The 68,366-nt window shown below is 39.1% G+C and overlaps 2 protein-coding genes across 2 annotated transcripts; one reads left to right on the top strand and one right to left on the bottom strand.

Moving 5' to 3' along the window:
- The first annotated feature begins 12,293 nt into the window (after positions 1-12,293).
- Positions 12,294-42,249, top strand: LOC109422813 (proton myo-inositol cotransporter hmit-1.2-like). The gene is made up of 5 exons (XM_062856868.1): positions 12,294-13,154; positions 38,806-39,598; positions 39,660-39,776; positions 39,837-40,307; positions 40,408-42,249. Exons 1-5 carry the CDS (start codon positions 13,144-13,146, stop codon positions 42,181-42,183), a joined length of 3,168 nt encoding a protein of 1,055 aa, XP_062712852.1. The 5' UTR covers positions 12,294-13,143; the 3' UTR covers positions 42,184-42,249.
- Positions 42,250-65,929: 23,680 nt separating this feature from the next.
- Positions 65,930-68,366, bottom strand: LOC109421791 (GATOR2 complex protein WDR24; the record flags this gene model as incomplete). The annotated part of the gene is given in 3 exon segments (XM_019696341.3): positions 65,930-67,745; positions 67,817-67,950; positions 68,011-68,366. Coding segments are annotated over 3 exon segments (2,236 nt in total), but the record flags the coding sequence as incomplete, so codon positions are not given.

The following is a 68,366-nucleotide window of genomic DNA, read 5'->3' as shown; positions in this document are numbered from 1 at the left end:
TTCGATTACTTGGTCACAAATGTGCAACTTACCAGTTACTAACAGGTTGAGTTCAACACTGCATGTCGAAAGTATTAAGTAATTAGATATGTTTGTATGCTAAAACTTAACAAATACGATGTTTAGAACTTATTGCTTTAAAGAAGCTCACGGAAAATCCGAACTACCTATATTTTTGGGTGAATTTTACCAAAAAATTGAGTATATCGAATAATCTAGTTTCCAAAAAAAAAATGTAGAGATGCTTCGACCCAAGGGGGGGATCGTGAGGAGAACTCAAGTATGACGATTCCGTGAATTAAAAAAAATGCTTTTAAGCTTTTAGTTGGGAATTCTGTATGAAGTAATGTATGATGTAAATATTGATATCTTCAGACATCCAACCGGCAATGTAGGTTCTGCCCAACAATCACAATGGCGATTAGTTGTACCAGTTACAAAAAACTGACATAATATATCTTTCAATTATGACTATGGAGTTCTAAGCGAACAGAATAAAAAAGAAAACTTATCAGAAGTGATAAATAAATTGGCCTAACAAGCCTAGTACCCTTTTTCCCGTTGAAAAATTGTGCAACGAATCAGTGCGATGTGCAAATGTTTATGCTAAAATTGTCGAAAATAAAATTGCCAGTCAATTTTATGACGGTGTCCCGACGAAACACATTTCCATTTTACTAGAAAGATACTTATTTCCAATCGCCATTGCCATGTTTATCATTTTCCATAATTGTTATGACGAAACAAGCAATGTAACTTTGAGTTTATTTTTCTATTGCAGTGTAAACAAACTATTGAGCGTTAGTTAAAGCCACAACAATTTTTACAAACCCCTCGATTTTGGTCAAATGGTGACCCATTTAAACCGCTATAACTCGAAAATTTCGCCTAAAACCAACTCAAAACGAAATGTTGTTGAAAAGAGGGAAGATAGAGCTACCATTTACAATTATAAAAAGATAACTGCCAAAATCAATATGGACGAAACACCATATTGATTTTGGCAGTCATCTAGGATTTTTGTACCAAACCTTTTTTTCGTGTCTTGATTTACAAAACTGCAGATAACTTTAGAAAGAAGAAAAGACATCTCTAATTTTTTGATATGTTATGGATAAATGTCTCAGCTTTCAATAGGACAGATCGGTGAAGTACTATATTTGTAGTAATGAGCTGAATTTTAGTATGGTGAGAAGGTCAATTCTCCGTTTCTGCAGTGAAATGGCGCAAAAAGCGTGGGTATTATAATTCCTTGCCTAATTTAATGCTGTTTGAGCAAAACTTTGGGCAACAGTGTTGTTGTTTTCTCCATTTCTTGCAATATAAACAACATAGTTATTCAAAGTTTTGCTCAATCAGCATCAAATTAGGCAAGAAAACATAATACCCACGCTTTTTGCACCATTTCATTACAGAAATAGAGAACTGACCTTCTCACCATACTAAAATTCAGCTCATTACTACAAATCTAGTACTACACCGAACGTGCCCCATTGATGCAAAAATTTTGGAAATCATAGTGAAAAAAAAGGTTTGGTATAAAAATCCAAGATGGCGGCCAAAATCAATATGGCCGACCCAACTATTTATAATTGTAAATAGTAGCTCTATCTTTCCTCTTTTCAACAACATTTCGTTTTGCGGTGGTTTTAGGCGAAATTTTCGAGTTATAACGGTTTAAATGGGTCACCATTTGACCAAAATCGAGGGGTCTGTAAAAATTGTTGTGGCTGTAACTAAAGTTTTTTCATAATGCAGCTCAAATGAGTTGCATTATGAACATTATGCAACTTTTTTTTATTATGCAACTCGTTTCAGTTGCATAATGAATCAGTAGGGAAAAGTTGTTCATTATGATACTGAAGTAGAAAATAGAAATTATGATACTGAATTGCATAAAACAAATTTATGTTACGTTGATTTCTAAAATTGTGATCTAAAATTCTATGAGCTACAAACGATTCCAGTTTCTTACACTTTCAAATGGCAACAGATAGGTAGAACTGGTTTGTGAAATTCCCAAGCAATCAATTAAAATATACGGTTATTTCCCACCATTCGTAGGCAGAGCATTCTCCAGTTCTATCGACACCGCCTTCCTCAACGGCGATAACGACGACAACCGATCAACTATTTGTTTCAATATCAATATCAGCGTATCGATTCAGAACCGAAAGAGGTGTAGGAGTTGTAGTGCATCGGCTGGCCGCGGTAGATCGGTATTCAGCCGGGAAGGAAGCGCTCGTTACCTTGATGGCGTTCATCAGCACCTTTGGCTGGGCTGCTCTGCTGGTCAACGCAGCTTGCTGATGGCGCTTGCATAGCCTTTTCGCATGCAAATTACGGTCACAGCGCGCTTGCAACACTACACAGTCCAAAAATAAACACACGTCTTCGGTCAAAGTCACGGTTCGACTCCGGTAGGCCAGCGAAGAATCGATACCATCTCCATTGTAGCTAATGACAAGCATTCATCAATTGTACTTGTTCGATCATTTGGTTGCACAGCAGATAGGTACGAACGTAACGCGTTCGTTATCTCTATGCAGTTTTTGGTCAAATCTACAGAACCGGTTGTGGATCGCGATCTATGCACAGCACAGTAGTAGAGGAGCAGGTTCAATCCAATCTAGGACCAAACGTGGCGGCGTACTCATCAAACTAAACAATTAGTTGTCAGTCTCGTGCACTTATGCTCGCCATACCTACTGTAGACTGCAGACGCGAATGGTGTCTCCAGGAGGCGTGTCGCTTGGCCCAAATCAATGAATTTGTTCATTAAAGCTCGTGGCGCGTGTATATGGTACCGACCGTGTCAGTTGCTCCGGCACGACATAAAATTATGACCTCCGAGTGCGAGTGGCGCGATGGCAATATTGATCAAATGATGTATTAGTTCTCGATCATTGATTTGCACGGGCGATTATTAGCATTGCCATTTCAACGCATTGTGGGATGTGTTGAGGATAGGTGGTCAAAACGTGACTATTTTTTTTATATCACTTTCATTCAAAGTAGCAATGATAGAATTGATATAGAGGAGTTAGAATTTGCTTTTGAAGTAAATGTTTAATCAATTACTTATAGATGTAATTTAATTTAAACAAATTCGACAATAAACGCAATTTTACAAAAAAAAAAAAAAAAATGAATCGTCTTTTTTTCATATTTTTCTTCTTGACTTTGTTCAATCTGTGTCTCTGTTTAGTGTTCAATGGGCACTTCCACAGTGGGCCGTCCCTAAGTTTGCGAAAATTGGAAATCTCGGATACTTTTTCAAAACGACGTATAATACACGCAGATCCTATGTTGATACGTCGTTTTGAATAAGTATCCGAGAAATATTGAAAGTTGCATTAACATTAGTATTAGCATTAGCATTGCGAGTCGCACAAATTCGTAGGTGGTACAGTCCTAGACCGCTGTTATGAGGGTTGCCTCCTTCCCGTCCGAACCAAAGCACAAAGATTTGGGACTAATCTCTGACTCTTATACAAGACTGACGCAATCCTCCAATGATCAAGAACTGTCCTGGCCACGTCCTTGCGACTGTTGAGGAAAGGGAAAGGATGGTAAGTTGGACACCTAAGAACGATGTAGACAACTCTGATCTCTACGATATTGAAAGTTGCAACTCATAAAAAAAAGTTGGTTTAACTAAAAACAAACATATCAAAATTTGGAATCCGTATTTAACCCTAAAAGGGATACCTTCATGGCCTCAGTTTCGTCACCTCGCTGAGTGTGTTCCATCAAAGACGAGCTCTGAAAGGCGCCTGGGGTCCAATGGACCCCAGGTATCCCTTTTAGGGTTAAAGGCGATGGCCGACACTTCTTCGGCGTCAGTAGTATCAACATCGATTTAGATTACTATCTTGTAGATAGTTAGGTTCCAGCTCGATTATCAACCACGTCGAACTTTAAGAATCTATGCGTTTCAACATCCAGCGCTTTTCTGCAAACGTATAGCTTACTATCACCAGAAGCTGAGCGAGCGGGTAAGTGAGATAAACGAGAGCGATAATCTCAACACTGAGTCTATCCACAGAGCGATAAGTACGACAGCGCGAGAGGTGATAGGCATTGCTCAAAGACGACCTAAGAACGGGTGATTCGACGAAGAGTGCCAGAATGTTTCCAGGAACCGGATGCTAGTGTTGGGGACCCGGCGGAGCAGGGAGCGATATAGAGAAGCAAGAGTAGCCGAACAACAAATGCGATGGGCTGGGTACGTAGTTAGTATGCCAGAGGAACGACAAGCTTAAACTATAAAGTAGGGCAAAAGTTCGAGTGGGGCAGTGTGTAAAATTTAACCCTAATTTGGATTATATACCAGATCGGCCTTTAAGGGCTGTTTGCACTTCAGAAGAAATGTTTTGGCCTATCCTGATGCATGGGAAATTCATTGCCTGAATCGCTCAAGAAACCGTTCTACTTCGATCGCAGTACGCAGTTGCGAAGAAACGAAAATTCAAATGGCAGTCACTGTAGAAAGTTTCTGCCAGGAATTGGCCAAGAACTTTCTTAAGCGATTTCTTTTGAACACGAAACTGGGCTTAAGGACAGACTTGTTAGAATCCCAAAATGGCCGCCACAATGGCTGACTTTGGCACCTACTCATGATTTTGAGGTTTTTTTGAAAACAGAAATTCTAATAAGAGACCCAACTGTACCCAATATCAATTATTCATTTGAATATGTACACTTTAATTTGCGGCTATCTCAGTATTAGACGCTACTAATTTATTTTACCCGACGTTTCGGCCATTGGGTGTGGCCTTTTTCAAGGGAAAATGGTTTGTCGTCTTCGTCTTTAAATATTTTGCTGTTCTGCTTGTCGTGTGGTTTGCTTAATTGTACAAATTTTTGCTTTAACACTTTTACTTATTTGTGTGGGTTTGGCTAGTGGTAAAAACGGTTATTGAAAAAGGAAATAACCGTTTTTACCACTAGACAAAACCCTGTGACACCATCAAATCCAAACATTTGAATACAGTTTCTGTGTGAGATTTATCTAAGTTTTCTCAATATTTCGAATAAACGTTTCGAAATGTCTATAAAATCGAATTGTACATAAAATCGAAGCAATTTTTTTTATTTTATTTTTCTTTAAATTGTATATCAAAATGTACCAATACATATAAAAACTGCCTTAAAACTGAGTTTTTGATAAAAGTGTCGGAGTTTTTTGGCATATATAAGTAATTTTCGCTAAATAACGAATAAACCACTTTCTCGCTAGCTTGTTACGATTGAAATCTTTTGTCTCCAAAAATATGTATAGATGATTCAAAAGCAATGAACATACACAATAAAGTTATATGCATAAATGTCCCAAAAAAATCAAAAAGTTCAGAAATTCATTCAGGGATTGCTTTGAAAATATCTCCGAGCAATGCCTGGAATTCCTTAACGAATTCCTGGAAGTCCTTAACGAATTACTTAAAAATCCTGTGTGAAGAATTAGCCTAAGTTAAAATTCACAAATAAAAAGAAATAAAAAAAAAACTTAAAAATCCTTTACGAATAGATTCAGAAGTTTCTCCAGGGATCGCTTCTAAAATTCCTCAAGGGATGCCTTCGGAAATTTAGAGATTCATGATAAACACTTGATAGAGCGTCGTTATTGGTTGTGCTGTATTTGCCGAACGATCTTCCTGTACGAGCAGTGTATAGGTTTGTACCGCTATCTCTTCGGTCGCCTTTTGTTGCAATTCTGCGATGATAAATAAAAGTAAGGGAACCCAGAATTTTCAACTTTAATACGAGGGTCTCCGAAGAAAACATCCCAAATCAAATCACCATGTTACAGATTATTTCAGGAAATCTTCCATGTGTTTCTCCAGAAGTGTGACAAAGAGTTCTTTTACGGAATCTGGCATGAATTGCTTCACCAATTCCTCCATGATTTTCCACAGTTCATTACGTTGATTGTTCGAGTAATTGCAGTTGTTATCAATTATTTCCGAAATTCCTCTCAATATTTATTCAGAAATTTCTCTAGATGTTCGTTTGGAGAATCTATTGGAGATTCCTTTTAAAATCTACCAACAATTTCTCCAGAAATTATTCCCAAAAATTGTTTTGGAAATTTGTCCGCATATTCGGCTAAAATTTCATCACGGATTCTTTCAAAAAAATCTTCCATGGATTTATTTGGGAATTATCTTCAGAGATTTGCTTAGAAATATCTCCCCAGGGATTCCTTTAAAAATTCGTTCAGAGATTCCTTAATGAACCATTTCAGAGTTTTTGAATATTCTCTTCAAAAGTTGCTTCAAAAATTTGTGCTGGGGCTACTTTGGAAATACTTCCAAGGATTTCACTAGAAATTTCCATAGCAACTTCCAATTTCTCCAGAAATTCCGCTATGGATTCCTCCAGAAGTTTCACAAAGAGTTGTGTAAAAAAGTTGTGTATGAGTTTCTGCAGAAATTCCTCAAGGATTTTTTTTAGAAAATCCTTCAGAGAATCTTATTTTTTCGGAACTATTCTAGATTTTTTTTCCGAAAAATCCTTCGGAGATTCCTTTAAGCATTCTCTCAAACGATTTTCCAAGGATTTATTGCCAAACTCTCTCCGAAGTTTTGCTCCAGGGATTTTTTTTTTTTGAAAATTTTGTCAGAAAATCTTCCTGGGATTTCTTAAAAAAATCCTTCAGGGACTCTTTGAAAAAAAAAATGAGAGATCCATTCGAGCATTTTCTGCAGGGATTCCCCTAGAGGCTCCTTCAAATTTTTTTTTTCGAGGGGTTCTTTCAGAAAATCTCCCATGGCTTTTATTATAAATTCGTCTAATAATTTATTCAGAAATATCTCCAGATTTTTCTCCAGAAATTTCTTTACAAATTTTTTCAAGGATTACTTTGAAAAAACTTCCACAGATTTTTCGATAATTCTTCCATGCACCCTTGTTGCATTCCTTCCTAGGATTCATTTAGAAAATCCTTTATGAGTTCCTGAAAAAATCTCCCAGGGATTCTCAGAGAAATTCTTTCAGTGACTTCTTTGGAAACTCCTCGTAGATTTACTTTAAAAAATCAACCCCAATCCTAAATTCAGTCAGAATTTTTTTCACAAAATCTGCTAGGGATACTTTGAAATGTCCTCCAGAAATTTCTCCAAGAATTCCTTAGGAAAGTTTTGCATGGATACCTTCCAACATTGTTGCAAAATACTTCTAAAATTCCTTGCAATTTTTTTATAGAGTTAATTTTCTTAATTTTTCAAAGCATTCATCTAGAAAACCTTTCATGAACTTTCTCAAAAATACTCCATGGATGTTTTTAATAATTCGCGGATACATTAGGAATCATGAATTCAGAACTCCTGCAAAATATTCTCAGAAGCTTTCTAAAGAGTTTCCTCCAAGGATGTATTTTCTCAGAAATTCCTCCAGGATTTCCTCCAAGGTGAACTTTTTGTTTCATATGCCTCGTTACGGTCTTTTAAATGGGTAGGTATACATTTCTAAAACGCACTCTCTATAGCATGTATCACATGAGAGCTAGCTAGATAGTAAAACACACGGAGATGAAAAAATGGCCCTGAAAAAGTGCAGCAAGCAAAACTTTGAACAACATGCAAGGGTCTCGCCTATTTTGGTAGAATCATCCTTTGGCGGAATTTAGAACTATGGCTGAGCTGTCAAACAGCTGAGGGGCTGACAAACAGCGAAATCCTAAAAATCTCATTCAAATGTATTTTAATCGTGCAATTTAAGGTGCATCGTTTACATCGATCAGCAGCTGAACATTCTTCATGCCATTTCATGCCATCAAGGTTCAAGGTCTCTATCATCGAAGGCGAAAATGATAGTTACCTTACTTACCGGTCAGGCTAAGGCCTGGGTGGCCTCTGCTGTACATAGTAGCCGCCTCCATTCCACTCGGTCCATGGCTGTTTGTCTCCAGTTCCGCACTCTGCGTAGGGTCCGCAGATCGTCCTCCACTTGGTCGACCCACCTAGCTCGCTGCGCTCCACGTCTTCTTGTACCGGTCGGATGACTCTCGAGAACCATTTTAGTCGGGTTGCTATCCGACATCCTGATGACGGGACCCGTCCACCGTAGCCTCCCGATTTTCGCGGTATGGACGATGGTTGGTTCTCTTAGCAGCTGATGCAGCTCGTGGTTCATTCGCCTTCTCCAAGTCCCGTCTTCCATCTGCACTCCGCCGTAGATGGTACGCAACACCTTCCGTTCGAAAACTCCAAGGGCGCGTTGGTCCTCTGCACGTAGGGTCCATGTTTCGTGCCCATAGAGGACGACCGGTCTAATCAGCGTTTTGTAGATGGTTAACTTCGTGTTACGGCGAACTTTGTTCGATCGTAGAGTTCTGCGGAGTCCAAAGTAAGCACGATTTCCTGCCACAATGCGCCTCTGAATTTCTCTGCTGGTGTCGTTGTCGGCGGTCACCAGTGAGCCCAAGTACACGAATTCTTCAACCGCCTCGATTTCATCACCGTCGATATGAATTCGAGGTGGCGGGCGCGGTGATTCCTCCCTGGAGCCCTTTGCCATCATGTACTTTGTCTTCGACACATTAATGACTAATCCGATTCGCCTGGCTTCACTCTTTAGTCGGATGTACGTTTCCGCCATCGTCTCAAATTTACGAGCAGCAATATCAATATCATCGGCGAAACCAAGCAGCTGAACGGACTTCGTGAAAATCGTCCCACTCGTGTTTATCCCCGCTCTTCTTATTACACCCTCCAAAGCAATGTTGAACAGCAAGCACGAAAGACCATCACCTTGCCGTAACCCTCTGCGAGATTCGAAGGGACTCGAGAGTGTCCCTGATACTCGAACTACGCACATCACTCGATCCATCGTCGCCTTGATCAACCGTATCAGTTTATCCGGGAATCCGTATTCGTGCATAATCTGCCATAGCTGTTCTCGATCGATTGTATCATACGCCGATTTGAAATCGATGAACAAGTGATGTGTGGGCACGTTGTATTCGCGGCATTTCTGCAACACCTGGCGGATGGCGAACATCTGGTCCGTTGTAGCGCGTTCACCCATAAATCCAGCCTGATATTGCCCCACGAACTCTCTTGCAATCGGTGATAGACGGCGGCATAAAATTTGAGAGAGTATCTTGTAGGCAGCGCTCAGTAGTGTGATCGCGCGGTAGTTCCCGCAATCCAACTTGTCGCCCTTTTTGTAGATGGGACACACGATACCTTCCATCCATTCCTCCGGTAATACTTCCTCCTCCCAAATCTTGGTAATGACCCAGTGTAGTGCTCTCACCAGTGCTTCTCCACCGTATTTTAGAAGCTCGCTTGGTAGTTGATCTGCTCCAGCGGCCTCCTCCTCAATCTCTTGAAGGTCAGGGGCCGGAAGTCTTTCGTCCTGTGCACATACTCCTAGATCTGTTACCACGCCACCTTCGGTACTTGCAACGTCGCCATTGAGGTGCTCATCGTAATGCTGCCGCCACCTCTCGACCACCTCACGCTCGCTCGTGAGAATATTCCCGTGATTATCTCGGCACATGTCGGCTTGTGGCACAAAGCCTCTGCGCGAGCGGTTCAGCTTCTCGTAGAGCTTTCGTGTGTCCTTAGCGCGGTACAGCTCTTCCATCGCTTCGCGATCACGTTCTTCCTGCTGGCGCTTCTTCATCCGGAAGACTGAGTTCTGCCTGTTCCGCGCCTGTTTGTAACGTGCCTCATTCGCTCTCGTACGGTGTTGCAGCATTCTCGCCCATGCTGCATTCTTCTCGTTTTTCAACTGTTCACATTCGCCGTCGTACCAGTCGTTTCTGTGATTCGGAGTCGCGAAGCCTAGTGCTGTAGCCGAGGTACTACCTATGGCGGATCCTGGACAACCAGGGTGGTGCAGAGGACCGAATTGAAAGGTTTCGATCCTGGGCGATTTTCTCTATGGATTCCTCCAGGAATTTATTAAAAATATTGTTTTTATTAGGGGAATTCTCAAGGATATAAAAATATCTCAAGAAGTTTTATTAAGTTTTCCACCATGAGTTTCCAGGTGTTTCTTCAGGTATTCCTCCTGGATTTTTTTTTTCAGAAAACCCATCTATTGATTCTTAAAATGTATCTGTTTTTTCAGAATTCTTTCAGGAATTCATTTGAAATTTTCTTCAATTTTTTTTATTTTACCATGACAGCATTGGACATAACACTAGTTTACAGCATTTTTGAAATAGGTAAGCTGATTACCATTTTTAGTGTAGAATGATGCCCTGAGTTTGAAAACGTGAAGGAAAATGTTACAGTAGAGCGGAATTTTTTTCGACTTTCCGTACAAGGCTGTCGATTTACATACATCTCTATTTCCATACCCAATGCTCCGATTTAGCTGAAATTTTTACTGTAACTGGCTAATGTTTCAAATGTACGTTGGGAAAGAATTTTTTAGTTGATTTTTTCTTACTGAAAAAAATACAAATCTTCATTATTTTTTGGACTTTTCGCTTAAGTTTAAGGAGATTGACTTCTATATAAGGTACACCGGAGCAAGTTGAAACGCGCAGTTTTGAAATAGATTTCAATACAATTTCAAAATTTATCCATCGCTAAAAGATTGTTTGAATAAAAAACTATGTGTTATGGTAATCAAATTCTTTATCATCATTAGAAAACTTCATGTTAGCCCGCTGTTTCATCTTGCCCCACCCGTTTCAACTTGCCCCGGTGTACCTTGATTTGATGCAAAAACTATGTTCAGATGATCGAAACATATCAAAACATATTATTAATTTTTTTTTTTTTTTTTTTTGAAGCACGAACTTGATATCAGGACATAATTTGTCCCCTCTATGCTAGAGCTAGGTATCTGGTTTTGCGAAATCGCGAGCAATTTGTTTATATCTGAACGTTGACCACAATAAACAAAAGTTTGACGATTGAAACTACAAAGACTCATAATGATTCTTCTTTTTAAACACGTACACGTTTAGTACTTCCAGTGAGCTGTTCGCTCTTTGAAGGAAGCACGACACTAGACAACGGACTAGCATGCAACGCCCAGTGGCACAGCCGAAAACTTTTCCTGACAGCTGCGGCGGGAATCGAACCCGCGCTCCTTAGCACGATGCGACTAAATGCTTGGTGACACTAGCCGCACGACCACGAAGCCACTCTTTTAAGACCCACAAAGTGTTTGTTTTATAGCAGGATTAGTTTTACCAGCCATTTTTACCCGTACTTCCCAAAACGAGTTACCTAAATAGTTCTAGCATTAAGGGGGCGAATTATGCATCAAAAATGTTGGTCATTGATAGAAGTTTATGACTTTCGTTTTTTTGTGAACTAATGTAATCAAATCGTATCCATCATCAACCCCAAACACATCCTCCTTTTTTCTACGAAGAATGAAAAAAAAAATACAATCACACCGTCTTCAGCCAGAGGCTGTACAGACTGCACACATTACTTACACTAGACAACGGACACAACACACAGAACACCCAGTGGCCCAGTGATAAATTTTTCGTTTTGACGAAAAGTTTTCACCGACTGGAGCGGGAATCGAACCCACACTCCGAGGCTTACGATACGCTTATACGACTGTCGCCGCTAACCGCACGGCCACGAAGGTGTAAACATTGCCAGAAACGGACGAAAGTACTTATTGCGCATTGCGCGGTTATAAGTGCGACGAAGTGCGGAATCTCAAATAAAAGTGCGATTTTGCGTCAGATCGTTCCGGTGTCTTCACCGCACTTATTCATTAGCTCGTGATGAATAAGTGCGGTGAAGACACCGGAACGATTTGATGCAATATCGCACTTTTATTTGAGATTCCGCACTTTGTGGCAGTCCAGTTAGCAATGCAATAAACTATACTTAAGTGAATGTTTTCAATTTAATTAGTTTTCTTTTATTTAGTTGTTATTTTCAAAATTGTTTTGTTCTATGTACTTGTTCGCATACATAGAACAAAAAATAAATAAAGATCGTTGAAAAAAGATCGTTGTATTGTTTCGTTTGCCATTAGAAGACGCTCTGTATTGAAACAAAAACTACGTCAATTATTTGGGCCAACCCTGTTTGGCCACTGAAGTGTTATGGAAATCCCATTTTACTGTATGTTGTCATCATCAGCATCAGCGCACGACCTGATCGTGTAGTATATACCCACTCTCGCATACCCTGCAACAAGCATTATTCGCGAAATTTCATTCCTTGATCGCGCGCTGTTATCCACATCCAGCCAGCCAGCGCACGGTGGCGCGGGAATCCGCGCGCCAATCGAATCCAATCGCGTTGAATATGGCTAGGTATAGGTAGGCAAGCATCAAGCGCAAGCCCAAAACCGATCGCACTAAACAGAACAACAAACATTCAACAAAGCTTGCGCGGTGGAACAAGATCACACGCTTCCTCTCTCGCGCGCCCGTTTAAATCTATAGGTATCGGACCGGACGATTAGTTTCGCGATCGATCGATCGATCGACGTCGCCGTCGCCGTCGTTGTTCTAAGTCTAACATCCTCCGTATCGGATGCACATACGCACATTTCGATTAGCGGTGCATAGCAGTGTATAGTAGGTAGCCAGTGACCGTAAGGTCAATTTGATCGTTATCATCAAAACGCGTGCTGCAGCGTGGATGCGTTGAGACGGCGCGGGAGTTGCTGGCCCAGGGGGGATTGCTAACTGTCTCCATTGCCGGCCGAAGCGCTGAAGGGGATTTGCTGTTTGTTTACGTTGAAGATTGGCAACCTCGTGTCGTAGACGGGCGGCGCCGCGCCGGGCGGTGATCTTCCCCAAAATCGTTTGAATTCGAAGGTTGAGTGTATCATGTGTCGGTGGATGTGGTTCAATCGCGCAATTGGAAGTAATTGATTATTTCAATAAGGTGCTACATGAAAAAGTGTTGTGCAAACAGAAGGACGAAAATCACGTCGACATTCTGATCCCGGGGAGATTGGGACGGTTCAATGGAAGTGTGTTCAAGAATCAGTATTGTTCGAACGTTCGTCGAGGCACAACTATGTAGGCAGTTGGTGCTACCCACCCACAACCTAGGAAATACCGGAAGGATTTTCAACCAGCCAGACCGAAGAAGAACCTATTGAACTGTTACTATATTACGTTAACCTAATTCGTGGCGAAAAAAAAAAATACTCCAGTGAAATGTGCTAGGAGTTGTTCTAGTCATCAGCATGGAAGCCAAGTAAGTATCCAAACGAAAGCGGAGGATTTGCCAAGGTCAACTAGGAAATGGGTCCGGCTTAGAGCAGTGAAAAATATATTTTGTGTGAACGAAACTGTTAAGGATGTTTGCCATGTGAATGAAGTGGAAGAAAAACGTGAACGTGTGAAGAATCAATTGAGGAACTATATAATCCAATTAGCCATGAGTGTTGTAAGGAATATTAATATTGGTGGACATTGGTTTCGTGCTGACAAAAAAAAAACAAAAATGAACAAGCCGGTCAGATGGTACAGCGTGGAACAAAGTAAATGTGTATGGATGTGCTGCCTCAGTATCATTTTTTTATTAGATTTTGGGATTCAACTTTGCCTTTCAGGAAACAATATCATATTTCATTTTCGTTTTTTAGTGCATATTCATCAGTTTTACTCACTCGGCCACGCGATAAATCAGTGTTTTATTTCGTCAGATGCGTGCCCTTCCAAATAACTTTTCAATTCTCTGTTTTAGTTCTTCATAGTGTCTTCAGATAAATCATTTGAAATTAAACATTATGTAATAAATCAACCTAGTTAGAAGAAGGGACAGCTAATTTTTTTTTTCAAAACAGTCAGATAGCCGTTAGAGCAAACCTGTGTACCATAAGCTTCTGAACTTCTTTATCGACGACACCATAAGGCCGATTTTTCTTTTATGTCCGGGATCTATCGTCAGGTACGAGGCACTGCTTGAAAATATGTTTTCTTTTGAAAAGAGAGTTATGTTTTTTGCTCCTTCAATATTTTGAAATTTTTAAGGGAGGGTTTGACATAAAACAAATTAAAGATTTGTATCAGCCTAATTGTATCCTTTAAAGGGGAATTAACAGAGTGATGTTTCACAGAAATTAGGGTATTTCCGCATATTTTAACAATTGGATTCTCTGTCATTTCGTAAATCCTTATACTTTTGCTGATCTTGAACTTAAAAATCACAGTGGGCAAAATCGAGCAAAATATCAGAACTTATTTTGTTTTGAGACATAAAAAATGTATTCCAAGGGGAAAAATAATGCTAAAATGATCAATGATGGTCTCGTGGCCGGCAGATGACGGGAAGTGACCCCAATGACCACTTTAAGATCCCTTCTTCTTCTTCTTTATGGCTCTACGTCCCCACTGGGACTTGGCCTGCCTCGCTTCAACTTAGTGTTCTTTGAGCACTTCCACAGTTATAAATTGAAGGGCTTTCTTTGCCTGCCATTGCATGAATTTGTATATTATGAGGCAAGTACAATGATACCACGGTGTGTCTAAAACCGTTATTAACAAAATAAAATACCCATCTAAGCGATACCCACCATTCGAAAGATATAGTATCCAGGTATCATCTCTGTAATTTTGAAAATGTTTCATCGAGGGAATTGATAGTTTGAGCGATTTTAAATTTTAGGGCGAAATTCTCTTTGAACTATTAATATTCAATCGTGGTTGTATCACGATCGTGACCATCAACTTGTCCCTCATAAATTTGGTATTAAAACTCGAAACGTATGGCATTCGAGCATTCTTACTAAAAATTTGAGAACATTTTATCTACGGAATCAAAAGTTATCGTAAATTGAATTTATAATCCAAATCCATAGGTTTTTACAGTATTTATGGCAAATAAACGGTTACCATTTACTACAAATAACCGAAATCAGTTCAAATGCTCGCTATTGTAGCCAATCACAGCATTCAATAGTTGGATGAAATAGGATTTCGATGACTTGGACTAAGCTTGCTGTTTGGTGAAAACATTCGCGAAATATTGCGATTTGCTTTCGACAACGAATACGTTTTCACCCTTCCTCGCTTCATCAAACCCATCTCCGGTACGAATAGCAAACGAACAGACTCGACGCTGATCAGCATTGTTGGCTGTTCCTTTTCGCAGTTGAGCTGTTGCGTTTCAGCGAAGCCTGTCTTTTCATCGCTTTCGATGCTTTTCGATGAGCTCATCGCGAAGCATCGTAGGCAGGAAACTTTATAGGTATGGTGTCGATACATGCGCATATTGCTTCTGTGTGCGTGTCGAGCGTTCGTGCCGTAGCTTCTAAAACCAACCCATTCGGTGATGATTAACCTGGGCTTGTTAGGGGAATATCTGTAAATAAAAAGAAAATCGCGTTAAGTACTGTTCCTTTGAATTCTTTGACTAGTCGAGTCAAACTCGTAGGTTGAACTTGCTCGAACTTGCTCCATCCCGCTCTTTCCCGTTTGTTGACAAATGGGTAAGAGTAGGATGCAGCAACTTCGAGCAATTTCAACCTACGTTGTTGAACAGGACTATGACTGCCACTCCCCAACCTGCTTTGCACATAACTCTTGGAACGCATTGTACAAAACCGCCAAAAAAGCAAGTCCTGAAAAGGTTCAGTTGTGATCCAAGATGGCTATTGTGAGACATCAGCAACGAACGTATGACTTTACAGAAAAAGCATGTCGTAATTTGATGGACGCTTTGATGGTTCTTGAAGGAGGTCCTAAGCACACTATCTTTGGGTTCGTTCAAATATTACGTAACGCAGGGGAGGAGGGGGTCTATCGCTGTGTTACGCTTCATACAAAATTTCAAAATTTTCCATACAAAAGTTGTTACGTGGGGGAGGGAGACGGTCTAAAATTGTCAAATTTTTCGTTATGTAATATTTGAATGAACCCTGTTGGATTGTAGCATGCCTCACTCACTATAGGTGAGCATATTATTTTGACAGTTAGTGTAGACACCATTAGAAAGAAGTATTCGGGCAACTTCGTTCACCCTTTTTCACGAACGCCATCCAGGATAGCTATAGGGCACTGCACTGTTTTGATTTTGTATGGGATTTTGACGTTTCGTGGCCTTGTTGTTTACAAAATTTCTGTAAGAGTGAAAGAGAGAGAGATAATTTCATGCACTGCCCTATAGAGGCTTGCATCAAAAACATAACCTCATCAAATTCTCATACGATTTGTAAACATTGCCCTCAAATTTTTTTTGAGGGCAAGGACGGCTTTATGGACCGACGCCGAAGGAAAGAAAGAGAAGGAGACAGTGATGACGTCAGCGTGCAAGCGCTCATAAGAGCGAAGAAAGGCTTCAGTAGGTCTGGAGCCACGATATGTGTAGCATCGCGTTTTATTTGTAAATTGTATCGTAAAATCCTGAAAATATATGTGGAAATATATGTTTGTTTTAAATTATAAATGTGCATTGTGAACCTTTGGATCGGAAGTGAGGAAATTACATGGTCAGACATGGTCAACCCAATAGGATAGAAAATCCTATGGCCCCAAGCGATGTTGGGAAACCCCACCCCTTCAACCTACATACAGTCCACTAAAATTTGGATCGGCCACTTCCCAACATTTTGGTCCTTCGAGCCGGATGGAATCGGTAACCGGATCAGATCAAAAGCAAAAACGGACTTAACATAGGATTATGTTGGAAGCGCATCACGAAAGATAACCAAGAACCAGAAATGCCAGGATACTTAAAGTTACGCTGCAATGAATGCCGCCAATTCGGAATTGTGTATTCGCCATCGCTGACAAACGGACGTTTTGTTACTCAAAAACCAATCTGGCGGTGTAACGAAACCGCTAGCGTTGATAGCATTACGCACAATAATGGCAACATCATGGAGGGTTCGATCAACAGACGAGCCCATCAACTGACTTCGGATTCGGACCACTGAACCCAGTTCTGGACCAGGCCCCAGAACTGGTTTTCCAGGTAAATTAAGTGTTCAGTTCAGTGTATATGTCCAGCCGGAGTATGGAATACTCAGATTCTAACTCACCTTTTTCCTATACACATCCTGCTTCATTCATACGGCGTTGGCTGGAGAATTGCGCACCTCATCGGAAACCACCTTTGCGTTACGTCGGCTAATGGGCTGATGATCATTGCCTTCATGCTGCTCGGTTGATGATTGTGCACCAGGAACCTAGCCATCATCAGTTGTCCGGTGGTTGTTGGATCATAACTGGTGTTGGTTGCAAAACACTACTACCAAGGGAGTCGCACTGCTATTGGTCCATTACGACCAATATCTTTCCCACACTATCTGGAAATTGTATGAACCCTAGTCACTCAATCACATACAGGCAGTTGTTCACATAACAACACTTGTACGGACCAATCTATTTGTCAGATACAACTACACACGACACAACTGATGGATGATTTCACTAAACAATATGGCGGTGGCATCTACGTAACCACGGATTGGACGAATGTTGGCGCATATCATCCAACATATCTACGGGTCTACGAGCTTCATTCGAAGATTTCCAATGCAATCAGTGGTGATTGTTGCCTCCCACGATCCACCGGTCATGGGCGAAACTACCGGGGGTTCCGGGGTCGCCAGGCACCCCCTAAAATTTGAATGGATTGCTGTGAAATGTGGCCCGATCCCAACGCCTACAATTGGTATGTGGATCTAACCGTTATTTTCCGCGTGCAAATAACTATTATTGTTGTCCATCTATAGTTCTCTGAGGTCAAGGCATGACTTCGCTTAGATCACCAAATTTTCCTAAGAACAGTTCCGAGAGACCTTTTTATTGACACATGTTAAAATATGAGTTTATGTAGTACACAGAGATTCCTCATAGCCAAAACATGTGATTACAGTTTATCTACAGCTCAATGAACTCGAGTTCTGAATTTGAAGCAGTCTAATAATGGTGTGCCTGAACATTGCCCAACCGCATCCTTTGGAGTACCCTTCCACTAACAACACCTAGAACAACACTCATATCCCCTTGACACCTAGGCCTGAGAGATTGTAGAACTTTCTTGCTTAATGCTTATGTTCACTTTTTCAATGGTAACCAGGTAAATGATTAAACCATGACAATTTCTCATACGCTTTTTCGCCAAGTAAAGCACCCCATTAAAAGCTATCCAATTTCCAACTTCAGATATCTATAAAGCGGGTCAAGTTCTTGGACATATTCTACATAGATATCTAATCAACATTTCCTCCCCATCCCCGCTGATCGTAAGGACCTGGCCAGGTGTTGAGAGTTCGCTAAATGAAAGTCAAGTCCCAGGCAACTTTTCTGGCGCATTAAACGTCCCTATCGACAGCCACCCCAGGACGTGTACGGTCGGCTATGCTATGCTTGCTCAATGAACTTAAGGCCTGACTTTAACCTGGCCATCCCGGATACTCAGCAATCTATTCGAAGAATTTACTTACTTCTGTTCGGTGTAGTATTGGTTTCTGGAGGTAAACGCTGTTTTCCACGTGCAAATAACTCTCATTGTAGTCATTCTACAGTTCTCTGAAGTGAAGGCATGACTTCAATCAGATCGTCCAAATTGACTGCAGTCTGTTCACATAACAAACATTTTACAGAGTATCAATGTGGACATTTGGGCATAACCAGTCTCTTTCAGTTTATCTATGGTGCTTTCGGTGAGATTTCGTAACTCTTTTGAATATTTTTTTTTCATCAAACGGTCTACAAGAGAGCGTTGAGTTGAAGACCTTTGAGAAAGCGACTGTTCATGTTGTTCGTTAGATTATAATAAAAAAAGTTACTTATTAGTTTTAACTGACTAGTTTGGTGTTGTTTGCTTGGCTGAAGAAAAAAATTACTATAAAATTTTTGACATCCATAGCGGTAGTATTTTTTTGCTTTTTCGTGAGCATTGTCATGGTATGTATGGAGACAAACAAACGTAACACTGACGAAATTTTCATTGACCACGCCTTTAACGATCATTTTGAATCTTGGTTGTGGCTTTCATAACCAGAAGAGCGCCCATCGCTTTTCTTTGCGTTTGACGTTTCACACTAGCGCCTTCTGATGACGATATTGCACAACGCAGTGTTTCGTGAAACATTTCCACCAGGTGGTGGTAGTGTGAACTGGGCGATGGATTTTCACGAAAATTGTTCTAGGCGTTTCGTCTGTTTGTCTGTGGTATGTACCTCTCATGCATTTGTTGTTGTTGAAGTTACTCGCATTCTTCCGACCATAAAGTCTGTTCTCGAAGAGGTATTTTTTTTTGCAGATAAACTAGACGTATACGCGTATATAAATCTTTTATTATACAGCTTTTGTCTTAAAAATAAGTTTAATTCCATTTTTGTTATAATCAACAGCTTTTCAAAAATATCAAGGGATTTTTTCACCAGTCACGTACAATAAAAAGTATGACACTCTCAATATTTTTGATCACAACACTGGATCGCGTCTAACTTTCAAATAGATACTATGGTAATTATGAATAATCAAACAAAAATATCATGAAAACAACTTGTTTAATTCAGGCGGTAGCCTTTACAATAAAATCAGCATCAAAATATAATTCTCGAAATTATTTACACAGAAAAAAAAATTTTTTTTTACTAAATTTAAAAATTGTGAAATGTTTGAAATATCATAACTTTTTTGTTTATCAGTTTACCATCACCAAAATTTTATGGTAGATAGCTGATATAAAGGGCCATTTTCCCTAAAAAATTGACGTTGGTGAAGAGATAGGGTTTTGAGATATTTGAGTTTTTGTGACAAAGATCATATTTTTTTAAAGTAAAAAAGGATTTTTTTTACTGTGTATATTTTCTAAGGAATCATCATTTAGTTGTCTAACTTTGCTGAAAAATTCATAACAATCGAACAATCCGTTTTTGCTGTACAGCTTTTAGAATATTTTTGAACTATTTTCGCATACACCCTTTTGAAAAGTTAGTCGTGAGTGAATATCAAGGTTTAATATCGAAAAATGGCGATTTAGATGAAATTGAAAAACTGTGAAAAGTTTCAGATATTTTTGAAATGGTCGCTCAGGATCGACTGACATGACTCCGTGGAATTCCTCATTGGTGAAATTATGATCGATAAAAACAATTGAAAATCATCCGTCCCGTGGTGATTATTTCGTGTAATCATATTTTGTAAGGATGGCTACGGACAATCCATCGAGAGATTCAGAAAATATAAACAGTAGTACAAGAGCAACTCATGTTCTAAAGATGTCTTCGATGACCCATGGGGTCAATAAGGGGATCATTTCTCGTGTTTAATGTCATTTGAAAACATCAAACGTAAATGTAGACTTGGATGATTCAGGAATGTTCAATATCCCAAGAGCATGAGCATGAGCATGAGCATAGATGACCGCACAATTCGTAGTTGCTACTCCGTGATTGACCAGAGCAATCGAAATTGCACAAGGAACCAATGAATAGGGCTTGGGATTAGCTTACTATTCTCAATGTACACAGTTCGAGAGCTCTAGACTTTAGTAAGGTCAATAACGGCGCCGGCCACGTCCTTACGGTCATCGAGGAAGGGAGGGAATGTTAGTAAGACAAACGTTGTTAAAAAGACCGCGAATCGCTGCATCTCCACGTTTGTCTCAAGAAGGAATTTTTTGTTAGTAGGGCAATGTACATTGTCAGTCTGGGAGTCACCTATGGTTGATGATTTGACAGTGGATCAATAAACACTAACTTTCGCGCACAATCGATCACTTTTCTATAAGAAACATATCTAATAAAATAAATCCTGTCACGCGTCTCCACCTCATTAGGGAGCAGAAACTTTAAGCCTATTCCACACAGGAATAAACTGAACGCAACAGAGGACATCAACAAACCAAACCATATGCATTCACAACATGGAACAACACAATACTAAACACTTAACACCCGCACATCTATTGTTTTCGTTTTCGCACTAGACAATTACGAACCCGAACGATTATGCTGCGATACACACCCTATACAGGAGCGATGCATGCACAGCAAAGAACAACGCGATACTCTCGACCATTTTTCCTCACTTAAACAATCCAAAAAGAAAATTTCAACGCGCTATTGTTCGCTTTACGCGGAAAGTCGACAACTATCTTACTCATGTTATTTCACAACGAACATTCACAATAAATTAATAGCATGAAACGAGCTCACCCATTTGTGTCTCCATCGTTGGTTGTCTGTGTATCTCGACGTCGAACAAATCACAAAAGCAAACGCGCACTAATTTGCTGCAAAGCTACCGCACAACTCCGATCTTTGGCTACCACACGACCGAACCACCCTTAATGGAACTAATTTCGGCTCTAACAGACGCGTGTCATATGCCATAAACTAGTTGTATATGTAATGTACCCTTACATTTGCACCACCGCAATGTTTAAAAATCGCGACTTCGATTTGGTGCTCCGCGAAGGAACCACCGGCACAAAATGATAAAATGCGGAAAAAAGGAACGAACAAACGCGTGTCGACCGGGTGACTTTACGAAACTCGACGGACGACGCGATGGAACGAAAAAGAAAGGAAAAAAATCGAACCGCCGTCAGCAGCATCGGTCTGCAGCATCCATACGGCCCAACGCACACACGAAACTGATTCCCTTCTTCCCTACGAACTCGCACGCGGATCGTCGGACGACGCGATGAAAGAGAATGAATGTCATTTGAAAACATCAAACGTAAATGTAGACCTGGATGGTTCAAGAATGTTCAATATCCCAAGAACTAAGAAAGGAGATCTATCGAAGAATTTCAAAGTTAAACCTTCAGCTATCATTAGGCAACGGTATATGTAAACTCTCATTGAATTACTTTAAGAAGAAAGTTATAGTGGTGCAAATCGTACTTGGCCTTATTTTTACCCGACTTGACGCAGTGGCCCACCGGTCTTACTCCGTCCAGAAGTCCAAGAAAATTTTGATCCGGTATAATTTCAAAACTAGGGTGTTGTACGAGTTTGTATTCAACATTTGGTCAAACGCTTTTGGCGATTTCGCAGCTGGGACAAACGGGTTAAGTAACTATTGTTCAGCTTGGTAGGGTCTTGTACCATTTGGGCAGGTGTACCCATTTTGGGCACTTGTTGCTATAACTAAGTTAAGGCACTTACAGTAGCGCTTCGAACTAATTGGGCACCCGCGTCAATTTCCGGCACCTCACAGCAAAACAAATCAAAATATCACTTTCCGCATATTTTCCAAACACCCTTCCGTAGGTAATCGTCTCCCGCAACCTTTTCGCAACGGGATCCACAGTCAATGAGCTACACTTTCACTCTGAAGCCGCACAAGTGCTCAAAACAAATATTACCCGCAGACGGGTGCACTTCGGCAGCACAAAGATGGGTGCCGAAGTGATTTTCCATTTGATTTTGCTGGAAGTTCGGCACTGGTGCCGAGAATTGGTGCTGTACTAGGTGCAGGAAACTCGTTCAAAATGAACTTTCCGGCAGAAAATCTTTACAACAATCACTGTTAACAACAAGTTCAATTAATAAGGTATCTGATTCAGACGGAAGAAGTGGACGAAAAGAGTCGTTTCGTTGTGAATTTAGGTAATACATTATTTTGTTTACATGTTGTGCCGGGAATAGGGTAAAAAACCCTATCTAATCCTTTACAAAAACTCAAATCAATCTGTTTGAAATTGATTTAGTTATAGCGGCAAGTGCTCAAAATAGGTACACGTGCCCAAATGGTACAAGACCCTACTTCTGTTTCTTAGGTAATGCTTTGAAATAATCATCAAAAACGTTTCTATTAGACGAACATTTTTATAGAAAGCGCCAATTCGTAAGAAATGTTACTAACTTAAGAAATGTTGTTTAAAAGTCATGAAGGGTCATGCACAGACAACGGTGTTTATCTCGGAGACTATGAAAGATATGAATGATTATGGCGTTTTTAATAAAGCTGTTCCGAATTGAATGTAGCACATATTTACGTAAGACACCATTTTTTTGGAAACTTTTTTATCTCTCTTCTAGGTGGATAGATCTTCCAACTATTCAATACAAAAAATGCGGTTTGTGAGGAGAATAAAATGGTTAAGATGCATGAAATCAAAAAGAACGGAGTTATTTGATGCCGTAATCGCTTGCTTTCGAATAGGATGAATTTGGGAGAATGCGATTATTAATTACACACAGACCCTAATTTGGTATTTGAATGACAGCGCTCGAATCGTTTTCGTGTGAATGAAAAAAAAATCAAAGTGTTACGTCTATTTGTCTGTGCAACAATGTTATCACATCGATTATCAATGACAATGTAACAAGCTAAGCTTCGAATAAACTTCAACTGGGGTGATACATAAGATCCACGACACGTTTTACCTGCTAACTAAAATACAACTACCAAGTCTTATTTGCATAAAATGAGAATTTTATTGTTCTCGCTGCATTCTATTACGGCAGGAAAAATCCCAAACGCTTCGCTTACGTTGACACCCCCAGCTGTCTGGGATTTTATACGTCCCATGCGTTTTAGCAATAGACTCATTCACATGATTGAAGGGTTTCCCAGAGGTTGAAATGTTGTACGAACTTTAATTCAACAGCCGATCTAATTGATTGTAATCTCAGATTTGCTCTCACAATTCATGCGTACTGCGGATACCTGGAACGATCATCATTTTGTTTCGATCTCACCCTTTTAAAGTATGCGGACCTACCTACCAGGATGCGAACTTGCATTCGTGATCGCACGCCACCAAAATTGGCCAACATTAGCCCAAATTTCAACGGCGCGGCACGGTACAATTGCAGCGCATGATGACCTTGTGCTGGCGCGCGCGGCGGCGCTACCCTGTGCAGATGCCGTGTGCAGATTTAAGATGTGTTTTCGAAGTTTAGCACATTGGATTGTCATCGCTATGCAAAGGCATCAACCTCGCGAGCGAGCTGCATAACTAGGTATTACGTAAAAGCGATCTTGGATGCTGTGCAAGTGCGAATTGTATCGAAAATCGTCGTGCCCATTCAATGCTGCAGAAATCCGCGGAAGGTTAAGGTTGAAAATGTTACGAAAATAAATGTTTAAAAGTTCCTATTCCGTAATATTGGAATTTTTTTAGAAATTTATTTGTATATTCAATAACATTAAACTAACTATTCTGTTTAGGGAAAGCTTTTCTCTGCCTGCTATTTAATTAATTTAAACGCATACGAATAGAATAATATATGTATTATTTATATTATTATAATGAGATATTGGTAGACTTATTGTGCTGTCACTTTTGATTTTTTTACAGAAGATTTTGTTTTCAATTCCTGGCTTTTTCCTTCCGTTTATTCTTTTATTGTTTTTTTTTCTGTATTCTTTTATCTATTCTAGAAGAAAAAATAGGTCTCTCTACCTTCTCATCAACTTACTCGTAAATCTATGCCACTGCCAGTATTGGAATACGTTAATCACAACAGAAGGTGTCACGCAATTTTTAGAGAAGCATATCTCTAACGCTTTGGTCCTAAATCTGCGACGCAAAATATAGTTTTACATGATTCTTGAAGATATTTTGGAAAAAGGAATCATTAGGGTCTGTTTTCTAGCTATCATAGTTCACAGCAAAAAAAAATCTTGTGATACCGTCGTGGGGGGGTAAGAATGGGGCAAAAATACATACTTCCACATATATTGTTCAAAAACTTTTGCTTCTTTGTATAAAAAAGTCATTTGATCATTGGAATGTGATCTTTGGTAATGCATGCACAAATGATGTAAAAATATTTGAAGTTCATCAATTGTCCTTAAAAATACAAGTGTATTAAAATTGACCCATTCTCACCACTTCGAAAGGGGTGATAATGGGTCAAGGGACCCAAATTTGTTCCACATTGACAACAAAGCAAGTTAATAAAGTTCTGGTCAAAGTTGATACTACTCACCAATACTATATTATATGATGAATATTAGTTTGAGATTCTAAAAAGTATCAATCCAATCCAATAATATCCCTCACCTCTCTGAAATTAACCTTTGCGTCCTAACGTATTTTGCGCACTCAAAAATTAATGTTTATTTAGCTCTATTTTCTTCAATTGTTACCCGATTTCGATGAAAATTTGACTGAAAAACCGGAAATTACTACCGTTTCATAGAATGCATCGGTTGGGGAAGTTGGATGACCGGTTCCGGATTTATACGGAAACCCAGTGGGGTACGTCGGTTGGCCAAAGTAGACCGTCTTCAAACATTTTGTTCTATAACAACGTTTTAATTATTTTTTTACTTTGTTGCCTATTCTCAGTAGATCAATCATAGTAGAACCTAAATAAGGTCTTGAATCTCTTAACACAGTGTGTTTTTACGAATTGAAATCAATTTTTAAAATTGGGACGGAAATCGGTAAACGCCTAAATGTAATGCAATGTCTTGTAATTTCATGTAGTTATATCTGTTGTGTCCAATATTTGTTAATTTGAATTTCTAATGCAACTCAATAAGAGAACTCAATATGCGTAACACATAATACTATGTTGATGTACAGTTAAAACAAAAAAAAAATACGCAGTTTATGATTTGATTGCTAAATTCACTGCGTGCAAAAAATCTATCAAAGTTACCCAGTTTTACGGTACCTCGGAACCCGGAACACGCCAGTTCCAAATGACCTCAAAGTATCCGAAGATATGAATACTTTATAATTCAGATGTAAAAACATATTGATCCATATAAGATCTGTAAAAAACAACGAAAATGTCTTATTTGGCTAACCAACGTACCCCACTGGGTTTCCGTATAAATCCGGAACTGGTCATGCAACTTCACCAACCAGTGCATTCTGGTCATTTCCGGTTGTTCAGTCAAAATTTCATCAAAACCGGGTAAAAATTGAAGAAAATAAAGCCAAATGAACATCAAATTTTGAGTGCGCAAAATACGTTAGGGACGCAAAGGTTAAATTCGAAAAATACAACTGTAAGATCGTCATCGACGGAGTCGAGTCAAGTACGAAACACTGAAGACGATCTTACAGTTGAGGTCGAAATATATATCTGTCATAAGATGCAAACACTGTTAAAATTCAAAGGAACTGTATTTTACTTCTACATATGATAAGAAAGTTATCTTCTATCCAATTTCACCGTTCTGCTCGTTCCCACAAAAATATTATCAGAAATATTGACGATTGGTTTCACTGCTATCCCGAAAATGCTGACATTATTCATCGATTTCCAGATCGAATACACAATTCGAACAATTCAAACTAAAATAAAATTCTTTTATTTCTATTATAAAACTAGCTGTCCCGGCAAACGTCGTTCTGCCTGCCTTCTGTGTGTTTTGACAGAACTTTTAGAATTTTCCCACTTTTTTAACTGATTTCCGTAACTTTTTCTACTTATAAACACTGCCACCATGAATACGATGTTACAAAAAATAGAAATTAATTATTACCACAAAGGATTAACAAAGTACAAAGGATTAACATATATCACGACACATGGAACCTTACAAATGCACAAATAAGAGACATCACAAATTGACAAAGCATAACACATATAACATAAATGAACCCTGTTATCCAGATGGATAACATCTTTCGATCACAGGATGACAAGGTTCCATGTATTGGTTTGGGTCCATCAGTCATCCTAGAATTGTATTTCAGTTGGCAGTTTGTCTTTTAGTTCATAGCTTGGTTTTGTTTAGGAAAACTAATCCTAATCGGGCATCCCGTTTCGGGGTTCGATACTTGAGCTCAATAACTTGAAGTCCATGACAGGGAAAGATTTACATCTCTACTACTTGGCCGCTGCCCGAAATGGCCTAGGGGAATATATACAAGTTAAAATATAACCAACATGTTATACAAAGAACCCACGATTATTAAACTTTGAACACATTATTTCTGTTGGGGTTGCCAAAATGGCTAAAAGTGGTTATTTTATGTGTTATTGTGTTTGAACCTTCGATTTTCAGCGATTTTTTTCACTGCAAATAGTGAAACACAACTGCGATAACCAGATTTGAATAAGTTGACCCATCCGGATCCCCGTGACAGGCTCCGCGGGGCCTCATTGGGGACACTTCTAATTTTCAACCTAAACATGCCGTGCGGCATATCAATCATCGTGATTTCGAATGACTGAGTCAGAAACGAGAGACTGAAGTCTGTATCAACTAATATGGCCACCCCGGAACATTTAGCATAGGTTCCACGGGGGTGTCATCGAGTACATTTCTGATTTGCAACCAAAACATGTCGTGCGATGTATCAATCTTCATGATTTCAAGAGAATGAGGCAGAAAAAAATGACTGAAGTATGTATCAACTAATGTGGCCGCTCCGGAATACCTGTAACAGGTTCCGCGGAGGCCTCTCAAACACAATAACACATTAAATTATCACTTTTATCCATTTGGTATAAAAGATTCATGTTGTCATGTAGCAGCTGTCCTTGCAATAACAGAGGAGCAACCGCGGGCGGTCAATGATACTCATGATGCTCATGCTCAATAGCCCAATCTTTCCCAAATTGTGACCATTGATACACACGTCTACATGAACTTACAGTAAAAATGTCATATTTTTTATGCATTTTCAAAAAGTTACAGCAATTTGACCATTTTTTGAAAAGCTAAGCTTTTCGAGTGAAGAATTATAAATTGAGTTAAAATTCGCAATCATTAGGAATTCGCATTAAGAATGACATTAGCTTTCTCCATCATTGATCCTTGCTACATTCAACGAAAACCCTACCCCTATTCTGCTTCATTGCAGTAGCGTTCCAAAAATAGACATGAAAACAACCCGATATCAATAACCGATCAGACCAGAGAAACACTTATCATTTCTGTGTGTGTATACCAGTCTACATTGTTCCGGTTTTACCAACTTGTACCATGAGGCTAAAAATAGCCAGCTCAATTCGCGGATCATCCTTACTGCCCCATCGAGCCGTGTTGTAGGTGCAACAAGCTTTTTATATCGCTCTTTTCTTCCACTCAATTGTACATGTACGTGCACCCCTCTTCGATTACTTGCATCTTCCAGCGTTTTTCAAGGGCAAGCTTTACGTAAAACACCGTTCGCATTGTGGAATCCGCAAATGACCAAACTCAAGACCAGAACAAAAGTAGGAAGGCGGTTCCAATAATCAACCGTTCATCGTTAAGTTTTGAACAACAGCAGTTCTATCTTTCCCATGGAAGCTCCTAAGCTTCGAGTCGAGCTCTACTAAATTTCTACAAGTTTTTCATTTCTAGCGTTGAATGGTACTTATACTTGTACAGTTACCCTAATCGGTTAAAAATAAACAATAAATATATAATCGCCCGCAACAAGGGATTGAACTTGGATTAAGGCGCAAGGCGCAACGAACATACATATCTGACGCTAATAAACGGACATGTTACAAGATTATTTACGACCACGTTGCGGCCAGATCGATAGGTTGCGTCGCGATTGATGCACAACCCCCTGCACGACTAGATCTACTGGTACATAACTGCACTGTACATTCGTGCATAGATAGGTGCATTTAAATCGCTTCACGGTAGGAATTTGTCGCGTTTTATATCGCTTTGTTGGAAAGTTTAAGGACGATCGGCGCACGGCGTTGATCGGCCTCAGCATAAATATTCAATGAATGCAGTCAATGCCACGGGGCGACATGAATAATTTGCATCGTTTGCGGATCATTTCATGTGCCCCTCCGGTTCCAGTTTAGTAGTTGTAAAATTTGGAATAATCTGGCCGCAGCCTACATCAGCACGCGCTAAATGTCCCGGTAAACAACCTGCATCATGCCTTTTTATGTTCCGCTGAACTGCTACAATCGAAATTAGCACCTGATAGAGATCGGGATTGAAAAGTGTGAATATCATCTGCAATCTACGGTGGATCCTCGAAAACAAAATAACTATAACGTCATGCTTTTTTTTTGTGTCACATGATGGTTACGCTGCAAAATAGGGAAACGGACAAAACAAATTTTCCACCCAAATTTGAATAAGATTGTAAGGACAAGCTATTTGGAGTACATGTTTAGCTAAAATTTTCTAGAGCACCGTTACAACCCTTTCACCCATTCGATAAAACAGAATACTGTCTTCGGCAAAGTTGTTACAAATTGAGTCCTCTAATGGAGAAAAATGGGAATATTTGTATTTGAGACTTCATTGATAAACTAGAACATCTTGAACATCATGAAATCTGGAAAAACGAAATAATTGACATACTAGTTGTTCTAAAAGCTGAACTTGGATCTGGATAACGTTTATATGTATCTATTTAGCCTTCGTCAAGAATATTAAAAGGTGATTTATATTATGGGAGGTTCTAGTTGTTCCAAACTGTCCTATAGTGAAGTCCTTCAAATCTATAAGAATAATTTTATATATTTTCGCCACAAATAATAACATTGCTTAACCTACTGGAATTCGTGAAGCTCTTGACATCTACAATGTCATTTATAAACACTATAGAGATATTCCAGGTCAGCTAAACTACTTTGGAGTTCAGAACTTCAGGTCACACGTCAGGACACGTAACAGTAGCCATATACAGGGGATGGCCAAAATGTTTGGGATAGGCAACTTTTTTTTCTCTCACAAAAAAGTTCAACATGCTATAACTTTTCATGGAGCGTATCAAAAAATCTCAAATTTTGACTGTTTGTCAACCTATTATATGTGCATCATTGGTACAAATTTGGGCTCGATTGATTAATCTTTCGCAAAGTTAGAACCATTTGGGTAAAACACTATTTTTCAGACATCTCATTTTTGAGCTATCATATCTCGGAAACCAGTGAACCCAATTGAATGAAATTTTGAACGTACACTAACAATATGTAAATGCTTCACTAACTATTAAAACATAGGTACTTTTTAAACGTTGAAAAAAGTTATCATGGATTGACACTTTTTGGATTTTTCTCGAAAAAATGCAATTTTTTCACATCAATGTCAATAAATTTTAGTGTTGATATCTAAAGACTTCCCACTTCTGTTCTCAAATTATCTCTTATCAGATATATTAGAGCCTATATAGATTGCAGGAAGAACACATTTAATAATTTTTGTGTGGTATTGTAAATTTGACTTATTTTCGTCTATATGGGTAAAAATTTCAACCCGGTATAATTTAATTAGACGTGAGAAAATATTACATTTTATAACGTCGTATTAAGTATCAACATATTGTTGATAAACGTTTAAAAATTTATTCAATTCGGTTCACTGCAGTGTGTGGATTTTTATCGCGAACCACTGAATGGTCCATGCTCAGCAAGTGATACATTCGCGAATGTAACATTTCATGAACCAACATGCTCGGGAACGCTCCCCGAAATGCTGTTCATTCTCTTGCCCGGTTCGATACGAAAGCGCAATCAAGAGAGACAGTGGCGTAGCCAGAAATTGTCTCTGGGAGGGGTTTTCAACGGTCAATGATACCTTTTTTTTTATTAGACATTCACATTTTGTAAAATGTAACGAGCAATTGTATTCGTAGTTTGAAAATAGCGGCGCAGCCGAAAATTTTTTCATCGCAAAGCGCTTTATACTGAAAATTTGTTCCACAAATTTTGGCTCTGGGGGGGGTTTTAACCCTAAAACCCCCCCCGTGGCTACGCCAGTGAAGAGAGAAGATGCTCGATGACGCTAATGAAAGCGATGCATTCGGTAAGAATATTTAATTGCCATTATTCTTTTTTTATTGTGACTACACAACCTGCAACGTCATGAATACAGTTAAATTAAATAGTATTTCACGTTTTTAAAGCGAAAACGCATTAAATACTGATGAAAATAACGATTATTCACAGTTGCCCCAAGCCAACGATGAGCGATCATCGGTAAGTGTTACACTTAGCGATGCTCGCTCATCGCCGCAGCTTGTTTATATCGGAGTATCCTCTTTGTGTTCCTTCGTGAACCATGCGACTCGACGAGAGAACATACACCGCTTGGTAATTGAAACAGAACCAACAGAAGGGAAGAAAAACTGCCGAGTGGTTCACTGATCACTTTTTCGTCCAAACACTGGTTCACTGGTTTCCGAGATATGACAGCTCAAAAATGAGTTGTCTAAAAAAAAGTGTTTTACCCGAACGGTTCTAACTTTGCGAAAGATTAATCAATCGAGCTCAAATTTGTACCAATGATGCACATATAATAGGTTGACAAACAGTCAAAATTTGAGATTTTTTGATGCACTCTATGAAAAGTTACAGCATGTTGAATTTTTTTGTGAGGGAAAAAAAGTTGCCTATCCCAAACATTTTGGCCATCCCCTGTATGTTATACTAAGTAACGTTGCATAAACAACCGCAGTTACTGGAGCAATCTGAAGTCTGCTAGCTTATTATAACTCTTGGGGCATTCAGGATCGTCCAAACCGTTCTTTAATGAAGTCCTTCAAATCTACAAGAATAATTTTATGTGTTTCCGTCATGAATAATAGTATTGCATAATCTACGGGGGTGTCAGGCCATTCGGCCAAAGGTCATTAGGCCGAATGGTCATTAGGCCGAATGGTCATTAGGCCGAATGGTCATTAGGCCGAATGGTCATTAGGCCGAATGGTCATTAGGCCGAATGGTCATTAGGCCGAATGGTCATTAGGCCGAATGGTCATTAGGCCGAATGGTCATTCGGTCTTCTTCTTGCCGTTACGTCCCCACTGAGACAAAGCCTGCTTCTCAGCTTCTATGAACACTTCCACAGTTATTAACTGAGAGCTTCCTCTGCAAATGACCATTTTGCATGTGTGTATCGTGTGACAGGCACGAAGACACTTTATTGATGCTGAATCTACTGATATTTTACCCATGAATTTTTCCTTCTTTTAAATATAGACGGATTTCGCGCCAACTCGAACAAATGTTGGCAGCACCCTCTCAGATTACAACGAAACTTTCTTGGTGTGTAGACCTTGCCCAGATAAGCCACTTTGCATACTCATTTTTCTAATTTTTTTTCTCGACTGACTTTTGAAAAGGGCTAAACATTTTTTATGGATTTTTTTAAAATGTTTTTAATCAAAAAATGACTACTCCTACAAAAAAGTGTTGTATGGGTGATTATCACAAAATAAGTCAAATTTTAAGAAAAAAATACTGAAAAAAATCCAAAATGAGCCCTACACTGAAAAAAATCATTTCTAAAAATTCAAAGTTGATTTAAAAAAAACATCATTTTTGATTTTGATGAAATTTTGTCTCAAGACAGGTAATTATGTTCCCTACCAACCGTCCATACATCACAAGATAGGCACTTTTAAGGAAAAAAAGTTTTTCGAACAAAAACTTTTTCTTGTTCGAATGATTTTTTTTTTCAGTGTATTTTGTTATCAACAATAAAACCAGTGAAGGCCATAACAATCCCAGAATCCAATGAAACTCAATTTTCTAGGAGATTTTGTGTTATTTATTCAATCATTTGGAAGGGTTTTCCTATACATAAAAAACTGAAAATATTACAAATGTATTTTCTTAGGAAATGTAATGTTTGATCGCAATATGTATTGAAGTGCACTTTTAAATATACAATTATTTATAATTATGAATTTTTCAAATATATATATATGTGTCTTAGAGCCAATTTCAAACATGTTCTTTTCTATTTTTTTCCGATCATACTAAATATTTTTGGTTCATCTTCTGAATTAGAATACCTGTTTGCCTTTACTTTGTCGCCAGGAATAGGCAAAAAACTATGGAATTTCCGAGTGCCTGGTATTGTTTTGGCGTTATTATATATTTCTTCGAGATCTTCTGACATTTTAATGTACTGTTCAGTGGATACGTAACAGAAATTTAATTTAGTTATATTTTTATCTGTCTGTACAACTGCCCAGTTATATAACTCTCGTGGAGTTGTTATGGTATTTCCATAATCTCGAGCAAGACTTGCTCTCTTTGCCATTCGCTTGAGAGTGCCACCAATAGCATCACATGGACCTTTACCGTGGGACGTTGCAAAAAAATGCCATTCTGCTCTTAATGCATGCTTTGACTGGAATCTACATAGACTAGCAAAGTTCTTCTTATTTTTGTATTGTGATGCTGCCCCATCAGACATAAAATAAATTTTAGAAAAGTTCGTTAATTGTTTCATAAAATCTATCATTTTTGAGATGAACAACTGGACCGCAACTGTATCGTGAGCCATTACTTCCGATATGATAATGAAGCAAACATTTACAAGTTTATTATCTTTCATATAGTAAATTTCAAATGGGTGTATTGTTGCTTGCGAGTTGTTCCAATGATATCCTTGAGCAGCGTTTTGAATTATGAATGAATAGTTTTCAGAGAAATCACAAATCGCAAGAATTTCATCATCCTTTAATGTATCTTTTTTATTTCTGAGAAATGATGATTGTTGTTTATGAATAAAGTCGTGTGTTATAAGTTTGTCAATTTTATCAACAAGATGCGGAACAAATTCATCAACAGGTTTAATAATCGTTTCTAAATTACAGCGATCAGTATTCAACTGCTGAAATATAATCTCTTCTTTGTCATTTGATTCTAATATCAATGTAAGTTCCTCTTCAATGTGTTCATTACAAGCACACTTTTCACAAGCACGGAAAAAGCAATTATCTGTTCTGGTGGAAATATCGCAAAGCATTTTTTTGTATTATTTCATCTTGTGACACAATTCTTATACTGTTGAACATTAAATTTACATTTTCATGAATAGTACATATGCATACATTATGTATACCAGTAGAATCAAGCAAAATACAATGCTTTGGTCGCAACTGTGTAAATACTGTGAAACCAATATTCACAGTTTTGTACATATCTACAAAAATCATATAAGCCTCTTTGAGCGACATCATCAAAAGTCGTTTTTGAACTTGTTGTTTTTTTCCATTTCGAACCTCAGAAACAAAATCATTTGTTCCTGGCATTGGCCTGCTGATATCATTATCATCAAAAAATTCTCTTACTATTTGTTTTGTATCGTCATCAATACCATGCCCCCTTCTTTTTTCGGTGGTACAAAGAATACCCTGTTCATAAACAAGATCCTTCACCTGCCTCGCCATATACATTGGTGCGTTAAACTCTCTTGTGATTTTATTTACCGACCAAGACTTAGGCAGTACAGATAGTATTTTAATCTGTTCGCTTCTGTCAGTTGTAGGGTGATTGAACTTATCCTTTAACTGCATAATTATCTCGTCATACGCCTCCACTTTGCCAACATCCGTTGAATCTATTCCGAAGATATTTTTTCGAACTGATTTCGTAATCTGCAATGATTTGTTTATGCGATATTCCATACTTCTCATGTTTCTAGATGAGATTGGCGATAAACTCAATGTTTCAGCAATGGTATTAAACTTTTCAATATTATGGGGACCCTGTAGTTGATCTGTTGACGGAATTGACTCCAATGATGGAATAGATGGTACCATATCTGTAAGATAAAAGTTAAGGTTAACAATATAATAATGAATGCAGTGGAAAGTTAATGATAGTTATTTATGCAACGAGTTGCAAAAATGATTTTTTTTCGCACAAGTAGTACATTTATCCAACGAGGCTTGCCGGGTTGGATAAATACGAAGAATACTGAAAAATGTAGTTTTGCAACGAGCTGCAAAATGAGTTATATAAAAGAAGCTAACACGTTGAAGGCTTACTTACCCAGCTCATGTTCGATTTGTTGACGGTTCTGGTTCTGGAACATCATGATGTTGCTGCCCACTAAATAATGGTTGCATAGTTTCGTCGTTTCCATCCGATCGGCGTTTTTTCGTATTCGGGCTTCTGTTGTGACTTATCAATCCACGACATGACTCACAAATACTCATCGATTCGTCGATTTCATGTGTATATCCCATGGAATGAATTTTATCTATCAATCTTAATGACATGCCCCGTAGATTATGACGGTTGCACTTTGGATTGTTTATTTTTGCACTGCACTTGAATTTGTTGAATTTTGATTTATACGATTGATCCATTACTTTTCAGAACTGCCTTTAATAACCAAAGAGAAGTAACACGTTGAATGATACCGATTCATTTTCTTGTTTTGTTCATATTTGCTTTAGGTACAACTCTTGATTTGTTTTTTTTTTTCGATTAGGTAGTTCGAATCTAATAAATAGCCTTACCTAATATTAGGTAAGAACATGGGGTAGAAACGTTTGGGTAGAAATTACAGCAGCACGTATGAAATGCGTGTTCTAATTGTATATTGTTTCGTACTTCTAGAGTGCTGCTGCGTGAATATGGGTGCATTGCATTGTCGCATATGACACAATAAGTTTCATTGCATTTTGAGATTACTAGATAACCTTCACTGGTTTAGTTTGTTTTTAAAAAAAGACACTGAAAAAATAATAATTTGGACATGAAAAAGTTTTTGTTAGAAAAACTTTTTTTCCTTAAAAGTGCCTATCTTGTGATGTATGGACGGTTGGTAGGGAACATAATTACCTGTCTTGAGACAAAATTTCATCAAAATCAAAAATGATGTTTTTTTTTTAAATCAACTTTGAATTTTTAGAAATGATTTTTTTCAGTGTAGGGCTCATTTTGGATTTTTTTCAGTATTTTTTTCCTAAAATTTGACTTATTTTGTGATAATCACCCATACAACACTTTTTTGTAGGAGTAGTCATTTTTTGATTAAAAACATTTTTAAAAAATCCATAAAAAAAGTTTAGCCCTTTTCAAAAGTCAGTCCAGATAAATTTTGAAGAAACTAATTATGCAAAGTGGCTTATCTAGTCTTGGTGTACATACCCAGAAAGTTTCATTGTAATCTGAGAGGGTGCTGCCAACTCCGAATACGATTTGGGGCGAAATTCTTTCTAGTATCATTGCTAAAATAGTTTTTGGCGCTGAAACTGCTGATATTCAATTCATAATTTTTTCCTTCTTTAAAACATAGGCTATTCTTTCTAGTTTCATTGTTAAACTAGTTTTTGGCAAAAATTGTTGGAAAAGGTAAAAACAACGGCTAACTTTCAATTCGTCCTGATGACCATTCGGCCTAATGACCATTCGGCCTAATGACCCAGCATCTCTGCGGGGATCCACGAAGCTCATGAAATCTCAAATGTCATTTAGACAAACTACAGGGATATTCCAGGTCAGCCAAACTACCTTGGAGTTCAGGACTTCAGATCTACACTCGTACAAGGGCCATATCTGCTATACTGAGTAACGTTGCATATTTATCCGTGGACCAATCTGAAGTCTACTTTTCTATATAAATAAAAATGGAATGGTGTTTGTATGTCACGAATAGGCTCGGGAACGGGTCAACAGATCGACTTGATTCTTTCATTATTGCATTCCGCCAGGCCTCCGACGTGTTCGTACGAAAAAATAATTAGAAAAAGTGACCGGGAGGGAAAGAAAAACGGCACAATCTGAAATTCCATTTTGAGGGGCATTTCTTCATGGAACCGGATGTCAAAAAAACAGAGTAGGCAGGCAAGACGACGTTTGCCGGGACTGCTAGTTTATTATAAATCTTTGGGACATTCAGGTTTGTCCAAACCGCTAACGTGCGCATCTTTTTCTTCTTCTCGCACATTCTCTTTGATAAACACAAGAAAGAGCGAGATAAAAGAGGGGACATTGATGGTCGTCCAAACAATGCTGAAGTTTAGGTCTTGATAGTAACAGCAGTTATTCTCACAAAGAACTTTAAACTGTAATCTGTAATCCCCCTGGTATATCATGAATCATTTCAAGATAGTTTTGAGATATTCCCGATTAACAACACTGCTCCGGAGACCATAGCTTCAGGTCTACACTTGTGATAATAGCATTTGCCACTACGTTAAGTTGTGTTACATAATCTACTGTACTTAAGTAGTTATAGGAACGATAAGCGTTGTTATATATTTTTGGGATATTATGGGCTTCCTTACTCTAATGAAGCTTAGTTGATAAAAACAACCACTGTAACTTTCAGAAGACTTACTGGACACGATAGATTACAAATCGTAGCTTTATATAATGAAAGAAGTTACCGTTACACAAGTCTACGGGTTAGGATCTAAACTCAAGAACAGTTTGGATAATTATATTTTAGAGCGCGTGCTCGTTTGATCTATCCATAAAATGTCAAGAAAATAAATTACTTACGCTACGTATAGACTAGCACTAACACACTTCACGTTTTGTGTATCATGTTCTACTAATACATTGACTTTGCTCGATTGGAACCTTCGGTTTCACTTTTCGCGAATCTCTGGTAAAGAAATTCTCTGGTTGCCACGGCATTCTACCCTCTTAAGGTGCCATTAGACTGTTTGCTATGATGGCAAATATTTGGACAAAAAAAAAGCCCAACAAACGGCCAACACAACGTGAATTCTGGTAACCTTGGATAAATAATATAATATCTCCAGAGGGTTAAGCCAACTAAAGAGTCCATTAGACCGGCAAATATTATATTTGCCCGTCTAATGGACTCTTTAGTTGGCTTAACCCTTTGGAGACGGAATTTTCACCTTTCTGGATGCAGTCTCGCTAATCTAGGTCATGTTTGTGATGGTTGATTTTCTCGACTGGGCACATATGACCCATCCGTCCCCAAAGGGTTAAAACGGTGGCTGGGCTAATGTCAGTACCACCTTCCGTTTCGTCAAACTGTAGTGAGGCCTTAAGGTAGCTTTAGATGAACTCCTGATTATCGCTGATCCGGCCTTGAGTTTAGTCCCTATAAGGGGCCTGTTAACCAGAGTTTAAAATTTCCATTTTCAATGAATTTTGAAAATTCTCAACTGAGGAATCAAAATAAAATTCATTTTGATGAAAGAATTTTTTCACCTATTAATTCATTTTTCTTTCACTGACAATTTTCACTGTAAAATGTAACTGGACCGTAACTCCCGATTAGACTTCCAATCACCTCAAAACTTGTGTATAGTAGTTAATTAGAATATTAATTATTTTCTCTCTTTAATCGGATTAAGTCGGATTGTGCGTCTGTTAACAGAAATTTGACATTTTACGACGTGCGAAAAAATATTCGTGACAGAGAATTTAATGAAAAAAGAGAGACATTCAGCTGACAATGAATGTGGCCAAACACGAATGAAAAAATGAGAAAGTCAATCTTCACTTTCAATCTTCGATTTTTTTACTCTCTGGTGCTAACCCTCGGATGCGCTCTCTCTTTCCTCTCTGCTTGCATAGATATTTACTATGATCACCAGCGACTACTCTTTTGCAGAGAGGAATAGCAAATTTAACAACTCGAGACGGCTTGGTGTGACTAGGGTGGCCAGAGCATATCGAATAGTGTAAAACAGACGCGATATGTGTGATAGCGGGCATGATGGACTAGTCGTAACGGAAGAAAGGAAGAGATAAAATGAGGTTTTAGTGGGTCGGCCTTTCGCCAACCCGATACCACTCATAGAATCACCTTCCCAGGTGTGTTGCAGATTTCGTCATTCTTTAAAACAAAAAAAAAACCTGTCCAACTAATGTCTGTGATGCCCCAAATGAGGTGGTGAGCATTAGTACCACTGTCAACTTCGCAGTAGATAAACCACATATACATCAGTTGTGAGAGTACATAAATACATCTTTAGTAGTTCTTCATATTCGAGTGTAGTGACGATTGCGTTGTTGACAGGCATACATGCTCGAGGTATAACATGCGAGCTTATATTTTCATTTTTACTGAAATTATTCGGGTTCATAAGGTTACCTAGATTAAAGTTCCTCGTGGTTTTTTAATTGAAGCGTTTCTTGACTTGGGGTTTAGAGATTTGAACTTTCTACCATACGATATATGACTGCAAGCAGATGGTTAATTGACAAACAATTTGGTCAGTTGATAAATATAGGATGCCTCAAGCAAAGCTTCTGAAAATCATTTATATTGAGCTGAAAACGATCACAATTTTTAATAATTCGACCTTATCTTCTTAATTCCAGAATCGATAAGAATCCCGAGCTGTGCGACTCATTCTCCAACTATCGAGAGCTCGCCAAAAAGGGGCAAGATAGAAAGTACAACGATTTCCACGAACTGCAAGCGAACTTCAAGGAACTGCAAGTCAAAGACAAAGCCAAGAACAAGCAAATGATGAGCAAGGGTAACCGCAAGAAGAAAAAGAAAAAGCAGAAAAAGTTCCACTTTGAGGGGGAAACCTTTAAAGATCCGGACCCGTATCAGCTGGCGGTTCGCAAGACGCAGTACGAGAAGCAGAAAGGTAAATTCGTGTTCGAGGGAGAGAAGTTTGCGGATCCCGATCCGTTCGGGTTGGCTATTCGAAAGAACTCCAACAGTAGCTATGATGACAGGGATGTACGCCAGGAGTATATGTCGCAGGGACACCACGCCCATCCAGGTTTGGTGCACGGTAGTATGGAATACTACAACAAGAATGCCTATATAGGGAAGCTAGATGACGACGACGATGAAGAGGATAGCTCGTTCGATGAAGGAAAGCAGGGGTGCTGCAATCGGGCGGCTTTGGCACAATTTCTGGCAGTTAGTGTAAAGAACGTGCTCCTGTTAGGGTATGGAATGACTCTGGGGTTCCCAACGATCGTCATTCCAGCCATTCAAGGAGGCGAAGGTCGTGGTCCGAGCATGGAGGAAGGTTTCACCCTCAACAAGGATGAAATTTCCTGGCTCAGTTCCATAAATCTCATTTGTGTGCCATTGGGATGCGTGTTTTCGGGAATGCTGAGTCAACCGATAGGAAGACGGCGGGCAATGCAAGTATGCTCATTGATTTTTTGTTCGTCATAGAATGTTATATTGATCAGAGTAATCATTACAGCTAGTGAATATTCCCATGTTCATCGCATGGATACTGTTTCACCTCGCTGATGACGTCCATTTCCTGTATTGCGGCCTAGCCCTATCTGGTTTCAGTGGTGGACTAAGCGAAGCGCCGGTAACTACAAACATACTCTAAATAGATCAACATTTACAAAAAATCTCTTATATCATCCAGGTTTTGACATACGTGGCGGAAATTACCCAACCACGGTACCGTGGTATGCTAGCAGCAACCGGATCTACCTGTGTAATCCTCGGAGTTCTCATCCAGTTCTTCATGGGTAGTTTCTTACGGTGGCGAACCGTAGCGCTGTGCAGTGCCTGTCTTCCGGTGATCTCCTTCATCCTGCTCTTCTTCGTACCGGAAAGTCCTGTGTGGTTAGCGAAGAAACACAAGGAAAAGCAGGCACGTCGAGCATTGGCCTGGTTGCGAGGGTGGGTACCGGAGGAACAAATTGAGCAGGAGTACGATGACCTGGTGAAGCACATGGAGGAAATATCCGAACGAGAGAAGGATTTTACCGCTGCCAAAAAGATGAAGCTCTACACTAGTCGACCGTTCCTGAAGCCGTTCGGGTTGATCAGTCTGTGCTTTTTCATTGGACACTTCTCCGGAATGACCACGCTACAAACCTACGCCGTACAGGTGAAGATCTTGAAAATAAAAAATTACAGTTTCTATTACATGGCGACCGTGATATAACAGCAATCAATGAATTTTTATTCTCTACTTTTTACTATTGCAGATCTTTCACACCCTTAAAGCGCCAATTGATAAGTACTATGCAACCATTCTACTAGGAGTCGCGGAGCTTCTCGGAACCCTATTTTGTGTTGGCCTCGTGCGATACAGTGGGAAACGTCCTTTGGTGTTCGTTTCCACAATTGGATGTGCCATCTGTTTCTTCTCCGTTGCCAGTTATGCCTACTTTCTGCATATGATTCCTGGTCCATCGGTGAGCAACGTTGTGGCCAACGTTTCAGCCATCAAAACGGATGTTCGGGTGATACCCCTGAACCATACAGAAATTCTTTCAATAATTCAAGATGACAAATTAGCTGCTCTAGTTCAGAATACTACCAACGAAATATCCTACGTAAAACAAAACGATTCAGCAGGTGTAGTGTATAATAATCTTAATTTTACTCCATTGTACATAAACGGTTCCTACGATGATACCGTCAACAAGGACATTCGCTACGGAGAATATGTCCGAACGGTGTTTCCCAGAGATGTTCTAGTCAAAATCCCCAATGCCAATGAAAACAAATATCTATGGTTACCGTTGACGCTCCTTTTGGGAAGCGCATTCCTAACTCATATGGGAATCCGATTGATCCCATGGATGTTAATCGGTGAACTGTTTGCACCTTCCATTCGTAGTGGAGCATCCGGGATAGCCGGCGGAACAGGCTACATATTCGGATTCCTCGCCAATAAACTCTTCCTAAAAATGCTGGCTACTTTTAGTTTGCCAGGAACATTCTGGATATACTCCGCGATCACCGTTGTCGGTACTATCATATTGCATAGGTCCCTGCCCGAAACGGAAGGCAAAAGCTTATTGGAAATAGAGGAATATTTTGCAACGAGACGAAAGGATAGCATTCACTTGGATTTAGATTTAGAGGCTCCCCCAAAACCCAAGCCGAGAAACTCAGTAACATCTATAACTGCCGTGCCACCTCCGCTTCCACCAAGATCACATCCGTTGAAGGACGATCTGGGACGTATTCGGAAAACGTCGCACATTGCCCAAACTCGCAAATTATCAGAAACATCGAATCCTTCGCGAAAAGTTTCGACAACTTCCACCAAATCCAGAAGGTCCAGCTCGTCGAACCAGTCATCTCAATCGTACAATTTGAACGATGCCATACCACCGGTTGAAACCGTGATGGAAAATTACCGCAAAATTTCTGCTAGTAAATTACCAGTCACGCCACCTGCAGTAGCACCTTCAACTCAACCCCCACTCCCAGCCATGTCCCCAAAATCAATAGTCATACCACTCCCGCAACCAGAGGAGCCAACGCATCATACCGTAACGCACCGCTACCGGAAGATTTCGGACACAAAGCGCAAAACCAGCACCGTACTCGATCCGGTCATAGAGGGAGTGCAGACAACGTCCGTCAAATCTCGACCATCGCACTACCATCGGCACTCGAGACGTGAGAAACCGACAACGATGGAAGGATTCGACGTCCGAACCTGGGAGAGCAACATAAAGTTCGAGAAACTGCTCCGGAAGCGACGGAAAAGCCAGGATTATGACGACGACGATGACAACGACTATGACGCCAACAAGGACGACGGCCAAGGTTCAAATACATCCGCCAGTCAGCACGATTTGCGACAGATGAGGCAACATATACAGCAACGGGATGCCCACCTGCTGGCCATGGGTCGGCTCAGGAACCGACAGAATTCGGGAAGTTTGAACATGTTGAACACTGTAGGTCATGATAATAGGGCCTTTGTGGGCAGCGATGAGAGCGTGAGTGAAACCCAGATGTAATGCGCTGTTGTTTGGCGTGGTTATTAGCAGTTCAATAAACAATAACAAGAAAAACAGTTATTGAAACTTTTGGTTGAATGCATTGCTTTGAAAGAATTCCATTTTTTGAAGGAAGAATTTTATAACATGTAACTCTTTAACGTCCAAGGTGCCTAACAATTCAAATAATCGATAAAATTTGTTATCAACAGTCAAGTTCCAATAAAATAAACATGATTTCACGAAAAAAATTGAAAGTCCATGGTGTAATTCCAAAAGAATTATTCAATGTAGGTCCTCAACGTCTGATGTTTTTTCAAGCTCTATTTCTGCACAACTTTTATACTATCGCTACATTCTGAACCATAGAGATACAAAGTAACACTAAGCAAGTGATGGACATGATAACCACTCGAAAATAATAAAACAAGGATTATCAGATTACATTACGTCTTACTACTGAAATGTCTATTACTTTAAAATCACTTAGGGTGGGGCGGGGCAAGATGGGTCACCTAAGGATGGATCACCATAACTTTGTAAATACAAATTGTATTGGTTTGTATTCGTCCGCTACTCTTTAATACACTAGTTAGCTATGCTAAAAGTCGATAAAAAGTTCATTAAATAAAAATATGATGTTAAACAAGCAGTTTTAAAAAGTGATCGATTTTGCACCGTGAAAAAAGTGCGGGGCAAGATGGGTCACCTTTTAAGTAATTCACATTTTCTCAACGAAAAACGTCAAAATATAAGATTTGCTCCGCATTCATATTACGCTCCATATCCATACTGAGTAAACAAGAGCTACTAGTAAACATTTTATAAATTTATTCGGAATATAAACAACTTTACGATTTGAGTGGTCCTAAGGCGACTTCAAAATCGATGTTTTCACTAAAAAAATATCTTAATGTTATGTTATAATTTTGTGCGCTCATTCCGCTTGATTGAAGTCATTTATGAGATAGTCTTGTAATAAAAAATAAATAACTTTTGGATGCTCCAAAAATACGTTCTAAATTGAAGGTGACCCATCTTGCCCCGCGGCTGTTTATATGGAGATTATATGGAATGTATCGCATAAGAAAAATGGAAAAAAAAACATTTTTTTTTATTTCCAATAAGAGTGAATAATTTTTCAATCAATGTTCCAAACTTTTGTATATTCATGCTGGTCTTCTAACAAAATTATTAACATAATCAAAACATGAGTAATGCACCCGAAAATGGCACTGACCCATCTTGCCCCGCGACCCATCTTGCCCCGCCCCACCCTACTTATTTTTCACATACATGCCATGCTGACTCAGCATTGCTGAGTATGTATTTACATACCTAAGGACTGTATCGGAAATTAACTATATATGTTCAAAACATCCTAAAAAATAATTTATTCAAGTTATAAATAATTTTATTTTTGGAAGTACTATGTAAATCCTCAGAAAAAGGAATGGCACTTTTGCTTTTGTAAAAATAATTATTTTACATGGTCATCAATCTCAAAGTTTAAACGCATGATCTTGAAATTTTGGACACCTCTTAAAAATTTGAAATTGCGGAAAAATGGATTTTTTTTTTTGATTTTTTAAAATATATTAGCGCAAATATATTCTTTCCCAGATTGCTCATAATATAGGTAAAAAAAATTTTTCAAGAAAAAAATCGATTCCATTTTAGCGCAATTCTTAAAAAAGAAAAAAGGTCATTTTTCAGGGACCCTATTTTTTGATGCTCATTCAAAGCACGTTTACGCAAATAAAAAATACATCAAATTGATGATTCAATTTTTTTTTTAATTGGAAATGTTTTTAAACTTAACGACGAGGTAGCTTTAGTAGAGAACGGAATTGTATAACCTTTGAAGATATTTAAAACAGACTGTCAAAGTTCGACAAAAAATTAGTGTTTTTTTAGGATAGGTCATTTTTTAAATGTTGAGGGTTTTTCGATCATAAATATTTTTTTTTAAGTTGGTGTTCGGTGATATGTTATGTGTACATAACTGCTAACAATAATTAATATTTTTTGGATTTTTCGCCGTACAAGTTTTATTCGCTACAGGTAATTGAAACGCTGAAAAATCTTTAAAAAACAACAATTTGTCCAAAACTTTAATTTGTGAGATGTATTCATTCTACAATATTTTCAATAATGCTAAACATTTTTCAATTTTTTTCAGGCTGTTCTAAACTTGACTGTATTGTGAAGATTTGATAGAAGAATCGAAATGATAAGACCAAACATGCTTCGAGATAGAGCATCCTGAATGTTTATAGTTAATTTCCGATACACTCCTTAATACATACATGGCTCGTTACGCCATTGAAGATTCCCCAAAAGTCCAAGAGAGCAATCCTCGTAAGAATCACGGAAACATTATCTGGAGGAATCTGCTCTCATAAAAAAATCCCGGAAGGAATCCTAAGAGAAATATCGAAGAATTATCTGAAGAAATCCCGAGACGATTACCGGAAGGAATCTCTGACTGGAGGAATGCTCGAAAGATTCCAGGAGAAATCCTGAAGGGATCTCAGGAGCAATCCATGAAAGAATTCGGAAGTAATCCATGAGAACTCGAAAGACAGGCTGTCTACTCCCTTTCCAAAGGGGTCTCGACCACTATGATCATTTCTTCACGTTGTCCCTAACAACGAGCAGATGTATCGGGACAACGAAGTAAATCATCCACTCGTAATTTAGTCCTGTTCAACGACGTAGGTTGAACTTGCTCGAAGTTGCTGCATCCTACTCTTACCCGTTCGTCAACAAATGGGTGAGAGCAGGATGCAGAAACTTCGAGCAAATTCAACCTACGTCGTTGAACAGGACTATTATCATCCTACACACACATAATCCACGAATTTTTACTAGTATTCAATTCAAGCAAACGTCATGCTAAGAGCAAAATACCTGGGACTTCTTTTTTTTATGAATTCTTTCAAGGACACCTTCAGAAATTCATTCAGGTATTTCTTCAGAAACTACTTCAGGAATTCTTTCAGGAATTCCTCAAGTGACTTCTCCAGGAATTTCTCCTTTGTGAATTCTTCCATGGCCACGGGTTCCGATAGTGACTGTTTCCATCATGGATTGCTTCAGAGATTTTTTAAAGAATTCCTCTAGTGGTTTCCTCCGGGAATTTCTCCTGCAATATCTTTAGAAGTTCCTCCAGTGATTGTTCCAGTGCTTTTTTTCGAGGATTCCTCCAGGAATTTCTCCAGGGATTCCCAAAAGAATGTCAACAGAGATCCTTTTAGATATTCCTGCAAGTATTCCTTCAGAGATTTTTCCACATACTCTTTCGAGAATTCCACTAGAGTTTGCTCCAATAATTCAATCTGGAATAATTCGAAGTATTTCAGCAAGAATATCTTCCAGAAACCCTTTAAGAAAACTTTACAAGAGGTTATCTAAAAATTAATCCTGGAATTGTACAAAACATTTTTTTGGGAGTCCATCCAAAGATTCCTACAATATGTAGTTCGTTCGTAATTATTGCAGACATGGATTCCTTCAGATTTTGTTCTAGGTGTTTCTACAGAAACTCTTTCAAAAATTTGTTAAGAAAGCTTTCCTAGGATTTCCTAAGGAATTCCTCATGGGATTACTTCTGGGATTTCTTCAGGAATTTGTTGAGATTTTCTTCCAAGAATTCCTCAAGGTATTCACCCGGGAATTTCTTTTGTGATTTTTTTCTGGAACAACTTATTTTAAAAATTCCTCCAAAGATTTTCCCAGGAACCCTTCTTAGGATTTCTTCAGGAATTCCTTCTTGTGTTCTTTAGAAAACTTCTCCACGAATTAATCCAGTACTTCCTCCAGGAACTGTTTAAGGATGCTTTTAGAAATTCCTCTTGAATTTTCTTCCAGGATTCCTCTTGCAGTTTCTTAAGGAATTCCTCTAGGGCAGTGATTCCCAAAGTGGGCGAAATCGCCCCCTGGGGGGCGAAAACGATATCAAAGGGGGCGAAAATTTCAAAATTAGAAATTGGGGGTCGAAAAATCCAATAAGGGGGCGATTTTCCAAAAACCATTTCATTTAGAGTGAATTTTTTGACAGTTTTGGTCTCTTCATCAAGAGGGGGTTTTGTCATTAGAATTGTCTGAACGGCCAAGGGCTGAAAGTCTCCATAATAAAGTTAAATCAATCAATCAGAATTATCTAAAACTTGGTCAAATAATTCAGCTCCATTGGCAAAATTTTTATGTCAATTCGGGTTTTAACAGGCGTAATATAATATTCTATCCCATGACGAATAGAACCAGTTACCAAAAATAGAATAAGTTCCCCTTCATGTAGTTATAATTATTTTCAGAAAGATTCATTTTGAAAATCAAATCGTAACTGAAGTCCAACTATTTCGGAGAATTTGATCATGTGTTTTTTTCTGAGTCATCAACCATTATAAGTGAATGCTCCTCAGCTCTCTTCTAAAATAACAAACACAGAAATGTATTTTTTAGTTGTGAATAATTTAAAGAGGTCACGGTTGAAAATTGCGAAAAACATCTGATTTAAAATATTAAATCAACTTAATATACTTTATACTCGAATACATGTTTGAATTTTTACCATTTAACATTTATGTGCATTTTACACTTGCTCCGGCTCGAGACTGCCTGAACGTGACGAAATTAGTCTCGAAACGAACAGATTTTCGTCTGTTAGATTTTATCTCCTTCAAAGTCACCCTAGAAGATCGATGGAAGGATTCGGCTTTGCGTAAATCGACCTGGCCTGATGGAATAGTGTTTCGAGAATTTGAACGCCGTTCACGATATGTTTGGAAGCCATAAACATGATCAAGCAGAAGTTATTTTTGTATGTTTTTTCTTTTGTTGAACCTCAATGAAATCAGATTAAAAAGTTTTTCTGTCTATTTTGATGTATGGTAGTGTAATGTTTGTCCTACAGTTGATTAAATAATGTTATGTATAGTTCTTAATACAACAGTCTGTGCAACTTTATAGTTGAAGATGTAGCAATAAAATAAATAAAATAAATATATTTTTCTTTAAATTTAGTAATTATAGAAATTTACAACAATAAAATTTTAGATTATCCATGTTTCAAGAAAAACGAAACTTGTCTGTCCTTGATTTGTCTTAGGTGAGAATTCAAAACGCGATTTTTTTTTTCTTAAAGTTCTCAAATATTTCAAGATATGGTAAAACTCTGAAAGTGTTTTGATTTTAACAGAGTTTTTCAAGCTTCCTGAATTTTGAGATTTTTTGATAGAACTTTAAATAAAATTTCGGACTTAAAGGTTTTATTTCAGATTCCTTATGCCTTTCCTCTTTTTTTTTTGTTTTTTTTTTTTTGATTTTACAAATATCTCGTTATTCGAAGTTGATATCCAAGATGACATTTTACGCCTACATATTTAGTAAAATTGCTGAAATTTGCCACTCTACATGTAGGGTTTCTGTTCTATTATTTGGCATATTTTTACGGTTTATCTAATTTTTGGAAAAGTTTCAATCTTCGTCAAACTTTTGGAGTTTCTGTGAGCAAAACCAAGACGACTTACAAAGCTTTAGGATTCAGCTACTTTCAATCTTCCTTCTTCGATGTTTGAAAATAATTATATTTAGAAGTTACATTTTCTTAATATTCTCCAAAAATGTGATTCTCAATGATATTTATTCACGATTTTTCATACCATAATATCAAAATTCCAAAATTTCGAATCTTATTTCAAAAAATATAAACTTAGGGGGCGAATATATTTTTCAACAGCTCAAAGGGGGCGATTGCTCCGACAAGTTTGGGAACCATTGCTCTAGGGGTTTCTTCAGGAATTGCTACAGGGATTCCTCCACGAACACTTCTGAGGATTCCTTCAGGATTTCTCCAAGAATTTCATCTGCGATTTCATCAGGAATTATTTATGATATTTCTCTACGAATTCCTTAAGAGATTCCTCCAGGGAACCTGCATGGATTTCTTTAAAAAATCCCCCAGGAATTCATCTACAGATTCCTCTAGAAATTCCACCAGAAATTCCTCTAGAGATTTCTCCAGGAGTTCTGGTATTCTTACAGGCATTCCTCTAGAATATCCCCCAGGGATTCCTCCAAGAATTTCTACAGGAATTCCTTCAGGAATTCCTCCAGCGTTTCCATCAGGAATTGCATCAGTGATTTCTTCAAGAATTTCTTCAGAAATTCCGCTAGCGATTCTCAAAGGAATTTATCCAGAGATTTTTATAAAAATTCCTCCAAAGCTTTCTTCGGAAATTGCTTCAGGGATTCTTCCATGAATTCCACTAGGGATTCTCCTAGGTATTCTTCCAGGAATTTATCTAAGCATTCTTCCACGGATTCCTCCTTGGATTCTTGCAGAGATTTCTCCAGGAATTCTTTCAGCAATTTCTCCAGATATGTTTCAGGGACGCTTCCAGGAGTTCCTTAGGACTGGAAGTACTCCCACAGTATCTTCCTGGGATTCCACCAGGAATTCATGCAGGCATTCCTCGAGGATTTCATCCAGGAATTTCTCCAGGGTCTTCTCATGGAATTCCTCCAGAAATTACCCCAGGAATTTCTTCAGGGATTCCTCCAGAAATTTCAGCAGGAATTGATCTAGAAATTCTGTCAGCAATTCATCTAGGAAATCCTTCAGCGATTCCTTCAGAAACTCTTCCAGATTTTCTCTAGAAATACCTTCTGGATTTTTTTCAGGAATTCTTCCAGATTTTCCTCCAGGAATTACTGCAGGGATTCCTCCAGGAATTCCACCAAGAATTTCTCCAGGAACTTCTTCAGGGATGTTTCTCTTCAAGGATTCTTCCAGGGATTCTTTCAGCAATTCCTTCGAGGATTTCTTCAGGAATTCCTCCCAGAGTTCCTCTTAAAATTCCTATAGAAATTCATCCATTAACTCTTTTAAGAACTCTAGAGGTTTCTCCAGAAATTCCTTCAGGAATTGCTTCAGGTATTCCTTCAGGGATTTCTTCACGTATTTCTCCAGGAAGTCCTCCAGGAAATCATTCGAAGATTCCTTCAGGAAATCCTCCACAAATTTCTCCAATGATTTTGCCAGGAAATTTTCCAGGAATACCTTCGGCAATTTTTTAGCAATTCCTCCAGAACTTTCTCCAGAGATTCCTTCAGGAATTGATTTCTCGAAGAATTTCTCCTATGATTCTTCCTTTCTTGGAATTTCTTCAGAAATTCTTCTAGTAAATTCTCCAGATATACCTCAAAGAATTTTCATAAAGTCCTCCAACCATTCCTCCAGGAGTTCTTCCAAGCATTCCCTCCAGGAATTCCACCAGAGATTTCTCCAAGAATTGCTTCAAGGATTGCTCCATGGATTTCTCCACAAATTTGGAATGTCCCAGAAATTCCTTCAGAAATTCCTTCGAGGATTCCAGGAAAGCCCTCTAAGAATTTTATTTCTGGAGTTTCTCCAGGGATTTTATTTTTCAGAAATAGAAAATTAATAGAAATAGAAATCTTCCAGAACTCTAGCAATTTCTCCAGAAATTCTTTCTTTCATTCCTCTAGAGATTACTACAGGAAATCCTTCGGGGATTCCTCCAGAAATTCTCACAGGAATACCTCTAGGAATCCACGAATTTCTCAAGGAACTCCTGCAGGAATCCCTTCCAGAAATTACCCCAAGATCCTTTCATTTCTCCAGGTCTACTTTCAGGAAAACCTCCAGGGATTTCTCCGGGAATTCCTCCAGGGATTCTGCAGGGTTTCCTGTAAGAATTCCAGGCATTCCTGTGGGAATTCTTCCAGGGATTCATTCAGGTATTTCTTTAAGAATTGATCCAGGAATTCCTCAGGTGATTTCTTCAGAAATTCCTCTCAGGTTGTCTTCAAAAATTCATTCAGTTCCTTCAGAATTTTCAGGAATCCTTCAACCATCTTTTCCAGGGATGTATCCAAGAATTTCACCAGGATTTCCTGATGATTATTTTTTTTAATTACTTCAAGAATTTCGGAGGAATTCCTCCAGCGAATAGTACTGGAAGATAATTTAAAAAGGATGCAAACAGGAACCAAGAAATTATCCAGGAATTCTTCTTTCAGGAATCCTTCCAGCAATTTCTTCAGAAGCTTACTCAGAAATTCCTTTAGGAATTTTTTCAATAAGCGAGAAAATAAGTCCTCCATTTTCAAAAAATCTCCGGACGGGTTTCCATTATGTTCTACTGGGAAAAATGTTGAAGATATCATGAAGAAAATGTTGGGTTATCCTTCAAAAGAGTTCGAAATTTCCACAGCTATAATTCACAACCCTACCCCCCCACCCCCAGAGATGGCATAGATACACTGATAAACAGCTCTGCGTACACATCTTCAATAAAATGTGCGCCGCTCTGTTTCGCTACAAATGTGGACCGGCAACAACCACACATCGCTCAGCCGTAAAACTTTGCGTGAGTGTGCGAATGTGTAAGTTGCCACACGAGCTGCGCGAGCCATCGCAGAGCTCAAACTTCTTCTGCGTGAGCTTCGCTCATTTCTAGGAATGTGCTACACATCTGCGCTGTCTGAGCTGCAAGTTGTAGGCTCTCGGCAGTACAGAGTAGCGCAGCGCTGCGATGTGAGTTGTGTGTTGGACTGTACTTTCTCTTGCTTTCCTGCGCTCACCGTTCTGCGCGATGCGATAACGATGCCGAGAGCGTACAGTTGGACCACGCAGAAGATAATTCTTTACGCGCACTCTTTCTCATTATGTAGGCTGTGTGTGATGTGTATTTTTTTATCTTCTCACTTAGCGCTCTGAGGAGCATGCCATCTCTGCCCACCCCCCCCCCCCCCTTCTCAACGAAAAGTTGGCTACGCTTTTGATCCTTAAAACTTAAGTTTAAAAATTTAAGGAAAAAATGCAGAAGACTTATTATCCAAGAGATTCCACGTTGATTTTTTCCAAAAACAAAACTGTTTAACAACTCTTTCGAACTCTTTTGTTTTCTAACATTTTCGAATATAATACAAAAACCGGTTGAGGAATATTTCTGAATGTTCCCGAAGTTCTTTTGGGTTGAATGCAAGAAATTGCTTTGATATTTCTACCTACAAATGACATCCAAATACTCCAAATACGAAAAAAAAACATTCAGGAGTGCAATCAGTAATTCCACAGACTATATGACCGTTGAATTCCATTCATAATTTTGAATTTAAACTTGGATGTTTGTACACTGTGCTGGTGGTGTAGTTGAGATTTCGTAATTATACCCATGATTATTCAAATCCTTCCGGAATTTCTTCTTTAAAGTTGTTCCTAGTTTATCGCAGAGTTTTTCCTTGAAATTATCAAAGGTTTTTCTTGTCTGGCTTTCTCCAGTTTTACCAAGTATGTATATCCAGAGGTTTTTACATTTTTGTTTCTATAAATAACTCCTTCCAAGATTTTTCACAATTTCACGGTTTTCGAGGTTTTTCACTAGTAGAGTATGTACATGACTTTCTTCCAAAGTTTCTAGCTTGATTCCTCTCCGTGATTTTTCCAAACTTTTTCCAAAGTTCTTCCAGGAATTTCTGTCAGTGGTTTCGGGATAGTTTTTCAACAGTTTCACTTGGGGTTTTTGCAGAAGTTCTTCCAGGGATTTCTCCCAGAGATAGTTTTCAGATATTGCTCGTGGATTTCCATGCGGGATTTCACGCGTAGTTTCTCCCGGAATTTCTTTTAGAGGTTTTCAGAGTTCTTTCTTAAATTTCTTTAATATTTCCTCGTGAGATTAGTCCCAGAACTTTTTTTCCTAGATTCACGATTTCTTTCGAAGTTCCTCTCGAGATTTCTCCGATAATTCTTTGCGGAGTTTTTTTTGCAAAATTTGACCGGTATTCCTTTAGATATTTGTCCGGGAATTTCTAACAGAAAAAAAAATCGTGAGTTATCCCAGGAGACATTCCGAGCAGAACTTTTTGAAACAATCCTGCAAGAACTCTGCAAGTTTTAAAGAAGTCCTGAAAAGGAGCATCCAGAATCTCGGTATAATTTCTGGTAGAGATTCCAGAAAGAGCTCTGAGAATAATTCCGTGAAAAACGGTAAGAAAATAATCTCAGGTTAACCACTTTCAATAAATTAGATAATCAACTACCGTCAGTGTACCAGTAGCCGCTCGTGTTCCAATAGCCGCTCACCGTCTTGAAAATGATGTTTATTGACATAAATTTGTATGATTGTCTTCATCCGTGTATAATTTGGCACGCAGATTTTGAATATCCGTGGAAAAAAGATTGTATTTTTGCAGGGAACTTTGTTTTCTACACTCGTGAGCGGCTATTGGAACACGAGCGTCTACTGGTACACTGAGGGTACAAGGAATGCCAGCAGGAGCTCCTGCAGAAATTCCAGAAGCATGACAATGAGAGAAGCCCCGGGAGAAACTCCAAAAGAAATATCAAAAGAAATCTCACGAGAACTTTTGGGAAATATACCAGATGAAACGCTGAAGCTTCTGTAGAAATCCAAGAAGAAACTCTAGAAGAAAGCTACCAGATATTTCTCGGAGAAATCAAAGGAGAAACTTTGGGAGAAATCCCGGAAGGAAATCTAGCAGAAAATTAGTGTAAACTCCTTTAAACCCTTAGAGGAGCTTTAGTAGGAATCCCAGGAGTAACTCCTGCAAGAGGAATCCCGAGAAAAACTCTAACAGAAATTCCGCGACAACATCTGAGAGAAACTCGCGTGGAAATCTCGGGATAAGCACTGGTAAAAATCTTGTACCGACTTTTCGAACCCTCTAAGCAGAATACCCTCTTTGAATGAGTGTAATCAGTTTCGTACCTTTTAATTCCGCCCTATGTTGCTTATCCTTTGACAGATACGCGTATTTCGACTACCACTTGTAATCTTCCTCAGTGTCAGTTATCCACTGGTTATCCAGTGGATAACTGACACAGAGGAAGATTACAAGTGGTAGTCGAAATACGCGTATCTGTCAAAGGATAAGCAACGTAGGGCGGAATTAAAAGGTACAAAACTGATTACACTCATTCAAAAAAAAAACTGGTAAAAAACCCACGGGAACTCTGAGAAAACGTCTAGCGAAATTCTGTTAAAAATCGTAAAAAATCCAGAAGAAATTGATCTGAATTATTGGGTTTTTAAATTATGAAAAATGTATTGATTTTTTGATTTTATACGAAAGAGCACCTTTTTCTGAGCCACTATGATTTTTTTCAGATTTTCAGAACCTTATTTTGGTACCTAAAATAAATTTCAAAGAGATTTTTTGAAATCACCCTTTGACAGCTGGGCAACTGTTTGACAACTCCGCCCAGTACAAACTGCGACGAGGGGTTATTCGACAAATTGCTCCCATACAAACTTCAAATTGATTTTTAAATAGGTTCCCGGGCTCCAAAATTCATGAAAATTTGGATTTCAGCGTAGTTTGACATGCAGATTCAGAATATCGAATTGTCTCAACATCGTTAAAGAAGCCAATTCCGGAATCCAGGAAGATTCTCAAGGAAGAATCCCGGAAAGAAATGTTCGAATCTTGGAAAAATTCTAATAGGAATCTGGAAGAATCTCCGGAAGGAATTCAAAAAGGAATATCAAGACAAGTGGTGTGAAAACATTCGGAAGGAATCTTGGTAATAACCCTGGGAGGAATATTACAAGTTCTATTTTTGTGTTAAATGTTGTATTTTAACTTGTTAATAATTTCATAGTATTAATGCACATTTATAGGGTTTTGGCAGAATGGAGGCCCGCAATCCAATTTCGATTGCCAAAATTCAGGCCATTTCGGGCCGCGATTAAGTACTAGAGTTGTAAACCTTTCCCTGGCACAGACTTCAAGTTATAGAACTCTAGTGATGAAACCTGAATCGGGATGCCCCCTTAGGATTAGAAATTCCTAGACAAAACACAAGCTATGAAAGCAACTAATGTTGCGAACAAAAGGCTATCTGCCAGAGAAAATAGGATTACAGGATTGACTGATGGACCAACAACATTAATGAAACCTCGTCATCCTGTCATCGGAAATCGTTATCCACTAGGGTAACAGGGCAAAAATTTATGTTCTGTGTTGTGTTTGTCCACTTGTGATGTCCTAATTTATTACGCATTTGTAAGGTTTCACTGCAATGTTATATTAAATATGCATTTGTAGTGTTCCTATATTTATTCGTAATAATGGCGCCCAACGTGGGGCACGGGTATTGGTAGGGTCCATTTACTTTCGTAAAATGGCGCCCAACCGTAAAACCCATGCGGGCATTGTAAATAGTGTAAATATGTTACGGCCATGAACACTTGCAGTGATCTGCACAACTACGTTGTGAAGTAAGATATCATGTGCTTTGTGATTATTCAGTTATTCCAAGATCGATTGGAATTTCTCTGATCGATTTGGAGGTTTTGTTTGAGTTCGTACTAGTGCCGCCAAGATCGGAAGTCCAATTATATTGGAAGAATCTCTGTTTGATTTGGATTGGAGCCTAGCTACAGTTAAGTTGCAGTGCTGCGTATAATTTAAGTTGCAGTGTTGCGTTTAGTTTAAGTTGCAGTGTTGCATATAGTTCAAGTTGCAGTGTTGCATATAGTTTAAGTTGCAGTGTTGCGTTTATTTTAAGTTGCAGTGTTGCATATAGGTTAAGTTGCAGTGTTGCGTATAATTTATGTTTCAGTGTTGCATTTGTGTTATCGTAGGTCTAGCCGAACCAACTTTAAGGTCTTCCATGGAAGAGTTGCTTTGTTAAAGTTGGATGTAAGTTAGTTATATGTTAAAGGTACCTTTATATAAGTTTTTATATAATTTGAGTACGTACGAAATTTTTGTGGATGGTTTCATCCACAAAAATTTCTTTTCCGTTGGGTGTGGTTGTATTACAAGTTTTATTTTTGTGTTAAATGTGCAATTTTAACTTGTAAATATTTCCCTAGAATTAATGCGCATTTATAGGGCTCTGGCAGAATAGAGGCCCGCAATCCTATTTCGATTGCCAACATTCAGGCCATTTCGGGCCGTGATTAAGTACTAGAGATGGAAACCTTTCCCTGGCACAGACTTCAAGTTATAGAACTCTAGTGATGAACCCGAATCGGGATGCCCATTAGGATTAGAAATTCCTAGACAAAACTCAAGCTATGAAAGCAACTAATGCTGCGAACAAAAGGCAACATGCCAGAGAAAATACGATTACAGGATTGACTGATGGACCAACAACATTAATGAAACCTCGTCATCCTGTCATCGGAAATCGTTATCCACTAGGGTAACAGGGCAAAAATTTATGTTCTGTGTTGTGTTTGTCCACTTGTGATGTCCTAATTTATTACGCATTTGTAAGGTTTCACTGCAATGTTATATTAAATATGCATTTGTAGTGTTCCTATATTTATTCGTAATACTATATAGTAGCAGCTGTTGTGACAAGTGATGGATTTCTGAAAACCGAGTTTGGTAGCTGTATGGTTTTATTCAGCGTTGGCTGCTTTTATTCGTTGGTTACACAACAGAAAGCAAATGATTGAAGCTTATAGCGCTGAAAATGTTAGTTGGGCAATGTTTCTAGCTTGATTCTTCTCCGAGATTCTTCCAAACTTTTTCCAAAGTTCTTCCAGGAATTTCTGTTAGTGATTTCGGGATAGTTTTTCAACAGTTTCACTTAGGATTTTTGCAGAAGTTCTTTTTCTTCTTTCTGGCTCTACGTCCCCACTGGGTCTTGGCCTACCTCGCTTCAACTTATTGTTCTTTGAGCATTTCCACAGTTATTAATTGAAGGGCTTCCTTTGCCTGCCATTGCATGGCACGGGAACCGCCGTTTCCGGAATGGCGATCCATAGCCTTAACCACTAGGCTAACTGGAGACCCAGTGCAGAAGTTCTTCCAGGGATTTCTTCCTGAGACAGTTTTCAGATATTGCTCGTAGATTTCCATGCGGGATTTCACACGTAATTTCGCCTGGTATTCCTTTCAGAGGTTTTCAGAGTTCTTTCTTTAATTTCTTTAATATTTTCTCGCGGGATTAGTCCCAGAACTTTTTTCCGAGATTCGCGATTTCTTTCGAAGTTCCTCTCGAAATTTCTCCGATAAATCTTTGCGGAGATTTTGTTGCCGGTATAAATATTTGTTACAATTATAAGACCATGTATAAGACAGAATAATTGTTTAATGTGTTATAAGTTTTTTATTCATGCGTTCTTTGTGTTGTATGTTTTATTTTAACTTGCGCAATTCTACGAATTACTCAGTTATCACGCAACGCAACGCAACATTTATAGGGTTCTGGGATTTAGGCCATTTCGGGCAGCAGTCAAGTATTGTTCGTACAGTTGAAAATCGGAATTTTTGACAAGCGAAAATCGATGTTTCTTCTGTACCGTGTATCGGACGTACATCAGGCTTAGTGCGCTGGATAGGGGACCAGGTCCGCTGTCCAGCGCACTGTGTCCGACGTTAGGTTTCACGTATGGATTTGAAGAAAAGTCGGTTGTCGGGCGTGGGGAAACTTCGGGTTTCAACCGCGACGACAATACTAGATATAAACCTTTCCCTGCCACGGACTTCAAGTTATTGAGCTCAAGTATCGAAACCCGAAACGGGATGCCCGATTAGGATCAGTTTTCCTAGACAAAAACAAGCTATAAAAGCAGAAGCAATGACTGTCAACTAAAAGGCGAACTGCCAAATAAAATACAAATCCAGGATTGACTGATGGACCCAAACCAATAAATGAAACCTCGTCATCGTGTGATCGGAAGGTGTTATCGATCTGGATAACAGGGCACATTTATGTTATATGCTGTGCTGTGTCTATTTGTGATGTCTCTTATTTATTCCTTTGTAAGATTCTATGTGTAGTGATGTGTTAATCCTTCTATAATAATTTATTTTCGTTTATTTTTGTAACAGGTTTCGCATAATTTGACCAGGATTCCTATAGATATTTGTCCGGGAATTTCTTACAAGAAAATCTCGTGAGTTATCCCAGGAGACATTCCGAGCAGAATTCTTTGAAAAAATCCTGCTAGAACTCCGGGAACAAGTTTTAAAGAAGTCCTAAAAAGGAGCATCGAGAATCTCGGGATAATTTCTGGTATAGATTCCAGAAAGAGCTCTGAGAATAATCCCGAGAAAATCTGTAAGAAAATAATCTCAGGTGGATCACTTTCAAGAAATTAGATAATCAACTACAAGGAAAAGCCTTAAAACATATCCGAAAAAAAAACACGGGACTAACTCCATGAGAAATTCCAGCAGTAGCTCCTGCAAAAGTCCCAGAAGAATCTTCTGCGAGAAATCCCGGGAGAAACTCCGAGAGAAATATCAAAAGAAATTCCGCGAGAACCTTTGGGAAATATACCAGATGAAACATTTGTAGAAATCCAAGGAGAAACTCTAGAAGAAAGAAATTCCTTGAAAAAATCACAGGAGAAACTTCGGAAGAAATCCTGGAAGGAATTCCTGAAGAAAATTAGTGAAAAACTCCTTAACCCACGAGCGATCGCGCTGTTGTATTTTGTACAACACGTTGAAAAAATCTCGCTTGTTGTACTCAGCATTAGCGTGGTGCTGACGCAGGTAGTCAACCGCGCGAGTTACGGAAGGTTAACATCATTGGAGAACCTAGGAATGTAGAAATCCCAGGAATAACTCCTTCAAGAGGAAACCCTAGAGAAATTCTAACAGAAATTCCACGACAACATCTGCGGTATATCCTGGGAGAAACTCTCGTGGAGATCTCGGGATAAATCCTGGTAGAAACCCACAGAAACTCTGGGAAAACGTCTGGAGAAACTCTCTATGATCCTCTTAGAAATTCCAGAAGAAATCGATCTGAATACCGGAATCCTGGAAGATTCTCAAGGAAGAATCCCGCAAAGAAATGTTCGAATCTTGGAAAAATGCTTGTAGGAATCTGGAAGAATCTCCGGAAGGAATTCAAAAAGGAATACCAAGACAAGTGGTGTGAAAACATACGGAAGAAATCTTGGTTATAACCCTGGGAGGAATAAGAGGAAGTTTCAAAGAAATTCCAGAAAGCAACCCTGACGGAATTTGTGGAAAAATCGTTTTCTAGATGGATATACTAACACTAACACTACATAATCGAAAACTTTTTCATTCATACCCACTATATAGTAAACTCTTTTTCTGAGTAGATCTACAAGTAATTCGATACTTTTTATTCATACGAGTGTAGGATCGTAGCAACCCATTATGTAGACGTTTGACATTGTTCCTAAATAAACATTATTCATTATCAATCCACTAATCAATCTGGTCGCATCGCTACAATTGGCGACGAGGAGTGAAATTATCAATCAAGATTGTTTAATTGATTTGAAAGGAAATTAAACGCTATAAATTTGAAGGCCTAGAGTAACTAAAAGAAATCCATACGATTGAGGGTCTGATGATGGAAGCTAACAAAAGCCAACTGAAACGAGGAGGAAGAAGGATACAACCGATGCGGTTTGGCGGTTGGAACAGCATTATTCCTGGAGTAAACAATTGAGGATCCAGAACATGAAGATATTGAATACGATTGCTGTCGGATGATCAAATCTGCTGTAGCGGTCCACTCCGGTTAGATGTTGATTACTTGCAGAGACGGCTGTCCAATTCTGATTTAATCGTTCAGATTGAGGTCGTTGAAAACATATCATATTATTGATTGTGTTCGCTTTCCAATTGGTAAGTTGTTAAAATCTTTTTCTATCGTGGATCTCCAAACTGAAAGAAATACTACGTTGAAGTAAGTTATTTGTATTTTTGCAAAGTGTTTAATGTTGCAATGATTTAGTTCATTTAATATTTTTGATTGATGGAAAAAATACGATTTGCTAAGTGAGGGTGTTTTAACTGAACATCAATTCCAGTACCACTATTTCTGCAGACTTCAATCATACCAATACTGCGTATCTGGGCCCGACAAACCTGAGAGAGACACTCAGGATAGGTTCTAAATCTACCAGATTCCCTATTCGATTTCCCGAGTACCCAATATAATCACTCTATGCTCCCGCAAACGAAAATTCCGTCCTTAACTTCCAACTCTCACAACGAACGCAATATTTATATATAAATTATGATACCCGAGGACCCCCTCGGCGTTTTTAAAAACTACGACTGCGCCATTTCAGATTCAACTGAAGACTCTTTTTCTGTATTGTGCAAATCAGTTTTTATAAACTAACACTTCCCGATCGATCATGATTATTCCTGATCTAACCTAACTGAACTTGAACTTGAAAAATATGTTGCGCCACAGCTATGACGATGATTCTACGTCGTATGATGTGCGTGCGGGTGGATGTTTACGTTTGGTGCGATTCGGCTGCAATGGTGCTCCGGCGAATGAATGTTTATGTTGACTCATGATGATTGCGTCTCAGGCTTGGATAGCGAAAGTGGCTTATTGACGTGCTTATTGACGAATATCAGCATGATCGGTGGTAACGGTTTAATTGTGGTCAGTGGAAACGGGTTGCTCGTAACTTATATATAAAAAATAACAGAACAGGGATGATGTTAGAACCTTAGCGGCAATAAATAACAGGGTGTGACAGATTTAAATAAACATAAATGAGAACTATGCAGAGTTTACAACCAATTGTTAAAAGGAAATTGGAGTAAGATGTTGGAATGGTACTCACGATAGAAAAGCTAATCAAACTAAGCAACAATCAATTGTTTAGTTTACAGAAAATATTGAATACACACTAGGAAGCACGTGTGCTTAACAATTTACCGATCAAACTGAATTTGATTATTGTCTATTATTAAAATGGAGTGTGTATGGTTGAATTGTGAATGGTATTTTTGGGACTGAAAACATATATAAAAGCTACGGTTTACGCTAGGATATTAAATTTAGTTTCTCATTCGAATGGTTACTGTTGCGATGCAGATGTGCAACTTTGTAAATGTCTAACGAAAAGGACACCCTATTTTACACCAGACTGGTAGACAAGGTTACAGATGGAAGTAAAACAAAATCGGTTTGACATAAATCAACAAATTAGCCAGCAAAGTATGTAAGAGTAAACATTATATTACCAAATTAATCTTTCTAGTAGATGCTTTATAAATTATCAAATTTGACAGAGCCGAAGCCTATTGACGTCTAACGAAAATAGAGTAATGGTAGCGAGAAAGATCTACTATAAAATTTAACCGAACTTCATGTGAAGTGAATGAAAAATACAATTGAAAAGTCTTGAATTTTAAGTATGCGGTATGTCAGATGCATAAAGGATTGTGTATATTTACCGATGTCCATTTAAAGTTTTACAGAATCTAGAAAACCCCGAATATCATGAGATACATATAATAAAATTGTTTTATCATAATCATGTACTAAAAGTTGTTAACTGTAGGAGTTCTCTTAAAGCACTTGCAAGTTCTATGTCAGAACTGTGAAATGTGTGAAATGAAGGTACATTGAATCAAAAAGGTGAGACACAGAATCTGATATGCTTTCCAGGCCGCTATTTTACAAACTTAAGGTGACTTGATGCATCACAGAATTATCATTGACTTTTCGGTTTTTAATGATTGTTGGCTCGCGTTTTTGAAGTGATAAAAACCGAGCACTTCTGCAGTCACGCAGCTGAAAAGAATCATCACACCCACCACGAGTGAGCATATGGGATGATACATTTTCATACGAATATGCGTTTTGGTAACTGAGTTTTATCACTTTGAAATTTCGAGCATGATTCGTTAGTCGTAACTTCAAAACGCCAAATAGAATTTCAAAATGTTTTAAGAATATTATAAAGAAAATACAAATTGTTCGTGAAAATAATAATAGGAGCGGTTCTCAATTCAGGCAGTGCCTCAGGGCCCACTTTAAAAAGCAGCCAGTGCCAAAGATAACTAAACCGTGCATAACAAATGATAATAATAGAGAAACCCTGTTGCTAGGGCAGTACACATTTAAGGGTGTGGGACTCATGCAAGTGGATGAGAATAGTTTCAGTTCCTTTTAAATATTTAAATAAAATCCGTTGACGATCCTCAGAATGTAAAAACATTGACAAATCTAGGGCGATCCCTGAGATTTTGACAGAAAACTGGTGTGAATAGAAATTGAACTGCCCATAACTGCATAACAGTCACATTCGACAAAAGTAGGCATTGGAGAAAATGGAGCTCAAAGTTTTCAATTATGGGATAGTATCGAAATTAAAAAAAAAACTGGAGGCGATCCTCAAATGACAACGGGAAATCTAGAGTCGATCCATAGATTGTAGCCAAGAGGCGATCCTCGGGTGTAAATGATAACTGGAGGCGATCCTTAGGTAATGATAAAACAAATCTGGTGGCGATCCTCAGATTGTCACTCGGAGGCGATCCTCGAGTGTATAAGGAACCTAGAGGAGATCCTCAGGTTAAATGAAGCCCGAGGCGATCCTCGAGTGTAACCAAGAGGCGATCCTCAGGTTAGAAAAAAAAAACTCCTAGAGGCGATCCTCAGGTGTGAATCAAACCCGGAGGCGATCCTCGGGTGTAACCTAGAGGCGATCCTCAGGTTATCAAAAATCCTGGAGGCGATCCTCAGGTGTAACCTAGAGGCGATCCTCTGGTTATCAAAAATCCTGGAGGCGATCCTCAGGTATAACCTAGAGGCGATCCTCTGGTTATCAAAAAAAAATCCTGGAGGCAATCCTCAGGTATATAGAAACACCAAGAGGCGATCCTCGGGTGTAACCTAGAGGATTAGAGAAGAAAAAAAACTGTCGGCTATAGTCATGTTACAGATGACTTGAGCCTGCTCTCGATCGTCAGGTTAAAAAAGACGATCTTTTGGAATAAGCGGAACTCTATTGTTGGGTACTATTCAATGAGGATAGTGGAACTAGATAACGGGATGCAGTAAGCATAACTTTTCCGGAGGCGATCCCCGCGAAGTTATTCTTACTGATTTGTATTGTGGCCTGGTGGCGAACTTAAGTTCGTAAAAATCGAGGTGGAAAAGGAAGAGAGTACATCATTGTGTAATCCAATAATGAACTAGATCGAGATTTTATGCTCAATTTAAGTTTTATGTATTCCAGTGACCAAACAAAACACCAAAGGAAGAAGAAACCCATAGAATTAAAGAAAACTGGAAATAAGGAAGCAGCTATAATAACCACGTTTCTCATGAAAATGAGAAAGAAGTAGAGAATGAAGAATCCACAGCAACCAGATAGAAATGCAGGAGTATCAAAACCGAAATCTGCCTTTTATTATATCTACATATTTCATTGCTTATAAATACTCACGTACTACTACATTTCAGGTTTATGTGGAAACTTATCGGTCATGAACATTAGATTATACGGACATCTGACTGAATCGACTTGTGCCAGCAAGTGTTGAACTGAATGTTCTATTCCCACTATTCCATGTTCTAGCGAAGAGTTATATGAGTATAAAACAAGGGAGGGATGTAGGATCGTAGCAACCCATTATGTAGACGTTTGACATTGTTCCTAAATAAACATTATTCATTATCAATCCACTAATCAATCTGGTCGCATCGCTACAACGAGTATACGACCCAATGTTTTATTTTTTTACCGGTGCAAAACTTCCCTGAGTATTCACGATATTCCCTGTTTTTTTCCCTGTTAAAAAAAATTCCCTGAGGATTCCTGGTTTTCCATTTTTTTTTCTCAGGTAGTAGAGAAATCCTTAAGACGATTCTGGAGGAATGCCTGAGAGAATTCCAGGAGAAATCTAGGAAGGAATCCAGAGAGAAATCCATGAAGGAATCCCAAAAAGGTTCCTGTAGAAATCATAAAAAGAATCTCGGAAGGATTCTCTGAAAATAGCCTCAAGAAAAATCCTCAAAGGAAATCCGGGAATAATCAATGAAGGAATTGCGGAAGAAATATCTGAAGGAATCTCTGAAAGAATTCAGGAGAAATCCACGAAGGAATCTCGAAATAATCTCGGGAGTAATACCTGAAGAAGTACTGGAAGGAATCCCTAAAGCTATCCCGGAGGAAATCTTTGTAACAATACCTAAAAAAAAATCGGGAGGAATCTTAAAAAAATCTGGGAGGACACAATGAAGGAATCCTTGAAGGAACTCCTGAAGGAAGCCTCGAAAGCAGCACGGGAGAAATCTCCAAAGGGATCCCTAGAAAATCTTTATATAAACCCTGAAATAATCTATTAAATAGAAATCCCTTTGAATATACTGGAGGAATCCCAAAGGAATCCCGGCGCAGATCTCTGAAAGAATTTTGGAGGAATCCCAAGAGGATAACAGGTAGGAATGCCAGACAAAACCCCTAAATGAATCCTGGGAAAACCCAGGATTAAACCTGGAAAAGGAATCTTAGGAGAAATCAATGAAGGAATCCCGATAGGATTCTAATTCATAACGGAATTACAGAAGGAATTCCTGTACAGATCCTTAACAAAATCCTGGAGGCATCCCTGAAGGAATCTCTACCAGGAGAAAATCTAAAGAAAACTCGGGAAGCATCAAGGATGGAATCCTGGAAATAATAAAGGGAGGAATCCCAGTGGAAATCGCTGAAGGAATCCCGAGAAAATGTTGACAAAATAAATGAAACAATCCCGGGAGGAATCTTTGAAGGAATCCAGGGGAAAATGTGTGCTAGAATCTTTAGAGGAATCTCTAAAAAACTGGAAGAATCACCAAGGGAATCCCTTAATAAATCCTGGGAGGAATTTCACAAATAAATCCCCGAAAGAGTTTCCGGAGTTATCAATTTGATTTGATTTATTATGATTGTAGGCATTCGCCCATTATCTTAAACTATTACAACACATACATTCATTTCAGGTCAATTAATCTAAAAACTACATCTAATTACATGCTTAATTTTTTCTTTGGACATTACAACATTAAACTGATTTCGATTAGCATTATAAAATGACATTATGCGATACATGGGTTCATTCCTAGCGTAATTTTGAACTCTATTTGGAATTTGAAACGGACGTACTTGTCTTAAACCTGATCGTCCTTCATACAATGAGACCTGCCCTGCTAGGTATGGAGAAACGTATCTATCATCTATGACATCCTTCAAAAATAAAGCATCGGCCATTTTCCTACGAATTTCTAGCGAGTCTATACCAACAAGCATGCATAATGATTTGTAATTGGGTAAGGCGTCTCTCCAACCTAGGTTACGAAGAGCAAACCGGACAAACTTTTTTTGAACACTTTCGATTCTCGTTTTATGAGTTTCATAATATGGTTGCCAAACTACACTAGCATATTCAATGGTTGAACGAACTAATCCAATGTAAAGCGAGATGATAGTGTAAGGATCGTCGAAATCTTTCCCAAGACGCTTAATCAGTCCAAACATGGCGTTAGCTTTTGCAATAACTTTTTCTGTATGTTCGGTAAAAGTTAGTTCCGAATCAAGCTGCACACCCAAGTCATTCACGCAGAACGATCTATTAATAACATCGGCACCCATCTGATACTCAAAATGAATGGTATTAATTTTTCTGGAAAACGACACCACATTACATTTTGAAACATTGATCTTGAGACCGAACTTTCTGCAAAAGCTGGAGAAAAGCTCAATATTCCGTTGCAAATTTTGACAATCCTTCAGACAGCTTACTGGGATGAAAATTTTAACATCATCTGCATAAATGAGAATATATACTCCATCAAGAAAGCTAGGCAACTCGTTCATAACAGTGATGAAAAGCAGGGGGCCCAAATGGCTACCTTGAGGCACTCCGGAATCAACCGAGAATGCCTTTGATCGCGATTGATGAAGCTTAACGTACTGCGTGCGATTTTCTAGATAAGTCTGCAGCCATCTGAGAATTGGTCCTTCAATGCCGTGCTTCCTTAGAACGGACAAAATGGCACCAGTGTTCAATCAATGAAAAAATGTCCGAAGAAATCCCAGTAAAATCCCGAATAAATTCCTTGGGAGAATCCAGGAGAAATCTACAAAGGAATCTCCAAAAAAAATCTTGGGAGGAATACCTCAAAGAGTACCGGAAGGAATCCCTGGAGAAATCAATGAAGGATTCCCGGATTCCGGAAGAAATCCCTAAAGCGATCTCGAAGGGAATCTTTAAAAGAATACTTTAAAAGTAATACTTTGTCGTAAAGTACAAACGATGGAATCCTGGAAGAATTTCTTGAAGGAATTCCGGGAGGAATCAAAGAAGGAACTCCGAAAGGATTCTAATTCTCAGCGGAATTACAGTACGAAACCCTGGAAGGATACTTAACAGGATACTGGAGGTAGCCCTGAAGGAATCCCAGGATAAAATTTGAACAAAACTCGAAAATCATCAATGAGAGAAATTTCAAAAGCATGCCAAGAGAAATCCAGGGGGAAATCATTAAAGAAATTCCGAGAAAATGCCGGAAGAAATCTATATAAAATCTCAAGAGAAATATAAATGAAAGAATCCCGGGAGGAATCTGTGAAGGAATCCAGGGTTGAAATTCTTGATGGAATCTTTAGGAAAATCCTTAAAAAACTGAAAGAATCACCTGGGGAATCCCTCAATAAATGCCGTGAGGAATTTCAGAAAGAAAGTCGGAAGAAATCTTGAAAGAAATACCCGAAGGAATCTTCGGAGAAATCAATCAAGAAATGACGGAAAGAATCCCGAAAAGATTCCTTGGAAGATTCCCTGAATGAATCTTCGGAGGAACTCCTAAAGGCCTGAAATTGTAATAAGTTACACTCAAGATCAAGATATTTTTGACCTGAAAATCTCTTTTATGATAAAACACGTCCGACTTGCCCCTGTTGCCGGAAACTTATGAAGTGATCCAAGGATGGTCATCACAAAGAACGGTTAAATCAGTTCTAAATGCACGATACAAAAGTTGTAATATTATACAAAAATTGGTATACCGAATAAAATCTGACAATTCACTTACCTTACTCGTACTCACACAAGTGACCACACTTCGGGCACTTGGGATTATTGGCAAACCAGTGCTTCAGATGCTGCAAATGTCCCCCATGGGAACAACCCTGACACCACGCGTACAGCCCTCTCACAACCCCGTTGCACACGCTGCACTTGGAACTTTGCACCGATCGACACTTGCCACAGTACCACCCAACAGCATTCAACAGCGGCCTTCCGCAGTCTCCACAGTTTGTGTGCATCGTAGTGGACTGTTGGTTCATATCCGACACGCTGCGAATCCAGCTCAGGTTGATGATTTGCGTCGCCTCGTTCCAAAGCTGATGGCGATGCAGGAGCTCCACGTAGGACAGCAGCCAGTTCTCGTGGATGGATTCGTCGATCTGGAGGCTGTGCCGGCGATCACCGAGTGCAATCAGTATGCAGGTCGCCGTTTGGACATCTCCTATTTCCGTTTGCAGCGTTAGGCAGTCCGCTAGAACCTGATGCGGTTCCCAAAGCGGCGGATTCACCGGATTTCCGTCGGATATCTTCAGGAAGGAAGGCAGATTCGGCGGTGGGGAGCTTTCCTGGGCACTGTCCGCGTGCAGTTCCTTCCTGGGTCGGGCATGGTGTAGCTCGTGTGCGTTTATCAGATTGGACGATGGGAAAGTGTAGTCCTTGATGAGATCGTGGGGTCCCGTGTACAGGAAACCATCCCGGAAGCCTTTGATACAATTGACGTTGTCGAAGGTGAGCTCCGTTTCGCCGAAAACGAAGTCACAACAGTTGGGCTCGATGTCCACCGAGAGCAGTTGGCCTTTTCCGCAGAGCATACTAGTCAGATCGCTCTTGGGATTCAGAAATTCTAGGAAATCGTCGGTTGGATTTGCCACTAGGCCTGCACTTCCCAGATTCGGATTGCTTCCGGTTTTATCGTCACCAGGGCGGCCCGAGCTCGACTGGTTCGAATTCTGTGCCATCAAGCGGTTCGACTGACTTTGACTGGCATTGGAGTTCCGTTGCTCTAGTTTTAGATTTGCCGCCGAGGAATAAGCGTAGAGTTGGCTGATGAAATTCCACAGGAAGCTGACGTTCGTCTTTCCGTACTTTTTAGCAACGGACGCATTGTGTGCGCAAATTTCCGCTAAAGAACCTCCGGTAAGGATATATTCCTTAGCGCAACCCTTGAGAGCGTGAAAATCTTTCAACAAAGACGTTTTCGTAACATCTTTGGCATTCGGAGAATGGACCTTCGTTAGAAAGTGGTACAAACTGGACTTGGCCAAATGGAACTGATCCGTCGATGGGGGCGTCTTCTGTCTGCTCCCAAGCAGGCTTGTTTTCTGAACGGGTGGTGGCGTAGGCGGTCCAACTAGCTTAATTTTGTACGCGTACAGCAGATCTCCCTTGAAGTTAAAACTGGCACCTTGGGGATTCGCTTTGATGGCCGGTCGCGATGCGTCCTTGAACACGTGTTTGAATATGGTGGAATCCTTGCTAGTGGATAGCAAAATGTGCGAGTCGTTGCCCTTGAAGGCGATCCCGGTGGTGACATTCGAATGCTCGTTGAACGAGGCATACGGGATGAATGGCCTCCGGACGTCCCATATGTAGATGCTGTAGTCTACGACGAGGGCACAGCTGGCAATGTGGTACATTTTGTCCGGACGCCAACGGACTCGACCCACCACGGCAATCGTGTGAATGCTGTATTCTAGTGAGACGTTCTTCGGATTTTCCAGTGACGAATTTTTCGGGTTGGTGTTCCAAATCTATGGGAAAAGAGTCGAATGATAGAATCGATTAATACGTTTGTCAGGGAGGCGTATATAGGATGTGCAACCTTAATTTGCTTGTCTCTGCTTCCAGTGGCCAGCCACTGTTGTTGTGGATGCCAATCGCATGTGTAGATTGGTCCACTGTGCGCTGTGAACTGTGATGTGCAGCGATCGTTTTTGCGGATATCCCAGAGTTGGACTGGAAAGAATACACCATAACTAAAGAATAGAAACGTAAGAATGGTCCACCGAAAATTACCTGTTCCATTCTCGGACACCGCCGCGAACGTATTGGGCGCGTGCGGACTAAACTTTACATCCCGGACGCTTTCCGAGTTGCTAAAATAGGTGTTGATCGCCGTCCTATCGCTGCGCAGATCAAAACACTTGATGGTGCCGTCCTGCGAGCCGGATATCAGCAGGTTCGATTCCGTCCCGTGGAAAGCCACCGAGTGAGCCGTGCGCTCGTGTTCGTTGTAAACCAGCAGCTGCTTTTGGCGTCCGAATTTGGACAAATCCCACACCGACACCACCCCGTTGGTGGCCGCCGTGGCCAAGATGTTCGAATCGAGTGAACTCCACGCAACGTCGTTCGAGGAGTAGCTAAGGTTCTGG

The sequence above is a fragment of the Aedes albopictus genome, chromosome 3, assembly GCF_035046485.1.
Source record: "Aedes albopictus strain Foshan chromosome 3, AalbF5, whole genome shotgun sequence".
Classification (NCBI taxonomy): domain Eukaryota; kingdom Metazoa; phylum Arthropoda; class Insecta; order Diptera; family Culicidae; genus Aedes; species Aedes albopictus.
Note: the sequence above shows the minus strand (reverse complement) of the source record. Positions and strands in the feature narration are given on the sequence as shown.

What these genes read in the sequence shown, in the direction of transcription:
- LOC109422813 (XM_062856868.1), top strand. An exon ending in GAAGACGGCGGGCAATGCAA is followed by an intron (nt 39,599 to 39,659) that starts GTATGCTCATTG and finishes TAATCATTACAG; the next exon opens with CTAGTGAATATTCCCATGTT. An exon ending in TACAAACCTACGCCGTACAG is followed by an intron (nt 40,308 to 40,407) that starts GTGAAGATCTTG and finishes TTACTATTGCAG; the next exon opens with ATCTTTCACACCCTTAAAGC.